This window comes from Hibiscus syriacus, unplaced genomic scaffold (genome assembly GCF_006381635.1).
Source record: "Hibiscus syriacus cultivar Baekdansim isolate YM2019G1 unplaced genomic scaffold, ASM638163v2 tig00110865_pilon, whole genome shotgun sequence".
Taxonomy (NCBI): Eukaryota; Viridiplantae; Streptophyta; class Magnoliopsida; order Malvales; family Malvaceae; genus Hibiscus; species Hibiscus syriacus.
The window spans coordinates 2,149,571-2,221,659 of NW_024062894.1; the positions used below are offsets into that span (position 1 = coordinate 2,149,571).

Genomic DNA, 72,089 nt, shown 5'->3' on the forward strand with positions numbered 1-72,089 from the left:
CAATTTCACAACTCAGTTTCCAAATTCGCAACGCGAATTTGTAAATCGCAACACAGAAGTCAAATTCGCAACACGATAGTCAAATTCGCAACACAAAAGTCAAATTCGCAACGCGAATCTGTAAATCGCAACGCGAATCTATAAATCGCAACACGAATTTGTAAATTGCAACACAGAAGTCAAATTCGCAACACAGAAGTCAAATTCGAAACACGAAAGTCAAATTCAAAACACAAAAGTTAAATTCCTATCGCGAATCTGTAAATCGCAACGCGAATTTGTAAATCACAACACAGAAGTCATATTCGCAACACAAAAGTTAAATTCGCAACGCGATAGTCAAATTCGCAACACTAAATTTCAAATTTGCAACGCGATAGTCAAATTCGCAACGCGATAGTCAAATTCGCAACGTGAAAGTCAAATTCGCAAAGCACGTTTATTTTCGCAACGCGAATTTTATTTTATTTTCGAATTCGAAACACAATATTAATTTCGCAATACAAATGCAAACAATATTATCGCAAATCATAACCTAAAACCCTAAATCACAACTCAATTCCATCTCCATCTCTCACTCTTTACGACGATATCCTTCCTCATCTCCGATAAAATCCGTCCCCATCTCCAGCGAAATCCTTCTTTCTCCATCTCTCAGAGCAACCCTCACAACCATTCACGGTCAGAAATGGAAAAGCAACCACCCAGGGTTAGTTTTTTAATCTCTTTTTTTTATTTTGAAATTTTTGTATTATTATTAGATTTTTCTTATATTGATGATAAATTTACTGGTAATTTCAATAGAGAAAATAACCTCAGTGACCGAAAATACCTTATAATATACGAGTTTAACCAACTTTTTTTGGATTTGCGAAAATGACCAATAAATTCGCAACGCGAACTCCAATTTCGCAACCCAGTTTCCAAATTCGCAACGCGAATCTGTAAATCGCAACGCAAATTTGTAAATCGCAACACATAAGTCAAATTCACAACACAGAAGTTAAATTCGTAGCACGATAGTCAAATTCGCAACACTGAAGTCAAATTCGCAACACAAAAGTCAAATTCGCAACGTAAATATGTAAATCGCAACGCAAATCTATAAATCGCAATGCGAATTTGTAAATCGCAACACAAAAGTCAAATTCGCAACACAGAAGTCAAATTCACAACGCGATAGTCAAATTCGCAACACTGAATTTCAAATTCGCAACACAAAAGTCAAATTCTCAACGCGAAAGTCAAATTCGAAAAGTGCGTTTATTTTCGCAACGCGAATTTTATTTTATTTTCGAATTCGAAACACAAAATTAATTTCGTAACACAAATGTAAACAATATTATTGCAAATCATAACCTAAAACCCTAAATCACAACTCAATCCCATCTCCATCTCTCACTCTCTACGGCGACATCCATCCCCATCTTCGACAAAATCCATCCTCATCTCTGACTTTATTTTTACTTGTTTAATTGAATTTTACATTGAAAGTTGATTTGTTTAATTGATGAGGAAATAAGAATTATTTTTTTCTTGTTTAATTGATTTGTAAAAGTTGATTTGTTTAATTTGATGTGTAAATAAAAATTATTTTTTTGCTTGTTTAATTGATTTGTAAAAGTTGATTTGTTGTTTTAAATTCAATCTGCATTATGTTGAAGGCAAAATGTACAAATTCGCAACGCGAAAGTCAAATTCGCGTTGCGATTTTTGGTTTGCGATTTCGCGTTGCGAATTTGACTTTCGCGTTGCGAATTCAAGGAAACACCTTAAAAATATAACAAACAACAATCTGATAAGTGATAACAACTGAACAGATCATAGCAATGTTCAAACTCAAGTTACTAATGAATGTCTAACTGAAAATGTATGCATTCACACATAAAATACACATAATACAATGTTTGCATTTAAAAATCACCTAAGTTAATAAGTCGCAAAAGGTGAAGCCGGTTGTGATTGGGATTTTGATTTTGATTGCGATTTTGATTTCCTTTTGCTTAGCACTATATGAGCTTTGGATTTTGATGAGGATCCATATTTTAGTAGAGGAAAAGATGATTGTGATGGCACTGGTGATCCACAGGTCAACCTTGTATGACCACTTTCCTTGCACGGACTATATGTCGATATCATTTTCTCTTCACCCTTAGACGGTATACGATCGTGATATTTTGGTCGGCCAGGTAGCCTGCTGTCCATGACTGGTGGCAAAACTGTTTGTAAGTCATCTGGTATGTCACACTCAGAAGGATGTGGAATAGGGTAGATAATCTCGACATAAGTCTATCGATATACTTCTGTAGTGTAGCAATCCATAGCGTATGCGCTTGAATCATCTTGGTTTAGATGAAGAGAAACTTTTATAACATGGCCACACGGATAACCAGATGTTTTTCATTTCTTATAACTACACGTCTTTGCATTTAGATCGACAAGCCCATTTAAGTTATTATCCAATACTTCAAACAAAGTGTTTGAACATGGTTCAACTCTCCATGACGTTGACTTCATAACACGTTTCGTTATCTTTTTTTCAGTCCATGGTGTAACACGACGTTTCAATGTTCCTATAAATTTAAATAAATAATACTTAGTAAAATATATGATAAGTTACGAATTTAAAGAAATAATATCTGCATGGTTTCTTTTCTTGTAGTACCACTATTGAATAGAGGCTCGAAAAAACTCTATTAACATAGTAATGGGTAATTTTTGGGAATGATGACTTAGAGCGTTGATTGATTCTGCACTATTAAACGTCATGAAACCATATCTTGCTCCAAGTTTATGTACTCTTGACCATTTTTCAAACCCAACATCTTCTAGTGTTTGAGCACATTGAGGCAAAACATGTCTTAAACAATTTATATGCTTATTAAAATCCACTTCCCGATAAGCTTTTACATCCTTCCAGTATATCCATTTGTGATGTTTTATACCAGCATACCTTGATTTTAGATTTCTGTACAAATGAACACCACAAAGTCCATGAAAAACATCTGGGAAACACCTTCTAACAGCATTGTCAATTGAGTTTGCCCTATCGGATATGATTGTCAGATTGCTAATTGGACCTATGCAATCCCTAAGATTCCCCATAAACCATGTCCATGAATCAGAGGTTTTAGATTTTCCAACCTCGTAAGCTATTGGCAGTATCCCATTGTTAGCATCCATGGCTACTGCTAATAAGTTTACTCCAAGGTATCAACCTTTCAAATGTGCTCCGTCAACTATAATAATTGGGCGCATACAAGTAATAAACGAAGGAATCTATAAAATCATATACACAAGAAATATAATCATTTAAATGTAAAATACATGCAAATAACAAAAATGAGTCAACAAAATTATAATGATTTACTAACCGCAGTACCAATGGCGATAAACAACAACTCAAAGCGTCCATCTCTATCTGTTTTGATATGAGTTACTGACCCAGGATTTTTCAGCTTTAAATTGTGACAATAAGCCGGAAGTTGGGCAAACGATGCTTCTGGAGACCCCCTCAAAAATTCCAAGGCATAACATTTGGCTCTCCAAGCTTGAGAATATGAGATACTAATCTTGAACCGAGCATTCATGTCAGCCATAATTTCATGTCCCCGATATACCCTTCCATTCAAAAATATTAACTCAGCCAGAAAACCACCCAACACCTTTTTGTTTGCCTGTCTATGGTGAGAAAAAACTTGGGTTCTTGAACATGTATGTTTATGAATAAAATTCTTAACTTGAAACATTTCACAATCTTTTATCCTCTTTGCAATCATATGCCACGTACAATTTTTGTCAATCATACACTTTGTTTCGAAACAATCTTTGCTTGATTTGTTAACTTTTAGTTGATAGCCATCTTCCACACATTTTGTATACAAAGCTATCTTCAAGTCTTCCTTTATATCAAAACAATCATCTTTGTTGATACGAATAACTTTTGTGTAATAATCAACTGCTATCTTTACCAACTCTTCTTCCAGTAACTGAAGTAATTCTGGCATATTTCATTTATACTCTCGTGGCATTTTCTTCTTTTTCTTTTCTTTGGGGATTTCTTCTTCTTCTTTATCTTTTTTAGGGTTATATGAATTACAGAATGGATATTCAACATGTTCATTCACAGTCGTAACTTCCTCCTCATTATCATCAACAACATCTTCCTCGACAACGGCTGTTTCATCATCAAAATTCAGGTATTGACTAATATCAAAATCATTACATGCAGGGTTTGTTTCTTCTTCTGAAACATCATCAAAATCCGAGTATTGACCAAAATCAAAGTCTAGGTATTGACCAATATCAAATTTCGAATACTGACTAGTAGTCACAATTTTTTCTGTTGGCTCATAATCTTCTAACTGGTCAATACGAAAATCGGAATTTGGTGCTGAAAGTTGATTGGGATTTGGATTAGGAAAAGGTTATGGGTTTTGAGATTGTGTTTGGTATTGGAAATGTGGTGAAACAAAATTTTCTTGGTGATGAAATTGTGGTGGAACCATTAAATTTTGAGGTTGATAACAACGTTGTACATTGTGAGCACCATAAACTGGGGTTGAAGAACTTAGTTGATTACTACCTGCTACTGACCCAACTCATTACTTCTAGGTTCAACAACATACAATGTAACATCATCTTCTTGCGAAACACTAATGTAAGCAATGAATCGTTCAACATCTTCATTGTCGGTTAACAAATAAACTTTACCTTTTCTCTGATAAGATAGCCTAAATCCACTTAGAGGCTCTAAATTCAATTTCTTTGCAACACGTAACATTAGAGTTTCATAAGTTAACTTTTTTAATGACAGTTTTAGTTGGAGATTCATGGGTAAAGGCACATATTATAAAACACCATGAACATTCTCCCATGACCCTCCAAAACACAAATCTATCCAAACATGATCAATATTATATGATTTCATTCTACAAATTGTAAATTAATTTACTAAAAAAACGAGCTATAAACTACATATCATCACTAACTTAGAGAAAAACATACCTTTATTAAGTTGATAGTTGGTAATTTGGGAGAGAAATCATTGAAAAATTATATATAAATAAAATTATGTAAAAAAAAATTAGAGATGGGGAAGGATGTCGTTCGATATAGGAACGAATGTCGTCGGAGAGAGTGATAGATGGAGATGGAATGAGTTGCGATTTAGGGATTTAGGTTATGAGTTGTTGCTGCTGCGTAGTTATATACCCAAAACATTCGTGCTGCGAAACTAAAACATGTTGCGAAATTAAATTCGTGTTGCGAATTCGAAAATCGAGTTGCGAATTTGAAATTCAGTTGCGAATTTGAAATTCAGTGTTGCGAATTTGACTATCGCGTTGCGAATTTGACTTCTGTGTTGCGAATTTGACTTTTGTGTTGCGATTTACAAATTCACGTTGCGATTTACATATTTGCGTTGTGATTTACATATTCGCGTTGCGAATTTGATTTCAGTGTTACGAATTTGACTATCGCGTTGCGAATTTGACTATCGCATTGCGAATTTGACTTCTGTGTTGTGAATTTGACTTTTGTGTTGCGATTTACAAATTCGCGTTGCGAATTTGGAAACTGGGTTGCGAAATTGGAGTTCGCGTTGCGAATTTGTTGATCATTTTCGCAAATCCAAAAAAAGTTGGTTAAAATCATATATTATAAGGCATTTTCGGCCACTGAGGTTATTTTCTCTGAAAAAATGGTTCTTCCTTCGTCAATTTAAAAATAGCATTTTATGATAAGAAATTGATACTATTTTCAAGGCTAGAACATTAACAAAATTGTAATGAATTTTTAGATGGGATTTTGGTTTGAAATATCTTCTAATAAAATATGGTATCTGGTATATTAGTTGAATAATCTAGATCAAGTTTTGTAGAGGCTTATTTATAGGGTCGACTTTCCAAACCCAATTTGATCCATTCACAATTGTCAGAATTTGAACATTTGACCTTACTTAAGGAATCTAGTGGCTCATCCCACTAGACCATCTTATTGTTGGTTTATTTTATTAAGTGATTTAAATAAGTTACGATTTATTTTATTTTAGGGTTAACTACATGATTGATCACTTATGTTTGTGCTTTGTCCACTTTTCCTCATCTATTTAAAAAAAATAATATATGGTAACTTTCGTTTTATTTAATTAATAAATGATCACTTTCGTTTTATTTAATTAAGATGTGGTCACCAGGGGTTAACTATCATAAACAGTTAACAAATTAGGTGACATGGTATTTTGGTATAATCACACATTTAGTTCCTATTATTTAACGACCAAATATATTATGCTAAAATATTTAATGACATTTAACTCGTCGTGATCACATCCTAATAAAAAAATGATCATATATTATATTTTTGAAATTAGTGAGGAAAAGTAGACAAAACACAAACATAAGTTATCAATCATGTAGTTAATCCTTTATTTTATTAAGTTTCATAATTTAGTTCAAATATGTTTCAAATTTTTTTCTAACTTTCAAGTATTCTGTAGTATATAAATAGGCGCATCTCATATATAATTCACCACAACACACAACAATTTAAAATTAAATCAATATTATTTATTTTAAAGTTCTATTGTGAATTCTATTTTTGTTTGAGATATTTACTTTAATCTTAATTTAGAGCTCAAGTGTTCAATTGCATTGTGACGAGTATTTGACGTTCTTCTTCATTGTTAATGTCGCTAAGACACTATCCTTACAAAATTAAGTATGTCAATCGAGACGTATAGGGGTTTATATAGGGGAGGAGGAGGAGGGTAGTTGAGGAAAAATTAGGTGGGTATTTCTGGCATTTAATAAAAGGCGCGTCCCTGGGATGCGCCTTTCCGCCGTGGCATCCGAATCAGCAATTCCCCGTGAAAGCGCGTCCCCATGGATGCGCCTTACCCGCGTGGCATCCGACTCAGCGTAAAGCACGTCCTCAGGGATGCGCCTTTATGCCACTTCAGCCGAAAGGGTGTTACTTCGAGAAATATTAATAAAACGGTGTTAGATAGGGAATATTAGGGACAAACGGTGTCAGTTATGTCAAATCGCCCAAAATAGTCCATTATCAGTTACTGCCACCAACTGCTTCTGCCCTAAGCCATCTCGTGCAGCCATCCAACCACCATCAACTCCAGTCACACCAAAATCAACAAAAAGCAACAAGCAAATGAAATTTTTATTATTTATTTTTTATGACAGATTGAACGGGTATATAACCCAAAATGAAAAACATATTGAAAAAAGAAGAAGGGAAGATTAAAAAAAAATGAGCAGCATTTTATCATTAGCAACATAAAAAAGAACAAGAAACGAAAAGAACAAGAAACCGAACCAAAGAAAGAAATAAAAACAAAAAAAGAAACTAAAAATAGAAAGAAGATAACCTTACCCTTGGGGATTGAACAATCCAACTTCACCGGAGTCGAGAGGTAGTCAGAGCATCAAAAGGTAACCATTTTTCTTTCGGGTTTCAACACAAGAGTGGGAGAGGTCAAGTTTGTAGTTTGGGAGGTTGTTTTGTTTTGGAGTTTGGAAAAGAGGAGCCCACGGGGTCACCGGCCCCTTATCAGGGCCATCCGAGATGGTGGCCGGAGGGAAGACCTTTTAATCTCTCGGTGGAGAGAAGGAAAATGAGGCTGAGAGAGAGGAAAGAAATAGTGAAAACCGTGTGGGGATAAGAAGATTAGGTTTTTAAAGTTATGATAGGGTATTTAAATAAAACTCAAAACGACATCATTTTAAAGGGTTAGTGTTCTACATGGAACGCTTGGTCTAACTGTGTAAAGAGGAGTCCTGCTTTTGTAAAGTTCTACTCTAGTCACTAAATGCAAATTTTATCTATTATGTTTTGTGCCTTTGATTTTGTTACATGTTCATTTGGTCCTGAATCAATTTTATTCCTCCTTCCATGACTAGTAGTAGGTTCCCGTAATTGCCCATTTTATATTTAGACCATATTTACATTTGTTTCCATAGATTACTGTTATTTTGATTTAATTATGCTTTAATAGGTTTGCTTAATTTCTGTAACTCCCTTATATGTAGGTATATTATTAAATATCATGCTATTTCACATATTTTTTTCCTGTTTTTAACTTATTTACATATATTAGCACGTTTCATACCCTATACATATTATATTACATAGGTGTATATACTTTAGTATTTTTATAACCTATATTTATTTTATATATAGATATATTGTTTATTACGAGATTATTTCCGTTATATATATATATATATATTAATTGATAAAATATACATTTGTCAGTATTTTCCTTATGTTCATGTCTCGAATATTTTCAAGAACACTGGTCGTAGAATGGGCGTGAAAAACACCACTTGATAGAAGTAATGTGATTCGACGACATTCGAACAAAAAGTGAACTTGAAATAAATTGATTCTATTTTTTTACAATTTTGTGATTCGAAATAATTAATCAATGTTCAATGCAATGGGTCATATTTTAATTTTAGACTCAAATTTGTAAATTCCACTAAGACTACGTATAAGTGATTAAGTACTAATTTCGGGCGTTGTGCGGGTGTTTACCCTTCCACATGCGTAATCGACTCTCGAACCTAAAATGAATCTTTGACAAGTGCATACCAGTTTTTTGTCTTAAAAATTATTTTTCTTAAAATTGTTTAAAAGACACGTTTAGGTGTTTAACCTACTTAACCCAAAGGTCGATGGAGAATCCAAATCAATTTAATCAAAATAAAAACAAAATTTTAATTTTTCCAAATAAGTCACAATTTAGGGTTTTCATCGCATACTTATTCGTTCGTCAAAAAAGACGTTATGGCAGCTTGACGACTCCTCTGGGGACACTTTAGAGAGTCAGGCTTTAAGTCACTTATACATTGTCGTAGTGGTGAAAATTATAAGTTCAAGTCTATATTTAGCTTATGATCCTTTTATCAAAATTTTGCATTACTATACATTCTTTATGTAAATAGTTGTACTAATGTTTAAATTCATGCTTTCAGCTTCACTAAAATTTCTCTCAAAAGTTTTTCTTTTATTTTTATTGTTTTATTTGGTCGAAGGTTTGTGTGTTCCTTCTCACACACCTCACGTTCATTTGCATGACATAAATTCTATACCCGAGCTTCGTACCAAGTAAGTAAGGGTGAACGGTTTGCTATCGTAAGAATTTATTTTTCGTATGAGATTTAGCAAATAACCTATGGGTTACACATACCTCATACCTTCATAGGGATTTATTCCTTGTATGGGTATAGGTAAGTGAATCCTCTCGAATTGAACTCGATCCGTTTAAGCCTATGATGTGTGAGGATTGAGGGCTTGGCAACTCAATGGGGCACCGACAACAAGGACAATTTTAGTACATTTCTCTATTATAGCCGAAACCTTACATTTAGTGAACCATAGAATTGTCACCCTAGGTAGAGCCATACAAAACCTTTATCCGTTAGTAGGTACCAAAATAAGTGTACACGAAGGAGGAATAACTCTAAACCTTTACATTTTACTTTAAATTCATAGAATATATTTATTTTTGAATTAAAGTTGTGAACTAGATACCATGCAGATAGGATTAATTTCTTGAAATAAATTATTTTGGGTAGAAAGCATGTCCAAATAGAATTGTTGTTTAATAAAAGCATGCTTGGGTAGATATCATGATTGGTTAGGTGTTATATTTATCTTTAAATAGAATCGTTTAACTCTATTGATTATCTTGCATGTACTAACTCATTTCCTCTCATTTTTTGTGTCATTTATCGCCTTTTTTGCATTGCATTGTCATGACATAATGGAAATGTATTGATCCATAATTGACTATCGAATAGAAATGTTTCATAAATGGAGAAAAAAAGTTTCAATCAACTAGCCACATACACAGACGTGCACTGATGGTTAAAGAAAGTCCAGAGAGAACAAAGATAAAACATCAACCTACTTTAGACCAAGCGAGAGCATGTCTGTAAAGATGGACTATATTGTAATAGTGAAGACTTTTATCTCTAATGAAACTTGTTTTATAATATTCATCTTTGGGATCATCACTTTTTGCATTCATATTCGCATTCGCATCTTTGCATTCTGCATGGCATTTATTTAGGCATTTTGACATGCATTAATCATGGATACATGGATTTATTTCGTGGAGGACTCTGAGGAGGTGTTTCTAACTGTGCAATTTCATTCACACAATACTAAGAATGGAAGACAATTTTGAGAAACTAAAGAAAGATATAAGAGAATTTGCAAAGGATACAAACAAATTAGGAAGATAAAATGGAGCAAGCGCAGAAGGCCACTTTGAATCGCATCTTGCAAAACCAAAACAATATGGTTGACCCAATTGTAGCAAAACTGACTGGCTCAACCAAGAAAGAGGAAAAAAGTATTTTCTCAACCATGGAAACCTCTGAGTGTGTGATGGCATAGGCTAATCCACAACTACTCATTTCACCCGAGAAGCTTCCAAGCCACCAAGTAGGCTTCTCCACCACTAAGACTCAAGCAACTCTGTTAGATCCTCAGCATAACCCGACTAATCAAAGTATGTACGATCCTGATGAGATGGAAAAAGCCAAGAATGAGATCCCTGAGAACTTAAAAATTGACGCAGAGAGACTTTCAAAGGAACGAGAAGACAAATCTCTCATAATGAAGTGGATACAAGTGAACTAGTCTTGGTTCCTGACTTGGTGATCCCGCCTAAATTCAAAATGTCTGATTTTGAAAAGTACGATGGAACCAGTTGCCCTACTGCCCATCTCACGATGTTTATTTGAAGGATAATTGGATACACCAAAAATGATCAGATGTTGATCCACTGCTTTCAAGATAGTTTTTCTGGACCTGCTTATAAGTGGTATAATCAACTGAGTCGTATTGAAATCCGCTCTTGGAAGGATTTGGGTCATGCCTTTTTGGGTCAATACAAGAACACGACTGATATGACCCATGATCGAACAACACTGTAAAATATGGAAATGAAGTGTAATGAGGGCTTCCGATAATATACACAACAATGGAGGGATGTTACATCTCAAGTGCATCCATCAATGATTAAAAGGGAGTTCATCACTTTATTCATTGATACATTAAAATCTCTATATATTAACCACATCTTAGGGGCTTCCACTAAGAGTTTCTCTGACGTCATAATGTGTGGAAAAATGATTGAAAGAGCTATCAAGAATGGCAAGATACATTACTGATATTGAGAAAAGAGTTGAGATTAACACAGTGGGATTTTATCTAGCTAATCAGGGGACCAAACCTCATAAGGTATTCTGTGAAAAGACTCTCATCAATCCAATTCCAATGACATATGAGGAATTGATCCCAACTCTAGTTGAGAAGAACCTTGTGACTCCAGTTCAATCCAAACCAAAAGTGGCCCCACATCTTGAAGGCCATGATGTTAATGCCATATATAGGTACCATATTGGGAGCTCAAGGCACACCACTGATAATTCTGGGGCATTGAAGTGCATGGTCTAAAATCCAATTGATTTAGGGGCATGAACATTCGATGTGTAATGGGGCATTCTGATCAGGAGTGGGCTGCAGCATCCATCAGGAATTTTTGTTGCACTCACATCAAAAGCATTTCATCTTGTTTGAACTTGTTTTTCTTTATTTCTTCCTATGTTTAAATGTTTGTAAGTCATTTGACATTCGAACATTTTAAATAAAATTTTACCTTCTGAGGTTATGAACAATGAGAAAATTTTAATCTTGAAATTCTTTGAATATCAACTCAATTAAAATATCTTTAATAATTGAGGTTATAAATTTTTGACAAATGACAAGATTGAACCTCAGTAAAATAAGGACCCTTGATCCTAATCTAAAAGCTATACCCGAATATCACACCCATCTCTTACTGGGACCAAGATAACCATATACTACTACGAAGAGACAATCAAAAGGCTTGGCATTCATGTATGTGTTAAGAGCAGACAAAATAGTGCATCTCATGTGTATGATCTTGTAAAGCTTATTAGATTATACTTCTGTCGATGACGTTTGATGCTGATCACGATCTTCACAGATAGAACAGTTATGTAGATGAATTTAGTTTAGGACAGTTGCTTGGAAATTGAACTCTAAAGATAAAATTCTCTAACCTCCAACAACACCCAGACTATAATAGATTATTCTTAACGAGCTTAAGAAATCTTGAATCCTGATACCCAAAAAATTAATGAAGTAATTTTATAAGGTAAATGCAATAAAGCTAGAGCTATCCGCTAAAGGAATTTGTTAGAGAGATAACTCAAAAGCTCTGCCTTTATGAATAGATTATATTCAAATCATGATATTGATCGGATACCTAGCAGTTCGGTGTTTGCTCCACTGTGGCTGTCAAGTCAAAGACTTTATGACAAGATGAATCCCTCGGTTGTGTCAAAATAATGGAAAAACTAAATCAAAACAAAAAATTTAAGGAACCACTAAAAGTTCAAGGTTTGAATTAATAAGGAGTATCGGTGAATGATGGAGTAAGGGAGTTGAGAAACATATATTATAGTCAACTTCACACAAACACACAAGAATTATGTTGCTAGACTGGTATTTCTGCATTGGCTCTACTAAAGGAATCTATGAAGCTTGAACAAATGGAATATTTCAGAGAACCGAAATAGAAATATTCTGAAAAGTCTAGCAATTGATCCTGACATTTGTCAAAGATTTATAACTATGAAAGATTAAAAGAGCAGTTGAATCTTTTTATAGTCAATGAACTCATGTTTTTTTATATGCTTCAACTGTGAGCCAAAATATGGGGCATTATTTTAGTTTCTTCAACAATAAAAAAATTCACATATTTTTTAAATTTCTTCATCAAACTTTTCAAAGGAAGAAAACCATTTTCAAACAAGATAATCTCTCTAGAAGTGTATCTTGGAATTCAACAAATATCTCTCAGACACAAAAGTTCATGATAAAAGTTGGGGAAAGGGAAATTGAAATTTTTGGGGCAAAATTTGACGGGGCTAGATGAACAAATTGTCACAGGTCGAAGTTTGCAATAGTACACTGTGGAAAATGAAGACAACCGAATCAAGAAGATAATGAAAATTGCTCATGTGTCCATTGATCAAGAAAACATGCATCAACATAAAGATACACGTCACATGAATTTACACCTTTGCATCATACATTCATCATCGCATACAATAAAACTTTGTTTCCCTTCTCTTGAGGATGCCTTTATAATCTCTTTTTAAAAACTAATTTCGTTTTTCACAAGATTGCTCATATAAGAACATCAATATAGTCTTTCTTAAGACTGTGTTTCCCTGAAATCCTTATTTCATTTTTCTTAAAAGCCATTTTTCTCCTCTCATGAGGACATCATCCAATTTTCCTTTCTCAATATCATTTTCTTCTCTCATGAGGACAAATTCAAAAATGAATTTTTATTAAAATAAAAATCAAACCAAATACATGAAATAAACTTCATCTTGACATCCATGAAAACATCCAAGATAGTCATTCATAAATGCATCATTTTTATATATCTTTCAGGAAAGAAAAGTTTGGTGATGACTAGACATTCTCAACATTAAGGAACAATGTCGTTCATAGATTTGACGTCCTAAAGTGAATGATTAGATATTCTAAAGCCAAATAGATCTCCTCAACATGAAGGAACAGATTGTTTGTCTCCTTTGAGACAGTTTATCTTGAAACAAATTTTATCTCGCTTGAGACTGTTTCTCTTGAAACATAAACCTTTGAGATTATTTCGCTCGAAGCATAGTTTTGTCTCGCTTGAGACATTTTCTCTTGAAACATAAACCTTTGAGATTGTTTCTCTCAAAACAAAGTTTAGTCTCGCTTGAGACAATTTCCCTTGAAGCCCAAATTTTGAAGTTTTTTTACTTGAAACAAAATTGATCTCACTTGAGATTGTTTTCCTAAAAACAAATTTTGTCTCGCTTGAGGCAGTTTTCCCTCGAAACACAAATTTTGAAATTGTTTCACTTAAAACAAATTTCATCTCAATTGAGATAGTTTCCCCTTGAAACACAAATTTGAAATTGTTTCACTCGAAACAAAATTTTATCTCACCTGAGATAGATTCTCTTGAAACAAATTTATTTACTCATTTATTTTCACTCAAATGTCGAATATTTGACAAGAATTCAAAAAGTTAGTAGAGAATTTCATTTCACAAACCCATGTTGAAGAAGAAGATTTCAAATCCATCGTAGAAGAAGATGGATCAATATTTCAAGTGGAAGGATTCTTACTCAGAAGGATTCGTCCGAAGCAAGTGAAAAGTTCAAAATGAGAAAAAACTTGTAGTTCAGGAATTTAAGCATTTTGGGCAAAAAATGGTGCTTTAAATCTTTGCTCCGTTTTTGTTCCACAGCAACGAGCAAAGAGGGGCATCTGTAATCACCAGTTTTTCGCCATGCCCTGCCACCACACCATTCCCTACCATATTCCATGCTAACAATTGCTGCACCAAATCCCATGCTGCAAAACAGTGCGTTATCAGTCACTGCCACCAACTGCTCCTACCCCAAGCCATCCCGTACAGCCATGCCTCCTAGCAGTCCTGCCATCACGAGCTCACCAACTACCATCAGCTCCAGTCACACCAAAATCAACAAAAAAAACAAATGAAATTTTTATTATTTATTTTTTATGATAGATTGTAACAGATATACAACCCAAAATGAAAAATAGATTGAAAAAAAGATGATAGAAGATTAAAAAAATGAAGCATTTTATCATCATCAACAAAAAAAGAACAAGAAAATGAACACACAACAACCACTGAGAGACTGAACCAGAGAAAGAATCAAAATAAAAAACAAGAAACTAAAAATAGGAAGAAGATAACCTTACCCTTGGGGAACGAACGATCCAACTCCACCGGAGTCGAGAGGTCGTTAGAGCATCCAAAGGTAACCCTTTTCCTTTCGGGTTTCAACACAAGAGTGGGAGAGGTCAAGTTTGTAGTTTGGGAAGTTATTTTGTTTTGGGGTTTGGAATAGAGAAGGCCACGAGGTCACTGACCCCTTATTGGGGCCATCCGAGATAGTGGCCAATAGAGAAGACCTTTTAATCTCTCGATGAAGAGAAGGAAAATGAGGGAGAGAGAGGAAAATTAGTTTTTTTAGTTATAATAGGGTATTTAAATAAAACTCAAAACGATGTCGTTTCAAAGGGTTAGGATTTCTGCAAGGAGCACTTGGTCTACCTGTGTAAGGAGGAGTCCTGATTTTGTAAAGTTATATTCTGGTCACTAAATACAAATTTTATCTATTATGTTTTGTGCCTTGGATTTTGTTACATGTTCATTTTGGTCCCTAAATCAATTTTATTCTTCCTTCCATGACTAGTTGGTTCCTGTAATTACCCTTTTTATATTTAGACCATATTTACGTTTGTTTCCTTAGATTATTTTTGTTTTAATTTAACTATGCTTTAATAGATTTGCTTAATTTCTGTAACTTCCTTATATGTAGGTATATTATTCAATATCATGCTATTTCAAAGCTATTTTTCCTGTTTTTAACTTGTTAACATATATTAGCACGTTTCATACCATGTACATATTATATTGCATAGGTGTATATACTTTACTATTTTTATAACCTATATTTATTTTATATATAGATATACTATTTATTACGAGATTATTTCCCTTATATATATATATATATTAATTGATAAAATATCCATTTGTTAATATTTTCCTTATGTTCATGTATCGAATATTTTCAAGAAAATTGGTCGTAGAATGGGCGTGAAAAGTACCACTTGATAGAAGTAGTGAGATTCGATGACATTCGAACAAAAAGTGTACTTGAAATAAATTGATTCTATTTTTGTGCAATTTTGTGATTCGAAGTAATTAATCGATTGTTCGATACAAGGGATCATATTCTAATTTTAGACTCAAATTTGTAAATTCCACTACGACTACGTATAAGTGATTAGGTACCAATTGTGGGCATCGTGGTGGTGTTTACCCTTCCCCATGCATAATCGACTCCCGAACCTAAAATGAATCTTTGACAAGCAAATACCAGTTTTTTTTTTATCTTAAAAAGGATTTTTCTTAAAATTATTTGAAAGGCATTTTAGGTGTTCGACCTACCTAACCCAAAGGTTGATGGCGACTCCAAATCAATTTAATCAAATTAAACACAAAAATTCAATTTTTCCCAAATAAGTCATAATTTAGGGTTTTCATCGAAAACTTATTCGTTCGTCAAAAAAGATGTAACGACAATGATATTTTCATTTTATACTTTGAGATATATTGTTCGCATTTTGTGAGTACTAAATATGGACGCAAAATATGTGCAAGTATACACAATCGAACAAGTAATATAATGATTAGTGAGTATCGTCTCCACAAGGATTGGTGGAAATTTACGAGTTTAACCAAAGCAAAGAACTACTTAATTTAAGTATAGTCAGTGTGATGGTATGTACCAATGAAAGATGCTGAGACAAAATGAAATGTATGTTGGTGGGGATGGAATGATAGTGTAAACATTGGATTTGACTAAAATGCCTTCATAATCCTCGCACAACAAGATACTATGGGAATGAATGATATGAGTCACTTGGGAAACTTAAGTATAACTTCTCAGGATGATCTCACTCCTATGTTTTACTTGCCCGACAGAGTTTACTAAAGGTTCCCTATGCTATCTCTAGTCAAGGGACTCGACAGGTTGAGAATGCCATGGCAATACCTATTGGCGTTAGCAGGTGCAGGGATCCCATCAGTGCAACAGAATATGTCACGACAATACCATTCAGTATTCACACTAGCATCTACTCTCTCGACCGAGCACTACTTTTAGTCGATTGAAATCCTAGCCTTATGTTTAAGGGAGGATTAGGCTTAGTTACTATCTAAAACCATTTGCTTATGTTGATCCTCTTTAGTTTCTCTCGAACACTAAGTATTTTCCTAAAAAATGGATACTCTCATAGCTCCTACAACCTTAGGTCATTAAGCACAATAAACATCCATATTGAACTCCCACCAAATAAAGCTAGTTCATGGTGGGGTTAAAATAATCCATGAAATAAATCATAAAATTCATTCGTTCCTTGAAACCCAAATCAAATGAGAAATAACAACACATGGGAATGAGGAAAAAGCCTCCGACGTGCACTGTCGGAGCTCTCTTCGACCACCACGAATCGTTTTATCTCGCTAGCTCCTCTAGAACGCCTAGCTCACCACTCTTTAGAGATCATTAATGGAGGAACACCATTAAAAAATAGAAGGAAGAAAACAGTGGAGAAGATGAAGAAAATGGAGATTTCCAGCTGGTGTGTAACCTCATTCTCTCTCTCTCCTATGTGGTTCTTTAAATAATAAAAAAATATCTAAGCATATTCTTGGGTTTTTGCATTCAAAATACCCATCATACCCTAGAGTCACTCCTTATGCGTGAGGTCTATCTCCACACGTGGCAGTGGTCCCCAGCAGGCAGTTGCAACCATTAGAGTGCCTTATCAGCTGTCCTTTTATAAAAATATCTTTTTGTCCTTTTTTGCGCTATAAATGCCAAGGCATTTCATTCTGTTTCAGTAACGTATGATGCCACGACATTCTTTCCCAGCTCGCCCTTTTCTTGTTATTTCCTACACATCACTAAAAACCATAACTTCCTCCTCATAGAGAACCTTAACAAAATAAAATAACACAACCACCACAAATGCAACTATATGCATCTACTGACAAACAATAACTTAAGAGAAAAAGGCCTCAAAAGTAGCCATTTTACGGAGTTATCACATGCTTATTTGATTATGGCCTTGTTTAAGCATTTGAGAATACTTTTTATGATTGACTAATTTTATTTGACAGTTTTGATCTTCACATCTTATATATATATATATATATATATATATATATATATATATATATATATATATAGTTTAATTTTCTTTTGAAAAGATTTTGTTGTACTTTGATATTTTGATATACCAACAATAATTTTGAAAAATCCATTTTACTCCCTGCTTTCTTGAAAAAAAAGAGTCATATATTGGAAATAATTTTGAAACAATGTTATCTGAGAGTTTTGGACTTTAATCAAGTCAAAAATTATTTTTATGTCTAGTAGTATTAATATTGTAAGAACAGTACTGATATTGTTCATGTGATATCGATGTAGTATTTATGCCAATGCTTTAAAAATACATAGTAGTACAAATACTCCTTTAGTTTTGAAATTTTCAATATACAAAATTAGTACCGATATTACTACAGTAATGATACTACTTATCGATGTTCCAAATGATAGTATTGACACTGCTCTTGTGTTTTTGAAAATGTAAAATTCTAGTAAGCAATTTTGGTATTGATACTCTCCAGTATAGATACTACTTATACAATAGTATTGATACCCCATATTTCTCAACGACTATATTTTTATAATTAATGCAGGTAGTATCGATAGTCCAAGAATGAGTATCAATACTCAAGGCGTCTGGGCAACATTTATTCCAAGAAACTTCATCCACAACTACACAAATGGATAGAATTGAATGAAAGGGTACAAAAACAATATTCCAAGTCATATATGAAGACAAAAGATAAAAAAAGCCTAAGCAATCAAATAGAGTCAAATTCAAGTCAACATTCTTCAATATTTCTTTTACTTTCAAAGAACATTTTTGTGTTCATTTATTAAGTGTTCTTATTTGCTCTAGAATTGTACAAACACATTCCTAGTGAGGTTTTTATAAGTTCGCAATTTATAAGTTTCTCTTTGAGAGTGTCTCAAGAATTTGAGGTATAATTCTTAAGAGAGTTATAATGTTACACCTTATCCTCAAATGTTGCTACAAATTAGTGAATTTGTGAAAATCCTTAATGTGGATAGCTAAGGTAGTGGATGTAGATTTTGGTTTAGAAAGTTGAACCACTCTAAATTCTTGTGTTCAATCTTTTCAATTTTTCTTTAAGGTTCCACCAAAATTTTTTTTTGTCAATTCACTCTCTCTTGGCTATTCTATTCGTTTGATTGACTCAACACTTTCGACTGGGTTCCTCGGAGAGAATCGAGGCATAGGAGGGAAGATTTTCCTCTAGTTGGTTTGTCTTCATCTCAACATCTCGTGTGATTCCAAGATTTTGTGGCCTGAATCACACTTTCTTGGTATCAGCAGAGGATTCCGATAGTTTTTTATTTCAATATTATGATAACGTCCATGACTTCATTGTGTACATTGTCAATTAACTAAGAAAATTCTAAATAAATACTATCGTATAATTACTCTAAATTAATAAAAAATATTTTATTAAAACTAATATTCTTATTGTATTCGTTAGCATTAATATCACATTAACGTTTAAATTAGGTCAATTGTTTAAATAAATTTATTAGAAAATTAATATATCATAAATTAATTTATTATTATTTAAAATAATTGATAAATTTTTTAAATGAGAAATTACATTAATTTAAGAGCATTAATAGCAATAGTAGACGAGACAATCTCAGGACAAATTGAGTTAAATATATAGCATTACTTGGACATAGAGATAAAAAAGCGATAGAGCAACCACATTTGTCGCCCGACAAATAAGGCCTACATAAAATTCACCATTGTCCGAGCATGTTGAAGATGAAAATCTAAAGCTGATGACAACACCTTAACTCATTAAACCATAGCTGAATCAGTTTCGATGCAAACCTGAGACCATCCATTGTCACAAGTGCAAGGATTTCGGCCTCACCACATCACACCATAGAGAGAATTGAGTCAAACCACGAAGCCTGCACACGTCCTTGATGATCTCGCACGACACCGAATGCAGCAGTCCTAACGTTCCATCTACATTGACCTTAATCACTCCCACATGTAACCAAATTAGAATGATTCTTATCATATAATACATACCTTGTGAACTCAATTCATCCAGTTTCATAACATGATTTTACACATAATATACCAATTTCATATCATAACATAGACAATTCATGCTTCTTATCATATAATCAAATTAAAATGCTATCGATATCAGTTAAACTAAAACATGTAATTAGAGATTCAAAAGATATCATATATATATATATGTGTGTGTGTGTGTGTGTGGTGAACACAATTCTTCCAAAAACATATCATCTAACATAACCGATCCAACTAAAGGCTAATGTCAAGCCCTAATCATATAATCAAACATAAGATATATATATATGTGTGTGTGTGTGTGTGGTGAACACAATTCTTCCAAAAACATATCATCTAACATAACCGATCCAACTAAAGTCTAATGTCAAGCCCTAATCATATAATCAAACATAAGTACATATAGAAATGCACTAACCTCTACTCCAAGCTATGTGTACATGTAGAAATGCTCAAAGCTTCTCCTTTCCTTTGGAATATCCTTCTTCCAACTCTCTTTTACATGATTAATTTACCATGAATAACAATTGAAGCCATAGATTAGTAATATATCATAAAATTGCTTCCAAATTACAAGAATTAAACAAAATCTAAACATGGTTCTATGGATTCTTACCTTTTCTTTCTCAACCAAAACCCTAACTTTCTAATTTGCTATTCCTAAACTTGAGCATTTAAGTTTAGATAACTCCCCTTGTCAGTTGGTTAGAATACCTTCAATTTCTTAATTCTTTCTCCCTAAACTTTTCATTGTTATGGTAAGTAAAGGAAGAAGAACGTGTTCTTGCCCTTATGTTCATCTAAATTAGAAAAGAGATGAACTTATAATGATCACCAATTTGTACCATCATTAAAATTGGCCTATTTATCCTTTAAGGGCTCTTCCTTTGCTCATTTCTCCAACCACTTGTATTTACTAGATAACTTATCAAGTTATCACTTTAAGTCATAAAACCGAATTAATTCAATGTCAGGGTAAGTTCAATATATTTAATTAATTAATATATGACCCAAAACTTGATATTTAATCCAATTAAATATCAGAACAAATTGAGTTATATAAAACATTAAGGCGTTACAATATCATATATCGTGTATAGATCTTGGTAGGTTCATATATTTGTGTTCTTATTATGTCTAAAATTAAGACAAGAATCAAATAAGATTACGTAACTTTAAGATAATGTTAAAAAGAAGATATCAAAGAGACTCTTTGGTCTTTTATTATCCTATTGATATGATTCAACAAGGGTTGATTCTAAACCTTGAAAACATCACTTTTTTATATATTACTGAACACTGTATGGTTGATAGTCTTGGACGTCTCTTTGGCAGCTTCAATTGTGGATTGTATGGTGTTGTTTTGCAGTTTCTTAGATGTCATCCAACATCTGCACCTCCTGTACCATATTCCACACCAATGTTTGATACATGCCCACCTTATCCTCATCCATTTCCAGTTACTGCCCCAACCCCAACATCTGGGTCCACCAAATCCGTTGTTCCCACCTGACCCGAACCCAATGCCACGTCCAGTATTATTTCCTGGTTGACCCCATGATTGTCCAACGCCACATCCATTATTGCTTCCTGATTGTCCAACGACGCATCCATTGTTTCTTGGTTGACCCCCTGACCGTCCAACGCCACATCCAGTATTGTTTCCCGGTTGGCCACATGATTGTCCAACGCCACATCCGGTATTGTTTTCTGGTTGACCACATGATTGTCCAACGCCACATCCCGTATTTCTTGGTTGACCCCCTGATTGTGCAATGTCAATTCCAATACCTTTTCCGTTTCCGTTTCCGTTTCCATTTCCAATTCCAATACCATATCCGACGTTGTTTCCTAACTGACCCCCCGATTGTCCAGCATTTCCCGACTCGCACCCTGATTGTCCAAGGCCATACCCAATGCCCTTTCCACTGCTCGTTCCCATGGTGTTTCCTGAGGCATTTCCTATGCCATGACCAACCCCTTGTTTTTCATGGGCAACAGGGTTCACTTCTTTGTGGGCATGGTTAGCTTGGTCCAACAGGAACCTATTAGCCGAACTCAATCCCAAGTATAAACAAACTGAGAGAATCATGCAAGTAAATTTTAGTATTGAGGAGGAGGAGGCCATTTTGTTGGTCTTCTTCAATGTGATTCCAAGGGTTTCACATCATTGCTTTATATAGTAGCTGAAAATGACAGTAAAAGACGGAAGATTTGAGGCAAGTGCAACGCTGATTGTGTTTGCTTGTTTGTTTTGTGCTTCTAATATGGGATCATGGACCTTACATGAGTAGTCATTTTGTGCCTTAATTTACTGCAACACCAATCGCTCATTATTTACCAAGCAAAACAGAAAACAAAACCATCATCTCATGTGTCTTATGCCTTTTCATCACCTCTTAATTTAATAAACTAACAAGGATGTTTAGTTTAAGCACTTAATTAACTGCAAATAATTTGTTGTTTTCACTTCAGGATCATGGAATGATAAGACTTTGAGGTTCATGGATTCGTTTTAGGGTGATTTTGTTATCAAACTTTAAAATCCTATTCAATTTTTTTACCCCATTTACAATATTTTCAAAAAATTGCACAATATCCTGTTCTTTCCCAGGAATTCAACCTTTTTCTTTTGCATATTGATGACGAGTAAATGCTGAACACTACTCAATCATTTGAGCTTCATAGAACCGGATACTTTCATCACCATTCAAAAGAAAAATCTCTTGCAAAAGATATGTTTATGAGGATAAGTCTCAATTTAGTACCCATCGATAAAAGCTTAACAATGATGTTAACGTATCACACCATAAGGAAATATCACATCTTAAAAAAAAAATTAAAAATGTAGCATCAGAATTTCTGTTAATTTTTTAACGATATAATATCAAAATGAAACTTAAACTAAAAATATTAAGTATGGTTTTGAAAATTAAAAAAAAAAACATACTTAATATTTTTTAATGGCATGATACCAAAATGAAACCTAAACTAAAAATATTAAGTATGATTTTGAAAAAAAAAATTAAAGTTTGAGTACTAAAACGGAACAAAAGTGATAGTTTAGGTATTAAACGTATAATTTACCCGTAGAAAAATATAACAATTCCATACTCATTCTAATTTCCATTAGAGCATTACAAAAGCTGCTATTCTTCAGGAATTTCTCACAATTCTACACAGCTCCAAGAAAAAAAGAGAAACGGTACAGCAACTGCGAATGATTATCATCTATGTAGAACATTGTTCATCTCTCCAATAAGTTTATTACCACATGAGAAAATATCCCTCCAATCCAAAATGTTGGGGGAGCTCCTTAAAAGTTGTTTAGAGGTAATTTATGCCAACATTCAATGCCTTACTCACCACCACCTTCGGATTCCATGGCCTTCAAACTTTCAGCCAACATTCGGTCCCTATTCTGCTGCTGTCTTTCTACAGCAACCATATAAAGGCCTACACAAGTAATCACAGTGAAACTACAGGCATGAGCAATGAAAGAAGATAAAAGTTTATGATTTCTGAGTAACTTATGTAATGCAATATGTGCCGAGTTCAACATTAAGAATGCATACCGATTGCACTTCCGATTGCGCAGGCCCAGAGAATCCTCATAGACCACTTATCTCCGATAACTCCTCGGGTTCCCATAGCTACAAAAACCAATTAAACTAATTAGCATAACATCAATACAGTGCATGCTTGTTTATAACTTTATGGTTAAACACTTCCCTCGCTCTCTCCTTCTGGCACCAACGGTGCTTAGGTGTCCCCTCTGAGAAGTCACAACCTTCATAGTAGGGTTACGAAAAAGTTTGAACCTTTGGTTTGAAAAGAAACCGCTACTTCCAAGTTCTCAACCACACGTTTTCTGTTTTAACTAGAAGCACCTATGTGGTGTTTCTTCAAAGGAAGAACCTTCACACACACAACTTTTAGCCTTGTCTAATCAAGATACCATTAGCATTAATAATGCATTTGACATGAAACCTTTTCGATCGAATAATTTAATGGCGGAAGCAATCAAACTTGTCATCGAAATCACAATGAAGCTTTCATATGAAGTTCCTGATACAGAATCAACTCGCTGGTATGCTCGAAATGGGAGAAGCCGTATGAATTTTGAATTTACACTAATTTTATACAACCCATGAGGCTATGATTTCCTTGGTTTAGATTTATATCTCTATGGCCTTGCATAAAATTCTACTTCTTGGGGGGAGATGAATACATTTCAATGATACTCTTTTCTTCCCCCATTACTGGTGAACAAAAGTGCACGGATAAGAAAATTACATTTACAATCAGAGTTTCAACAGATTAAAAATCAAATATTTCGAGGTAGCTGTTTCAGATTAGAAAATGAAGGAAGACCCAAGTTCCAACAACACTTGAACGAAAAAGAAAAAAAAAACCAACAAATAAGCTATCAAACGAAACCCAGAAAAAAATCATCAATCACTGTAAAAAATAGGGAAAAAGAACAGATTACCTTTGAAGACGCTAAGCCAAGAAATCAAAGTGTTTTTGTTTTTGTTAGTCTTAGAATCTTGCTTGAGTGTTTCTTAGGGCTTATCATTACAGCGGCAGCTGAAATTGGGTTTTAAGCAGTGTTTCTCAGGCTCTTCGACGTCGCGTGGAACTTGTAACTCTAATCCTTTTTTTTTTTTGGTAAACTAATTCAAATACCATTCATCTTTAAGTTCGGGATCGAAAATGTCACTGACGTTTTAATTTTCTCAATTTTAACACGGATGTTTATGCTTCACTGCGATTTTGCCACTCCGTCGTTAATCCGTTAACGGCACGATGACATAGCGTTCCAATGCCGTGACTATGATGACATGGACTACTTTTTTAAAGTTTTTTAGTCCACGTAGGATCGTTGTTGGCATTTGATTGGTATTTTGTGTGATATAAATACCTATTTTATAACTCTAACCCTAAATTACTCGATTTGCTTCATTCTATCTTCTCATCAGCAGCAGACAAAATAGGAAGAAAGAAGAAGAAGTTCGTCGCTGGAAGAAGCAGAATAATGGAGCAATCCCTTACATATCCAGTCTGTGGGTGTGGATATCCGGCTCAACTGAGGACATCATGGTCCAATGATAATCTCGGGAGAAGATTTATTGGCTGCAAAAACTATGGGAGTTTGGTTCTACCTGGTTGTCGATTTTTCTATTGGTTTGACCCTCCAATGACTCTACGGGCACTCGTTTTTCTTGTGGGATTATTGAAGAAAATCAAAGCAACTGAAATTAGAAGGAGGAATGAGAGAATTGTTTGGAGTGTTATTTTTATTTTAGGGTTTATATATTGGGTTGGTACGTAAACCATTGATGTTAGAACAACAGTGATAAAATTTTAGGGTGGAATTTGTGATGATGGTACTTTTGGTTTGTAATGGGACGAAAAATTGAGGGTGAAAATTTTAAGATAAACGGGTTGGTGCTTGTTAAAAATGATGGTGCTTGTTAGATGGTTTTGTAAAATTAACTATTGAGCTTTGCTTGTTAAAAAAACTTGGTGCTTTGATGCTTACAATTTTTTTATCTTTAAAATGTCAAACATGAATGATAAACAAAATAAATTTCATTCAATTAGAGTTGTGGTTGATAATAAACACATGTGTACAAAAACATAAAGTGCACATAAGCACTTAAGTTAAAACAGTATCAGCCTATAAAACCCAGCAAAATATGAAAAAAATATTAATGTGAATAAACACATGTATTCAAAAGACATAGTTCATAAACTTAAGTATTCAATCCAAAATATCAACCCAAGTATCTAAGTTCTGAAATCATCCAAATATCAACCTATAACATCCTTAGTCGTTTTGCAAAAACAGTTCCACAGTCTTCTTGGGAAGTCTGGGTTATAGTGCTTAACTGGCTTAATTGTTGGTTGGCAGTCACATTTTCTTGTGAGGGTGGCATCCATCTAACTTTCATTACAGTTTATGTTTGCTAGTTGGTTGTATAAAATGTGTGGCCTGGAGTAGGAATAAAGACAAATGGAGGCTCAGCTTGTGATGATGATGGTGGTTGTACTGTTGCAGCTTGTGATGATGGTGTTTGTGATGTTGCAGCTTGTAATGATGGTGTTTGTGATGTTGCAGCCTTTGATGATGGTGTAATCCTTGTTGTAGTTCTTCTCCTAACCTTTATTCATAAATGTATCAAAATCTCAAAACATAATTGTGATATAAGGCTAAAAAATAATAAGAAATATATACATGTAATTTTCTCCGGATGTGCCTCGATTCAACCCTTCTTTCGTTGGTTTCCCTTATGGAGTTGAAATTAGGTCGCCTAGGTGGCATGTTGCCTCCAACTATCCCTTTGCAGGTCCTTTGGTTGTGTCCTGGTTGACCACACTTAGAGCAATACATCCTTGGACCTTTCTTGCTCATTGTAGCATGAGAATTTGATGGCTCATTTGCTTCCTTTCTCCTCTTTTTTTAGGTCTTCCTGGTGGTCTTCTAATTGTTGGTGGTATAACTGGTTCACAAGTAGTGTCAGTTAGCCACTGATTGGGGCCTCTCATGGGTTGAATGAAGTGACTATAAATTTTTTGCTGAGTGGTTACAAAATAAGAGTTGTGAATATAAGCTTCAGACCTTTGATTATTTAACATCATTACAGAAATAGCATGTATGCATGGGATTCTTATTAATGAAAGAAATAAAAATGGTAAAATTAATAAAGTAAATGAGAATAATATTGTAACATAAGACACTTGATACAAACCAGTGAGATCCCACTTCCTACATGAGCAGGAATGATTTTCTAAATCAATAGCATGCTGGTTAGATGGTCCAGCAGGCACTTGATATTTTTGACCTCCTGCGTGTGTAGGCCAACACCTACACATAAAAATGAATCAAGAATAAATAACTTAAAGTTATAATTGGAAACAAACTTAACAATACTTACACATTAGTAAGAACAAATAGTTTAACAATACCTAGTGGACTGTTGAATTGCAAGTTCAATTTTTTTTTTGGATTCTTGGACACAAACTTCTAGTGTACTTGTTTGCAACTTCCTTTTTCATGGCAATATTTTCCATTATCTTGGTCCTAATCATCTCCATTAAAGTCAAAATTGGTTTATCGCGAGCTTCTAGAATCATCTTGTAATAGAACCAAAAAATGGCTTAGAATCATATTGTAATATAACTAATTTTATTCATTTTACCTTGTTAAAACAATCAGACAAATTGCTGAGTAGCATGTCTGATTTACTCCTTGGGGAGAAATGAGATTTAGACCATTGGGCAGGGTCTTTTGCATTCAACCAATCAAAGGCTGGTTTTGATAATGCTTTCAGTTCATCCATTGTATCTTCAAACTCTTTTTTGTAAGTAGCTCTAGCTGCCTTCCACAGTGCATCCTTTAAGTTCTTTCCTTTGAATTGAGCATTATTCTTAAAGTTGGAGTACAAGTGTCTCACACAAGTCCTATGCTCGGCATTAGGTAAAACATGCATCATTGGCTCAACCAGTCCCTAAAAACAATAAGCAAAGTATTAGAAAAATTGTTCATAATATAAAGGAATAATTAATTAAAGGGTAAATCAAAATTACCTTTTGCTTGTCTGACATAAATGTGATATTATGGGAGGTTTCAATCTCCAAATCAGTTGCCAACAGTAAAAGAAACCAAGTCCAAGATGATTCATTTTCACTCTCAATAACAGCATAAGCAATCGAATAGATGTTGTCATTACCATCAATACCAACAGCAGCCAAAATAGTACCTTCATAATAGCCCTTAAGGTGACAACCATCAATGCTAATTATAGGTCTACAACCTTTGAAACCTTCTTTGCATGATTGTAAACATATGCACATTCTTTCAAACACCCTATTATCCAATTTTAGAATTGTTGTGCTTCCAGGATTAGAAGACCTCATTTCTCCAAGAAAATCATATATCTTTGAGTATTGACCCTTGTGACTCCCAAGGACCATATCAAGAGCTAAGTGCTTAGCTCTCAAGCATTTACTCAATGACACTTTATACACATGATCTTCTAATACATCCTGTCTTAAAGCTGTAATTGGGTACTGAGGATTAGCCTTAAAATTTTCAAGATATGTTTTAGCCATCCACTTATAGGTTGCATTTTTATTTTTAAAACCCATCAAGCAATTATAATCTCCTACATAAGACTTAATCTGCCATGAGGTGTTTGTTTCATCTTTTCGATCAACCCTTGATGCCAAAATATACCACGGACACCCTTCCTTGCAAACAACATGCACCCTAACACTGTCAGTTCTTTTGAATCTGACATCAACCCTATTCTTAATCCCATACTTCCTGATAGCCTATTTGAACTTCAACTTATCACCCAAAATCATTCCAACTTTAAACTGTGGGTTTTCCATATCAGTTTCATCGTTAAACTCAGGACATCTATGTTTTCCTCAACCATCAGAGTCAGACTCAGAATCATATTCATTTTCAGTATGCAATGACTCTACTCCATCAATTTCATTTTCAGCAATCAAAGATGCATTAATATTTCCCTCATCCCTATTATTTAACCCATTAAAATCTCTTTCAAAATCTACTCCCATATGTACGTCATGTACAAACCCCTCTTCCTCACTCACATCATTTTCACTGTATTCAAAACCACTTACAGAAGAATCAGTGTCATCAACAACATATTCTATATCTTCTTCAGAGTTTAACTCAGTCATGAATGTTTCATAAGTTTCATGAGTTTCATGCATTTCAGTTATAACAGTTTCATGAGTTTCAGTTGCATTCTGATATCTGGTTTCAGTGGTTTTGTTCGAAAAGTTTGCTTCAAAATGTTTGCTTCATTTTCTTCTAAGTACAAATGAATGTGTCTATTCCTGGGCATATCTTCTAACATGCTAATGATATCACAATTTATTCGTAATGGCTTAACAGTAAATTTAGGCCCATATTGTTTCCAAAACAAATGCCACAAACCAGAATAACCTAACTCTTCCACAATATCATACATTTCAAGCACTGACATATTGTCCACATGGCACATATCAATAAAACTTACCTCATTTCCAGTGTATTTAAAACCACTAGAATTTACCATAAAGCCACCATGTGCATAACAATTGTGAAATATTCAGATTCTCTACCTGTCAAAACTCATTAAAAAATCAGCCAGTATTAAAAATTTACTTTACAATATTAGTGGTCCCCTTACACTACTTTTAGAACACTGATAACAAATATATAAAACCAATAGATGGGTCATCATTAACTTGTAAAAAAAATTGGGACCACCATTGATGACAACTTTAGAACAATTAATCATACAAGCATCAAATTTGATGCAACAACCACCGACCATAAAAAGGTTTACAAATAGTCAACATCCATCAATATACATTTATATGGATAAACTATTCATTCAATACAGTCATATGCGCCAACATTATAGTCATGTGGGAAAGCAACAACAATCATATTTAGATCGTATAAAACGCTAAAAACCCAACAAAAAACCCGAAATACCAAAAATCATCCCAACAAAAAAAATCCATAATTATCATATTTTTATCACAAACCTATAAAAAACCTAAGAAAGAAAACCCTATTTAAGTTACATAATTAACGAAGAAAACAACAAATACTTAGAGATAGAGTGTTTTCATAAAAAAACCTTAAAAGTATTTTAAAAAAATCCCTAAAAGTGTTTTGAAAAAATCTTTAAAAACTGTGGTTTTTCAAACGCCATTACCATATTTCATGCTCATCATTACTTTGGATAGCAAGAATCGTTTCTCCATTTTGCTTTTACAGTGAAAGATGAAATGAACGAATTTTTTTCAGTGATAGAGAATTTTTAGACTCATTTAACTTTTGGTTCATTCATCTGATGGGTGATATTTGGGAAACCAACGCAAAGTTTTAATTTTGTTTTAGAATACTAATGAATTGTTTAATGGGTTTCGGGAATAATAAAAGCTTAAACTATAAAACTATACCGTTTTAGGAATACAAATAGTCATTTACAAAACTACGCCGTTTTAATAAAAAATTGTCCATGTCATCGCCGTCACGGCATTGTAACGCCATGTCATCATGCCGTTAACGGATTAACGGCGGAGTGGAAAAATTGCAGTGAAACATAAACGTCCGTGTTAAAATTAGCAAAATTGAAACATCAGTGGCATTTTCGATCCCGAGCTTAAAGATGAGTAGTATTTGACGTAGTTTACCCTCTCTCTTTTTAAATAACTCTGATCTGAACAGTGACAAGTGGCGACATTTCGTAAAATTTTAAGGATAAAACAATATTTAGTCCCTGGATTCAACATCTTTTATAAATTGGTCCCTAATATTTTTGTGTGTCTAGGTTAATTATTGAATTTGACAAAAAAAAATCAACTTACTCCCTTTCATCCAATCTTTCTGTTCAATCCTTTGGTTCAAATTAGTTCAAAATTATTTTCTAATGAGTCTCTAAATTTGAATTTCATAACACATTCATCGATGGAATCTAACTTTAGGGATCAAATTTGAAAAAGTTGTGAAATTCTGAGATTAACTTCGATACAAAATTCAAGGACTAAGTTTAAATTGAGGGGCTAATATGGACAAGAAGATCAAGTTGAAAAGTTGTCAAGTTTAGGGATTAAATGTTTATTGATCCAGAAGTTCAATTATTTAACGACAAGTATAAATGGTTATAAGTTAGGTCATAAACGTGGGTAAAATACATCCTAAACGTTACCACTTTTTTTTAAATCACTTAGGTGCTTAACGTATCACGTAAATTTAAACCTTTTATTTAAAATTGAAAAAATTTAAATTATATTTAAAAAATATAATATTTTTGAGATATTTTTAAAAAGTCCTAAAATTTTGAAAATCTTTATTTCAATCCTTAAATTGTCAATCATCGCTTTTTATCATCGTCGAAGCTTCACCCGACCTCACTTCCCCCTGACGATCAATAAACCCTATGAAATCACGACTAATGGACGGTCAATCGATGTTTGTACCTAGTGAATCCTATGGAGCAAATCGTGACCCCACGCTATCCCAACGTCCAATCGATGGTAACTATGACGACATATAACTAGGAAGGTGACAGGGACTACGTCCTCGGCGGTGGTCGTGGCTAATAAGGGTGATGTCGATGGGTTAGGGTTAGTGATTTAAGATTTTTTTAGGATTTGGGTTTTTTTTTATTTAAGAGACATTATGATTTTTTTATAAATATATTCTTTTTATTTAAAATAATTCAAAATTATCAGAATGTGACATGTGCCACTTAACGAAAAAAATTTAACGACAGTTACGGTTCGGGCAACTAAAGTGGTAACATTTATAACAATAGGCACCTGGATGATTAAAAAAAGTTTATGCACCTATTTAGGAAAAACGGGTTATAATTAAGCCTTTCTAAAAAGTTATAGTTTAGTTAATTAATTACAAATTTGTTACAATTAAGTTACTCTGTTAAAAAATGAAACAAATATCTGAAAATGCCAAGCATAATAATAATTTTGGTCTCCAAAACTTATATATTTTTATATTTTAATATTAATTTAAATAATTTAATAAATTTAACACTTTATATATAAAAATTTTATCAATTTGATCTTTATTTTTTTCTCAAATTTTGTTCTTCTGCCAAATTATTTGTTCCTTATAAGGGGAAGTTCTGCTGTGTGGCGGTTAAAAAACGGTTAAAAAACGGCGTGACTGGTTAAACAAGTGACCGGTTAAACTTTTGACCGGTAATGTTATATAATTTAACCGGAAATATTATCAAGTAAAATAATAACGCTTATATAATGTAATAGGTAGCGCTTATATAATAAAATAGGCATTTAACCGGAAATATTATCAAGTACAATAACATATTAGGTAGCTCTTATATAATGTAATTAGGTAGCGCTTATATTGACCAATTTTTGAAGTAAACCGGTATATTTATACCGGTAACATTGCAAATTTACCTATTACATTATTATCGGTTTCGATGTTTTTTAGATCGATACAATTTTAAATGTATCGACACTTTATGCTTGCACCTCATTGGGCATTCATATTTCATTCTGGAAAAAAGTATCGACACAAACAAACAAAGTGTCGATACATGATTTAGACCTATTCTCTCATAAAACCGGTATATTTATACCGATTACATTGAAAATTTACCTATTACATTATACTTATGGGTTTCGATGTTTCCGGGATCGATACTTTTTATAAATATATCGACACTTTATGGTTGCACCCTTTTTGGCATTCTTTCTGGACCAAAAGTATCGACACAAATTTAACAAGTGTCGATACTTTATGCTGACCTATTTTATCATAAAACCGGTATATTTACATTGGTTACATTGTAAATTTACCTAATACATTATAATTATCGGTTTCGATATTTTTGGGATCGATACTTTTAATAAATGTATCAACACTTTATGCGTGCACCTCGTTTGGGCATTCATCTTGGACAATAAGTATCGACACAAATTCCACAAGTGTCGATACATTATGTTGACCTGTTTTCTAATTAATCGGTATATTTATACCGGTTACATTGTTAATTTACCTATTACATTATAATTATTGGTTTTGATGTTTTTTTGGGTCGATACTTTTAGAAAATGTATCGACACATATTTAGGTAGTTATTGTACATACCTAAATATGTACTACGAATTTAATGTTGTACCCACCCTTTAACTACCACTACCAATACCACATCCTATTGAAAGCAGCACGACTGAAACATGTTCAATGAACCTTTGCTTACATCTCCATCAACTCCGGGACCACTGAACTTGCACAGCAAAATTTTTGCCATGGATCATACTGATGCAGACAATGTTAAGCCAACTGAGGAATGCCATGAAGTACACAATGTTGATGAATCTAACAGATTGGTTGGTCAGCTCTTCTGTTCACGTGATCAAGCTTGGTACTTTTACAAGGGATTCACACGGGAACATGGGTTTAGTGCACGAAGGGAACAACACGGCTTGACGTGGAAGGGAATGTGAAGACACAAGAATTTTGTTGTTCCAAAGAAGGGTTTCGAGTATCAAAAAGTCAATATTGTTGATCATCAATGTGCTCATACGCCAGTCACAAGAACAGGATGTAAGGCTAGAGTCGTAGTTACAGTAACAAATACACAAGATCAGTGGGTTATAAGTAAGTCTTATCAGAAACATAATCATGCATTGTGCACACCTTCTATGACACCATTTATGCGTTCTAATATAGCTGTAAGTAAGGCTGATAATGATGAGGCAACAATATTGAAAGAGGTCGGTGTTGGCACGTCACAAGTAATGAACTATTTAACGCAACACGCAAGGGGCTATCATAATGTTGGATTTACACATAAAGACCTCTACAATGCACTTCAAATAGGTAAAGCAAAGGAAATCGTTGATGGGGATGTGAATACGCTTATTGCCTACTTTGATTATAATAAACATGATGATTCAGAGTTTTTTAATGACATACTCGGTAAACGAATCAGTGGCATTGTATAATCTTATTTGGTCATATTCTACATCAAGATCGAATTACACATACTTCGGTGATGTAATTACATTCGACACAACGTACAAAGATAATTTGTATGGTCGACCAATTATGCCTATTGTCGGTGTCAATCATCACCATAACACAATTGTATAATCGCTGACGAGATGTCTCAATCTTTCGAGTGGGTGCTATAGAATATTTTAGAAGCTGTGATGAATAAATCACCTATTTCAGTTGTCACCGATGGGGATAGGGCAATGCAGAGGGCTATTAAATCTGTTATCCCTTATGCTAAGCACAGATTATGTTCTTGGCATCTTTCTCGCAATGCACAAGCTAACATTGGTGACCCAAAATTTACAGCAGCATTCTCAAAATGCATGGATTCCTGGTAAACAACCGAGGAATTTGACATTCAATGGCGTTCAGTTGTTTCAAAATTCAACATCGAAAAGCATCCATGAGTGATTGAGAAGGGAAATACACGACACTTATGGGCACAAACAAATCAAACCGGTCATTTCTTTTCCAATATTCGCTCAACACAAATGTGCGAGTCTATGAATGCTTCACTAGCGATTGCACTGAAACACAAGAAGACATATTTAGATGTTGTTCGTGCAACTGAAGATGGAATTAGTAGAATGCGTATGAACGAGTTGAAAGCGGATTACTTAAGTTCCCATACAAAGCCCTTCCAGATCATAAAACTGGTAGACCTTGAAAGCCATGATGCTGCGATTTTTACCCGCGAATATTTTCATGCGTTCCAAGATAAACTTCTACGGGAGACATTGTACCGGATTGAGGGAGAGATTCAATCCTTATCAGATGAATGTCAACATTATATTTTGTCAAAGTACAAAGAAAAAAATAGGAACTTTGAAATTAGTTTTGATTCTCATACGAAAACCCTAATTTGTTCCTGCAAAAAAATTAAGACCGTTGGACTTCCGTGTCACCATCAACTTCATATTTTGAAGCACTTGGATTACACATATTTGCCCGGGACTTTGATTCAAAGTAGGTGGACTAATGATGAGAAGGTTTCTGCACCCAATTATGTTGATTTGAATATGTGTCCAGAAGTGATGCAAATGACAAGGTTCGCTGCTCTACGTTCAACGTCAAGTAGGTTATGCTACATTGCATCAAAGACAAACGAGTCTTTCAAAACCGTAAGAGATGAGATGAAAAGACTAATAGAAGAATTAGAAAACTCGTTTGGTTTGAATGATTCAGTCAACCATAGCATTGTAGTAAACAACGTTCGTGACCCTCAACGAAAATAACGCAAGCGAAAAGAAGCACCGAAGAACAAGGTCAAGAAGAAAATTAGGCTATGTGGGTAGTGCAACAGTGAGGGACATAACAAACTAACATGTTCTCAAGTCAAGCTCAGTTTGAATACAAGCACACAACCTACATCAACTGATTTTTTCGAAGATGGAATGGAATGACAATGATCTCCATATATCGTAAGTATCAACATGACTCCTATTGTGTATAAAAACATGTACAACAACCAATTGCTAACTTTTCTCATCTCATACATAATTCCATCACATACAAAATTATAAATCGTATGTAACTTATACAAAATTAACCCTACATTAACAAAATTTACTCTCTTAGTCTATTTTTATTGTGGATTACGAGATCGTTTAATATTTCATCCGCATCATCACATAAATGTCAAACAATCTGTAGATTTTGCTCTGCATGAAGACCGAACCTAGAATCAACTTTGCAATTATGCCTTTCATGCTGAAGAGAACCTGTTGAATAATAGGATTTGCACATAACTGCAAGCATTTTAAACCCTAAACCCAACTCCTCACATGATTGATATCTTTGTTGCATAATTTTCCATATGAGTAGTTTGTCCATTTGGGGTTTGTTATGTTTCATATAAATAATGAAGGAAGAAAAACCACGTTATTTAAAAGTATCGACACAAAATAAAAAAGTGTCGCTACATGTTGTAGACCTATTCTCTTATAAAACCGGTATATTTATATCGATTATATTAAAAAATTACCTATTACATTATAATTATGGGTTTCGATGTTTTTGGGATCGACACTTTTTGAAAATGTATCGACACTTTGTGCGTTCACCCTTTTTGGCATCCATTCTGGACATAAAGTATCGACACAATATTAAAAAGTGTCGATACATGTTGTAGACCTATTCTCTCATAAAATCGATATATTTATACCGGCTATATTACAAAATTACCTATTACATTATAATTATGGGTTTCGATATTTTCGGGATCGACACGTTTAATAAATGTATCGACACTTTGTGTGTTCATCCTTTTTGGCATCCATCCTGAACAAAAAGTATCGACACAAATTTATATAGTGTCGATACATGTTATAGATCTATTCTCTCATAAAACTGGTATATTTATACTAGATATATTGTAAATTTACCTATTACATTATAATTATGGGTTCCGATGTTTTCGGGATCGACATTTTTTGAAAATGTATCGACACTTTATGAGTTCACCCTTTTTGGCATCCATTCTGGACAAATATTATCGACACAATATTAATAAGTGTCGATACATATTATAGACCTATTCTCTCATAAAATCGGTATATGTATACCGATTATATTAAAAAATTACCTATTACATTATAATTATGGGTTTCGATGTTTTTGGGATCGACACTTTTAATAAATGTATCGAAACTTTATGCGTGTAACCCTTTTGGATCGACACTCTTTGAAAATGTATCGACACTTTATGCGTTCACTTTTTGGCATCCATTCTGGACAAACCATATCGACACAATATTAATAAGTGTCGATACATGTTGTAGACCTATTTTTCATAAAACCGATATATTTATATCGGTTACATTGAAAAATTACCCATTACATTATAATTATCGGTTTCGATGTTTTTGGGGTCGTTACTTTTTATATATGGATCGACACTTTATGGAAAACTTTAAGTTTGGATGCATTATAGAAAACAATTATAAATATACTGATATTTCTAGGTATGAAAACTTTGTTGTGGAGATCATAGAAAATATTTCTTTAATAATATGTTTCGATACATTTGCAGGCAGATGTAAAATACATTAATAACTAGTATTGATATTTCAACAATCCTCAAATGTATCTGTATACAGAGAAGCAAATATGAAATAATTAATGAAAATATACACACAATATAATCAAACCAAAAGATATATACACAACTATGTTCAAATAATGTACTGATAACGAAATTAATCCGATGAAAAAGGGTTATTTCTAACGAAGTCTGGAACATTAGGTGCCCTCAACAAATTTTCCAAATACTCTCGTATGTTTCCGCCTTTTTCTGAGGACATACATAAATAATTTCAATTATCAAACTAATGAGGTGCAATTTTACTAACAATAAACTAAATTCGCATAAGCATGAATAAATTTGTGTCATACCTAGAGCACTGTCGTTCGAATGGGAAGCAACGTCAAAGGTAGGTGGACATATGTAATTGTATTTCTATATAAACACATAAATTGTTAATCAATCAATGTATGAACACTTGTTTAACTGGAAAAACATATTCCATAAATGCAACTTACCGGATTATAAATCATTTTTTTCCGCTGAATCATTGACCAAAAGTGTATTTAGCTCGTTAAAATTAGGACAAGCGTTCCAAACATCATTGAGATCTTTACTGTAGGTAACATTATCATATGTTTTGCATTTTGCTTGATCCTGTTCACAAACAGTCGAACATAAATATGTAGGAATCATAGACAAAGAAAAGTCAGCAAACTGTAATGACATTCATCTTACCCAAATGAATAGAAAATGCTCATAAAATAAAGGTAGTTTCTCAAGTACACGGTCGACGTTATGCCTGAGATTGTAATCAAGTTTTAATGTTAACATTCAATTGTATATTAACGATTTTTGCTACAGTAATTCAATTGCTCAACATTTCTAACCTCATATTGGAAGATCAAATGGCAACAATAAAATTGTCTACACAAAATTGCATAAATTCAAATAATCCTATTCTGATGACAACATCTACAACATGAAGAAAATGAGATTAAAGTTCTATGCTTATATGTTAAAATAATTGATACAAAAGAACAGAATTAAAACCTGCAGGCAGTCTTGGGATGTAGGCAAGGACACCATTGAGATCAAAAATTAAAAGTTTTCTTGAAGGCGCCGTTGCAGACACGGTATACTTGTTTGGATCATCATCATCGTCATCGTCATCTTCATTGACCGCTTGGTTGTCCACATCTGTTAAAAGAAAATAAAATACATTTCAGAACGTGTAAATGTTTAGAAACATAAATAATGAATTACCTAACTTGTTTGATGTCGTTGACGTAATTCGTCACACAACATGGAAACTTTATCGCATAATGATGAAATATCGGCTCGCATTCCACTCACAAGGGAATCAATATGCTCCCAAAAATTGACCATGTATTCCATCACGATCTTAATTATGACATCGTCTCCAACTGGAGTTTCTTCCATCATTGCGTCTCCAATTAGTTGCTCGTCTTCATGGCTAATAGGGTCAATTTCCTCCCTCTCTTGATCTAATCCGACCTCCTTGACACGCTTTCAACCAACTTTTTTAAGAAATTCATATCTCACTTTTTTAATAAATAACATGTCAATCTTGCGGATTAATCGAACAGCGGCGTCATGCGAAAAAACAACTTTTTTCTTCTTCAAAAGATGGGTGATGACACATCCATATGGTAGTAAAGTTGAAATTGTTGCTCCCTTTGTGACCATATATACAATTGTATTAAATATCAGTTTAGCAATATTTGGAGCCATTTTGGATTTGGATTTATACTTTGCTATCCACCAATAATTACTGTCTCGAAATGTTGAATGTTTTCCCCCACTAGGCCATATATACCATGTGAGCATTTTGTGAAATACTCCCGACTCTACATCTAGGTGAATTGGGCTATTTCTAGCAACCCGTTGTAATGTAGTATCTAAATTATTTTCATCTGAATCCCCTTTATTCTCGAAACCTAGACCCTCTGTAATAGTTTCTGGAGATATATATATTTCCTTCCCCATGACATGGATATTAATTCCTATTATATTAGTCTTATTAGGCTCGTGATGTAAGGAAGCATTGTTGTAGAAGACTCTAACTAGGTTGGGGTAATATTTTGGTTCTACACCAAGGAATTCAAGCCAACCCCAAGATGTAAATATAGATTTAAAACTAAATGCATATTTATCATCAAACAAGAAACCCAAGTCAATGACACGTTTAGGACGAATCTTCCTTACTTTAAAACTCGTCTGCTATCTTTGTTTCTCCATATCGGATCTAAAGTTCAGAGTTTCTAATGACCTGATTTCCTCAGAAGAATCGTTTGTTTGAGAATGAGGTTGTGGTTGAGAAGAACTGGGTTGAGGAGAGCTTTGAGAAAAACCGCGTTTATGACGCTGACGTTTTGGAGCCATTTTGGGTGTGGATGTTATTACAATGGAACACAAACACATTCAGGAAAAAAACTCCAATATAGAAATCAATCAAACCCATAAAATATCGATAAATTTACCTGAATATCTGATTGTCACTGTTATGATAACGCTAGTATTCGTCGGAGAGGAAGAGTTCTCTTCTGCCTTTAGGTTTAGGGTTTGTCGATTTGGAGTTTGTATCGATTATAATATATAATATTTAAATTAGTATCGACACAAAATTAAAAAGTGTTAATACATGTTGTAGACCTATTCTCTCATAAAACCGGTATATTTATACCGATTACATTAAAAATTTACCTATTACATTATACTTATGGGTTTTGATGTTTCTGGGATCGAAACTTTTATAAATGTATCGGCACTTTATGGTTGCACCCTTTATGGCATTCATTCTCGACCAAAAGTATCAACACAAAATTAAAAAGTGTCGATACATGTTGTAGACCTATTCTCTCGTAAAACTGGTAAACTTTTACCGGTTACATTGAAAAATTACCTATTACATTATACTTATGGGTTTCGATGTTTTTGGGATCGATACTTTTTATAAATGGATTGACATTTTAGGGTTGCACCTTTTTTAGCATTCATTCTGGACCAAAAGTATCGATACAAAATTAAAAAGTGTTGATACATGTTGTAGACCTATTCTCTCATAAAACTAGTATATTTATACCGGTTACATTGAAAAATTACCTATTACATTATACTTATGGGTTTTGATGTTTCTGGGATTGATACTTTTTATAAATGGATCGACATTTTATGGTTGCACCCTTCTTGGCATTCATTCTGGACCAAAAGTATCAACACAAAATTAAAAAGTGTCAATACATGTTGTAGACATATTCTCTCATAAAATCGGTATATTTATACCGGTTACATTGAAAAATTAGCTATTACATTATACTTATGGGTTTCGATGTTTCTGAGATCGATACTTTTTATAAATGGATCGACACTTTATGGTTGCACTCTTTTTGGCATTCATTCTGGACCAAAAGTATCGACACAAAATTAAAAAGTGTCGATACATGTTGTAGACCTATTCTCTCATAAAATCGGTATATTTATACCGGTTACATTGAAAAATTACCTATTACATTATACTTATGGGTTTCGATGTTTCTGGGATCGATAATTTTTATATATGGATCAACACATAAGCTTACTTAATTTTTGGAAACTTTACGTTTGGGAATGATACTGGACAAAATGTTGGAAACAAATCAGTGTTTATTAAATTTTCAGTAAAAAGTCTATTTGTACTAAATACATTGTAAATTTACCTTTTACAACAATCTCAATATATCGTACGTATCAACATGACTCTTAATGTGTATAATAAACATGTACAACAACCTACTGCTAACTTTTCTCATCTCATACATAATTACATTCACATATAAAATTATAAATCGTATACAAAATTATAAATCTTATACAAAATTAACCCTACCTTTACATAATTGCATCCTTTTGTTATTCTTGTGTCTCATGGCAGCTTTTGTTATCTCCTGTCTTCGTTGATTTTGATTGTGGCTTACGAGATCGTTTAATATTCGCGATTGATTCCACTCTCCAACAACCTATATTCAAATTGCCAGAACGTTAAATATTGTAAACCACAACATTCAATCTACGAGTTTTAACAATTTTACCACAAACGAATTTTTAATTCCACTTACAAAATCACCAGTTGCCCCTGTAGAGCCGATCAATTCCATCCACATCATCACATAAATGCCGCAATCATATATGTTACAAAATTTGAAAACCACACATGTCAATTATGAATACTACATAAATTAAGCTTTCTATTTATGATAACATCTCATACCCATTCAATTGCTTATTCTTCTTATGCTCCACAAATTTGAAATTTTTCAAGGGGAACTTTCCCAGAGATCCACAGTATTCTACCCAAATGTGTTTCTTATTATAAACATCTAATATTTTAATCTGCATTAAAAAAATATGAAGTTATGATCCAAAAAAATTATGCATTAAAATTTACATAATGTCCTTTCATACATACATACATATCAATCTCTTAGCATCCTTCACTCTCTGTTTAGCTGCTTCAGATGTAAACATACTATCATATATTGTTGCAACACGATCTACCATATCCAACACCAACAGATACCAATGTGAATTATGGTAGTTTATTGTGATCATGATCTGCAACAAATTTCACACCCAATTTGACAAAATTCAACATTCTATATCCGAAAACATCATTTGCAATTGGTATGGTGTCTTACCTTCTCACAGTCAGTGAATTTCACATAGTTATCCAATATGGGACCCTAAAAGGTAGCAATACTCTCAACACTTTCTTTGTTGTTGGCATCTAACGCCTGTTACTGCAATTACGCAACAATCATTATTAATTTACCGTCTATAACACTACTTTTCAACATTTATTAATTTAACTCGCCGCTAAGTGGTATGGAAGGTTGTCAATCTTCTGGAGTGACTTTTTTGAATCGTAGCATACTGTCCAGGCGAGCAAATCAATAACCTAAAAAAATTAATTACACAATCAGAACATATTCAATAAGTTTTAACATTTTCTACTTACCACACCGCCAACTCATTCCGTAGGCTTCAACGTTGCAACGTCGTATACACTAGCGAATTGATTTACCATTGATATTACAGAATATCTGTATGAATCATTAGGATTAATATGTTGTCATGAAATATTTAAATATCACTCACAAAGCAATATATTTCACTTACCCTGATTCTAACCCACTATTCCATAAATAATCACAAATTGCAGCTTCGATGTCATCAATTCCGCTTGGAATATCCTCTTTTTCAACCTACAATTTTGCATACAAATATTTTTCACAACAACATGATAAAGATCAAATTAAGTTTTCTTTTATTCAACTTACCTTTTGCTTCTTCTTCTGGGGTGCAGGACATTCTGAATCCAAATCTGCATCTATAACACTCTCCGGTGTATAGATCACATCGACATCCTTCCTCCTCATTTCCTTCATCTTTTCTTCTTCATATTTTTTCAGTTCATCGTATTTTTGCTCTACATAGATCTTCATCTCTTTTATTTCACCCTTCAATTTTTCTCCTCCATCCAAGTATTGATCAACCACCCCCTTCACCCCCGTAATTTCACTCCTCAATTCCATAACCTCCTTCACCACTTCATCAAAATTTTCACCCGTAACCATCTTAAGATCACCCCTTAACACCTCAACTTCTTTCACCACTTTACCCCTCAACACCTCTACTTCTTTCACCACTCCATCTATTTTTCCTTCCACTTCCCCCTTATGCCTCTCAAGTGTATCTTCAACTCTCTCAAGTTTCTCTTCGACTCTTGATTGTCTTTGCATGATATCAAATTGGATTTTTTTGATATCAGCCAATTCAGACATCAAAATGTCGAAGTTACTCTGTTTTCCCTCACTGTCACCCCCCAATACAATCATCTCTTCTTTCTTCTCCTCTGCCTCCTCTACCTCCTTGCCAATAACCTTCAAAATTAAATTACAATATTAAGACATTGATTATATTCTTAATATTATTTAATTACATTTATTACCCTTTCTTGCTTCCTCGGTGTATCCAACTTCAACTTCGCCATCACTCTAACTACCTCTTCCTTCTCCCATACACGGATACGTGCCACTCCGGTTCTTTTATAAGCCGGCATTGCCTCACAGCCTGACCAAAAATTGAACAGTGCAACCTGCATTTATAATAGAATTTATAATTTTATATAATAACTATTATATCATTTTATATAAAAACACAAAAAAATTCTTCAACTCATTTACCTCTAAGATTGATATGCACCCTTTGAGGTATCTCTGGCTGTCCTTTTTAAAGGTGATTATTGATTCAATCAATCTCGAATGGACATATTTAGCCCAATTGAATTCACCCTTCAAGCCTTCATCGCAAATGAGCTTCATATAGTCCTTGTTCATTGACGTATCACCCGTTGGACAAATAAATATACCGACAAGGTACAATAGAATCTGGCCTTCAGTTCACCCCCTCCCCCGTAAGATCCACTTTTGATTTCCTCTTCAAGTTCAGCATATGTCACCTTCTACTTCAAACCATATTTGGAGGCAAGTGTTTTCCAGTTCTTACTCTTACAGACTTCTACAACACTTTTGCCTTCATTTTCTACCCCCAATACGGCTGCAGCACATGGGATCCCGAGAGGAAATGAAAAATCACCATTCTTAGCAATACATTGTTTGACATCAAATTGCGCCATCAAGGATCAACATAATTCCCTCCGAATAGATCAATCTCTTACTTCTACCAACGATCCAAACCCTATTTCTCCCATCACATTCAACTGACCCTTCTCCTTAAGTTGTTTAATTAATGAATTCACCCTTTTAATGTTGCACCTTGTCGACACTTCCTATATTTTTTAACAATATATAATGTTATAGTTCTTATATATTTTATATCAGCGTATTTACAAGTTTAATGAATACCTTATTTTCATGTGCTTTCCTCCATTCTTTGTATTCTTTACTATCATTCTTTGATTGTGTGATGTAAGGCTCCTTTTCAGCATCACTCATCGAATTCCATTTCGACCTGACATCTTTTGTCACCTAATATTAAGCATAAACGTTTCTTAATCAATACATTAACACTAAATAATACTCAATGTCCATTTCATTTTACATACCGAACCGCTCTGTGTGCCATCTTCCTTCATCCTTTTGTATTCAGCCATACTATCAACATTTAAAATTTGTAATCAATTTAAAGTTCTTAAATACTTTAATCCAATTACCATTTCAACAATAATAACAAAAAGACATTGATACTTATTAGAAGTACATATATCCACCCTTTGGTTGCTTTCGAGTCTCGGCCTCAATTTCAATGTCATATGCGCCACCAATAATTTTTTCCACCCATTGACTCCATTTTTCCTTCATATATCAGCTTACGTAAATCAAATCAAATACTTGTTACATACACTTTATTCAATATACAAATATAGATAACTACTCTTGTGATAAAACAGTTTTCTTCAAAAGAATTTGAATGGCCACTACAAAATGTGTCGGCACATTTATACATCCTATAATATCATTTTCTACCTATAATATTTAATAAAAGTATCGACATTTATATTTTACCTTGAATATCACTTTCTACCTGTAATCGGTCTCAAATGCTTCTTTACTCCAAAACCCCAAATAACATATAAAAACCCTATTTTCGATTACCGTAATAATAAAAAACTAGGGTTTCGACAACATACTTTTCGATTCGACTGCAGCAACAAACAAACAAACTTCGCTAATGCCTTCTGAAATGCAGCAACAATTATGCTTCGATTTCAAAAACTCGTCTGTTCTATCTATTTTCAGAGGATATTTAGCTATAACCTTTATATTTTCATCGGATATGTTATTTATATTTAATCGATACAACTACCAAAGTGTCGATACTTTTATGTCAGGTGTCGATACTTTCGATAGGATAATTACCTATTTCTTTGAAAGTATCGATAATTTATTACACGTACTTATGAAAGTATCGACATTTACCGGTTTTATCATTTCGATACCGATTTTATCATATTTTTACCTGTTATATCGTTGTGGATCGATATATTTTTATAAAGTATCGACACTTTATAGGCGCTAAAACTGTTTCTCTTTTAAATTCACAAAGTGTCGATACTTATATTAAAGTATCGACACTTTAAATATATCCGGTAGCACTTTACCGGTTTTATCATTTCGATACCGGTTTTGTCAAATTTTTACATGTTATATCGTTGTGGATCGATACATTTTTATAAAGTATCGACACTTTATAGGCGTTAAAAATATTTCTCTTTTAAATTCACAAAGTGTCGATCCTTATATTAAAGAATCGACACGTTTAATATATCCGGTAGGGCTTTACCGGTATTGTCTTTTCGTGACCGGTTTTATCATATTTTTACCTGTTATATTGATATGGATCGATACATTTTTAATTTGGATCGACACAAACCAACAAGTTAAGTTTGCCGGTTGGCAAATTTTTTAATATTTCTTCATGACTTATACCTACTATATTATTATTACTCAACATTTCCGGTAGCGCTAAACCAAATTTATTAAATATCTTTTAATGTATTCGGTAACGTCGTATATTAGCCGTATATTAACCCGCCTTTCCTGAGACAATCCGCTTTATAAGACATCATCATCCGTCGATACTTGATTCAATGTCAAATCATATAAAAAAAACATCCAATCCATTGAACTCTAAGACAAATACCATTAAATCAATATAAATCCTTAACCATAGGGGTATTCAAATTAATCCGTTAATGTTAATCGTAACTATTAACCAAAGTAACTATTATATTTTATAGGCTAAAAGATTAAACGATTTTGGTTAACCGAATCATTAAAAATATCGATTAACGGTTACGGTTAATGAAATTTAATAAATGGTTAATTATAGGTTAACCGTTAATAACTTATAATTAATTAAGTATATTTTTTAGATAATAGAATTAAAAATAAAATCAAAAAAAGTCCTCATATTTTTTTGTTATCATATTTATCTTATAGAGGATCACATTAAATCAAACATAGATGAAAGAGATACATGATTTTATATTACAAAATATAACACAAGATTTTAAACTGTAAAGAAATGAATATACCTCATAATATATATATATATATATATATATATATATAACAAAATACATCTATAAATAAAAAAGATTTTTACAAATATATATGTCTCTATCATTGTAATTTTTATGAAAATTTGAAAATTTTAAGTTGTGTTATGTTTGAAAAAAATTGTAATAGGTTACCCTATAACCGAACCATTATTAACGGTTAACCGTTTTTAATGGTTAGGTTATGATTAACAAAATTTAATAACAGTTTAACCGTTAGTTGTTAACTGTTTCTTAATGGTTAGGTTATGATTAGCAAAATTTAATAAGCATTATAACGGTTAACCGACAATTTAGACTAAATGGTACGGTTAATCGACCGTGAACACACCCTAATAGAACTTGTCTAACCTTAACAAATTAAAGAAAATTATAATTGTAAAATTTGAATTATTTATAATTTATAAGTTTTAAATCCGAATATTCAAATCAAAGCTCTATTTTTATGTAATTTTTAATTAATTTTAATCTTTTACAACGAAAAGAATGAAATTTGATATTAAAATCTGTAAAAATAAATAAAAAAATTATTTAAAATTTATTGAATATAATTAATTACAATATGGATTTTAAAACTTTAGTACTGTTCAAACACTATAAAAACAAAATCCAATATCAATATAAAGTTTAAAAAATATTAAAATTTTAAAATTAATATAAAAACTAAGAACAAAATCAAATAGGATGGAATGAAAATATTATGAACCTTCAAAAAGTTTTGATCAAATTAAATAACATCTTAAAAATATAATACCAGGTACCCAAAAATATATAATAACATCTTAAAAATATATTTTAATACAAGGCTCAAGGTGTATGATTTAGGGTTCAAGATGAAAGGTTTAGGGCTTGGAGCTTGAGGTTCAAGATTCAAAGTTTAAGGTGTAGTGTTCAGGATCTTAGGTAAGGGGGTTAGGGTTTAAGATTTAGGTGTAGTGTTAGCAGTGTAGGGTTTAAGTTTAGGGTTGGTATCCTGCTGCTCAAAACCATACAGTAAAATGAATCGAGTGTATCTTCATGGCACAATATATATTTTGTACTAAACATGTATTACAAAACATCCTATTCCTCCAAATAAAACGTGTTGTGAGGAAATTCGCGAGCTAGTTAAGAAACTGTTATCCTGGTAAATTCCTCGTGAAACCATTCTCCATAGGCAGTCGATGTAAAAGCTTAGAGCTGATCGATATTTAAAGCATCTCACATCCATGAATTCATAGTAATTGTTAACACCGTCTTAGACCATTCTTCTTACATAGCAACATCTGGATCCAGCCGTTTTTGTATGGCAGCTGCAGCCTGTAAATTTTTAAAACAATGCTACATCAATCATTAACGGCGAAATAATTCAGGATTGCAAAAGTAAGATAAACCTGATAGTGCATCCTCACCTCAAAGTTGCCAATTTTGTACATGTAAGCCATCTCTTCCCGTAGCTGAGCTTGTTCTTTCATTGCTTGTGCCTGCAAATTCATATAGATGGAGGTCAGAAAACATAACTTGCCCAGGGTTCATCAGATCAGAAGCAAAATAGCCACTATGTTAAGAAGGCTAAGAAAGAGCTAACCATTCCACTCTGCATGGAGCGTTTCAAAGCTTCGACCTCTTCTTCCTTCTGCTTTTCACGAGCCATAAGCAGTTCTTGCCTGAATGTGCAGAATTGAGATTATGAGCCGACATAAGTATGCAATGGCACGTAAACAAGCTTATCATTGCTAAAATGTTCAAATTTAAAACTCAAATTCCCAAATCACAGAACACAAGAGAACAAGCATTCACTGTCACTTTGTCCTCCAAAGAGGCAGAAATAAACCTTGGAGCATAATATATTTCATAGTAATATAGGATCACTAAACCAGATACTACAAACAGTTTTAGATAGCATTTTACAGTTGAGATCTTAGTTTAAAAAAGCGCCACTTAAGCGCGATTAAAGCGCTAAGCAACTCGAGCGAGGCCCCTGACGCTTCAGCATAGCAAAAGCACTACGAATTCATTAAGCGGTAGTAATCGGCGCTTTTGCAGCGCTTTTAGCAAAGCGCTAATCGTCGCTTAATCGCGAGTTTAGAAGATACGATTCTGGGCTTTAGCAGATACGATTTTTGGGCTTATTTAGGGTTTAGCGGGCTATTAAATTATCAGTTTTGGTTTTTTTTTTTTCTTGTAGCTTCACACTAAGAAACGAAATAGATTGGCACAATCTAGATTGAATGACTTGGTGTTTGTGAAATTCAATCATGCCTTGGAGCGCCGAGCTAAAAGTAAGGAGACCGATCCCATTCTTTTGCAAGATATTGATGAGAGCAATGAGTGGTTGATGGGAAGAATGGAAGAAGATGAAGATGATGATGAGGCGGTGTTTGTTGGTGAGGATTTGACATAGAGTGATGTTGCTAACGCTTCCGGTGCATATGAGCCTAGTTATCTAACTAGAGCATCAAAAGTAGTGAATGATGGAGCCGGACCATCGAGAAATGATAAAGGAAAATCTCCTGCTCATAATCCTATCTCTAGTAGACCATCTCGTAGATGCTTAGTTGATGAAGATGAGATGGAAGAAGATATTGGAGTGTCTAGTGATGAAGGAGATGGTGTTGTCCGAGTTGATGACGATGACGATTTAGAGGATTTTTAGTTATAAGGAATTGAGGGTTTAGAAAAATACTTTTGTTCATCTCACTTTAGACTACATTTAGTGTAGACCATCTTTTGAGATTAGTATGCTCGTATAGTCGTATGGTTAATTGTATATAAGTATTTAAGTGTTTATAACTTATAAGTTATAAGTAAATTGAGAATTATATTTTGATGTTTAAGTACTTATTAGTTTTGAATATATGTATTGACACTTTGATATTTAAGTATTTATAAGATAATTTATAAATATTTTGTATTTTTTTGTGAATTTCGGCCTTTCTGGCGCTTCTTGTGCATAAAGCGAGCGCTTTCGCTTAGCGCTTCGGCGTCTAGAACCCTAGGCGCTTTAGGGCGCTTTACGCTTTTTAAAACCAAGGTTGAGATTTTACAAACAATTCTTGTTTAGGGTCAATGACATCGTCATAATTTGAGCATCTCAGATACACATACAACAGCATAGAGTGCAACATCATCCTTGCTTTGGATGATCAAGGGATGTGTAAATAAACAAGCAATCAAAATGCAAGTTCTGTAAGTCGATATGAACCGTATATTAATGGAACTGCATTAAAGAAACTACCTCCATTAGAAGTTTTATCTAATGATGGGTAAAAACAGTGCTAATTGATAGCACAAATGGCAGTTTATAAGCAAGTATACCAATCAATTGCGAACTTGATGATTAGAATAGCGCTTAAGAGAAAAGGAATGCATGAAAAGTCAAATACAAGTCCAATTCAAAGAAAGATATATTCAAGAAAGCTGCAAAAATTGCTACTTGTATTTCGATATAGTAGTGTGCAGTGGAAGTTGAAACATACCGGCGTTGTTCTTCATCATTGAATACAATTCGCTCTGCTTGGAGAACCTTTTTAACACCCTTCTTGCTCTCTTTCTCCATTTCACGCTTATAATAAGCATCAAGATTATAATATCTCCAATGGCAAACAAAGAAGCTATCAAATCTATGCCTCAATGGTAACCCAACATACATGCCAAATTATTGTTAAATATCTTGGAATGTAATATATCTCCAATAAATAAAAGCTGAACAGGACCCAAATTTTGGCGGGGATAAAGGACCAATTTCTTAAATAATGAAACGATTTACTTTAGCTCTTCTCTATTTTCCTGGAACTATTATTTACCTAAGTAGACAATGGAATACATCCTTTCAAGGTATGTTACTTGGAGTGTCAGACATACCTATGTGTCCAACACCGATATGTTCAATCTCTTCCAAAATTTTCATATGTTTGGAAGATTCTTGGAGGGTCATATCAAATCCCCAAACTTATGTTCAGATTTGAGGTGAACATGGGTACTTCTAGAGAAACAGAGTCGAAGCAACATAGATTTCAAAGAAAGGGGGGAAATGCATAAATCCAATCCATGTCTCTCTCTTTTCTGATTAAAAATTTTATGACATTCTTGTTGAAAAATAATCTATAATTCTATATAATCACAAAGCCTTACTTTTTGGAAGGAAAGGTGGCTGTGTTGTGATCTTCCATAAAACTGCAAAAATAAACATATATTCTTATATTTGCAAAATTAATTTTAACAATAGAAAGTTAAATTTTCATGCATGATCATAGAGACCATGAGAAGAGAATCGAAAGACAATTCACATACTCTTTAAACAACTGCTTCTCTTCCCAGTTGGGCAAACTTTCCAAGTTTATCTGTGAAGAGAGATCAGAAATATAGATGCATTTACTGTCAGGAAACAAAGCAAAAAACAGTTCATTACATGGGAAACAAAAATTGTAACACCAAAATTGCTGAAAGAAAAGATTACCTGTTTTACTTCAGATAACCATGCCGTGAATTCAGGTCGCTTATTCCTACACATTAGAGGAACAGTAATTATTATAACATATATGGGAAAGTGGCTCCAAATTTCATATTCATGAGATAATTTTCAACTCAGAGTCGGCATTTCCGAATCCATGAAGGTTCAATTTTGATTCCAAATTTTCGCATAATAAAATGTGTCTCAGTTTCCAAAAACTTCTCCAAAAAATAAAATAGAAGGGTTGAAAAATGAATGAATTTTACCACATATCAGTTTCTCTGATAATACCATATTTTCCCCAAGAATCAGTGACTGCACCTTTCTTTCCTCTGTCTGACTTCTCCTTTTTCTCTGCTTTCCTTTCTTTCTCTTTTCTCTTCTTCCTTTTCCTCTCTTCTTCTCTCACCTTTTCTTTCCTTCTCCTTTTCTTTTCCTTCTCTTTCCTCCTCTTTTTCCTTTCCTTTCCTTCTCTCTCTCTTCTCTTCCTCTTTCTCCTCCTCCTCTCCTCCTCCGAATCCGAGTACCCTGATTCCGATTCCGAATAGTCGGAATCCGATTGGGATTCTGAATCCGAATACGAATCTTCTTCACTGCTATCGCTTCTGTTGTGTCTTCTTCGTGATTTGCTTTGTTTTTTCCCTTTGTCGCTTTTGCTATGGCTTTTGGGCTTTGTATCTTCAGACTCTGACTCAGATTTAGATTTCGATTTCGACTTCGATGGCGTTCCCGTTTCTTCGTCGGAGTTCTCTGGGGGAGAAACGTTCCGATCTTTGCCCATGTTGTCGGATTCTTTGAGGTTTATTGATTGAGAAGAGGAAGAAAGCGAGGGCTTTAATAATTCGCACTTTGGGGAGGCGTCTTTTGTTGCAAAGAAAATGATTTTGAAGCTAGAAAAAGAAAAAGGAAAAAATGAAATAGATACTGGGTTGGGCTAAACCCACTTTTATATCCTCCAAATGGGCTTCTTTACCTGGGGTTATAAACAAGTCGAGTCAACTTCGAGTACGGTTAAATTTAATTTCGATTCGACTCAAAAAGTTTAAAATTGAATTTGAATCGAAATCAAATATTAAAGGTTGACTTGAGTTGAAAAAAAAATTAAACTCGAAATATTTTCATACTTATTTCGATTAAAGCTCAATTTCCAACATGAATGGATAAGGTCCTCGTGCTCGATGTAAAGAGGCATAATGAAAATTTTGGTGAATTTCTGCAGATTCGAGTGGAATTCAATATAAATAAACGCCGAGTTTTTCCATTAAAGTTTAAATGCTTACCTCAATTTTGTTTCAATTGTGGTGTGATGGGACACCTAGTCGACAAGTGTCAAAATAAAGTTGAGGGAGCGAAGGATGGATTAAATTATGGTGATTGGATCAGAGTTAAACCTCAATAACCTAGAGTACGATCCCGACCACAATAGTTCATTTATCTGGAGCTTGCAGCTTCTCGGTCAAAGATTGATGACGAAGGTAAACCTGAGGAGGAATGGGGTACATCCTCCCAATAACTGAAGAAGATTTTGAGAATCAAACGATGAACCCAGAAGAGGCAGACAGTAGCAAACTTACAAACAAAGAGTTACATGAGGTCCTTACCGGAGATGATCTCAGGGAGGATATGGATACTGAAATTGCTAAGGATCAGCTGGCTGCATCAGAGGAGCCATGTACTGACATAGCAACCAAGGAGGGCATTAAGTTGGAGATTGATAAAGGGAAGGAGAAAACATAATTGGCTAAAAGTGACAAACCAAAAAGTCGCAACGGAAAAGATGATTCTGGAGGCAAGAATTCCAAACGACAACTACAACGAAAAAAATGAAGTCATCCATGCCATTAATTCCAAAAGAACCAGGGTGTCATTTGCTTCAGATCCTGTTGTTGGGGCATTCGGAAAAATTAAGAAGATATCATGCAGCCCCGCCGGACATCATGAATCTTTTATGTTGGAACTGCCGAGGGCTAGACAGCTCTTGAACAATTCAAGAGTTGATTCAAGTAGTTTTTTTTCATGCAATTCAATTAGTTTTTTAATCGAAACTAGGCTATATCAAAATAAGATTGAGTCTGTTAAAAATAAGTTGGAATTTGATGGATGTTTTACTGTAGAATGTGGTCATCATTGTAATGGATTACTTTTACTTTGGAATAAAAATGTGATAGTCGAAGTTTTATCTTACTCACCTCACCATATAGACTCCATTGTTGAATTCGATAATATGCGTTTCCATTTTACCAGGATTTATGGCCATCCCGATGCTAGATATAGGAACGAAGTTTGGACATTAATCAATTCTCTTAAACATTCATGTAATTTATCGTGGCTACTGGGTGACGATTTTAATAAACTTCTCTTGGATGCTGAGAAAATGGGAGGACTCCAAAAGTCTAGAGTACAAATGGATGATTTTCGTGGCATGTTAGATCGAAATGGTTTATATGATTGCAAACCTACAATTGGATGGTTTACATGGTCCAAGGGGAATGGCCCAAAATCATGTATAGCCGAATAACTGGATCGTTATGTAGCAACAACGGACTGGTTTCACAAATTTCCACAATATCGTGTAAATTCTAACTATGCATCTTATTTGGATCATTGTTTCTTATGCAAACAAGTTATGTAGCATGCGATGAAACATGCTCACATGGTAGGGGTCAGTTTTGTTTTGAGACATGTTGGGCTACTGAACCTGATTGCAAGCGAAACGTTGAATCCACGTGGAAACATACTCTTGGTCTGACATTAGCAAAATAGAGGCCATTGGTGATATGCTACATCACTGGCAACGCAAATAATTTGCTAGGAACAAGAAATGGATTGCACAGCTTCGACGTATTATTAATGGTACCATGAACTATCAAGGATCTCGGTTTAACTCCTCTAAATTAATTAAGGCCAAACGTGAGTTACAGGACCTCCTTGCTAAAGAGAAACAATATTGGGCGCAACGATTAATTAAGATGATAACCTTTGGTTATCTACGAGATAAAGTATTAACTAGGGTAAAAGGGTGGACAAGGAGACTGCTTTCTTGTGGGGGCCGTGAGGTTTTTCTTAAGGCAATGGTTCAAGCTTTACCATAAAATGACATGTCGTGCTACTTACTACTATATCATCTATTGACATAAATCACTGATATAATGCATCAATTTTAGTGATCTGGTTCGACTGATAAAATAGGTTGGGCTCTCCTAGATTGGGACAAGATTTACTGATAGGGAAGCGGTGGCGGGTTAATGAATGTTGCTCTTGTTGAAGAATCAAACCTAGAAAGCCCTAGACTCGATGAAGAACAATAAGGAATGAATAGGGAAGGTGACAGAAATAGCTAAGGTTCTTTAGGGTTTCTTTTAGGTGCTGAAAACAAGGTAAGAAATAAGATTAAAACAAGATAAATAAAAGATAAAGGAATTGAAAATAAAGTAAAATAACCAAGAAATCAAAAGATCTCCCTTATGAAAATAAACGGTAAATATGATTGATGACGTGGATGGATATGTGGAAAATCGATAGATAATGTCCTATCGAGCCCTCCTAGTCGCAGTGAAAAGGCAAAAACGATAATATGGCTCTAACCAACCCTCCTAGTCACGATGGAAAGGCAAATTGGAGTGTGAAGATTAATCTCCCTCACAAGAACTTGAAAGAACTCTCGAAGAAGAAGCTTCGAAGGCACAAGGCAATCAACACTTGCAAAAACGAACTCTCGTTGTATTATTAATCAAAGAAATCTGATTTACAAAGTTGAATAAAGCCTTCTTTATATAGGGGTTGAGTTCTAAAGGTCCTAAATAACTAATGAATAAAATATTAATAAACTAAACATGTCTTAACTCTAATTCCTAATAAAATACTAATAACTAAAAATAATGTTTTAATTCATCCTTAATTCCAAATAGAATAATAATTCTAATCCTAAAAGATAATGCTTCATCCTATATTAAATTATATTATAAATAATCAATATAAATATTGAAAATTCGTAATATTTACAAAATTCACGTATTGATCTAGTATAAGAATTTTTGCATGCACCGTCTCCACTAAAATGACTATATCTTGAGTTCCCGATATCATATTGATTCGATTCAAGAACCGTTGGAAAGATAAGGGATAGACGGTTGTATCTCCATAAGACATGTCGACCAAATAAGATCAGGATCCCATTCAAAAAGTCATCTCAAGTCTACTACTGTTATAGTCTTCTTTTCCAAGGCTTGGACGAGTTGATCATTTGGAAGAGTTATTACTTCTTTCTTTTATGTGAGCCTTGTGATGCATGTATAATTTACAAACCAAAACGGGTAAGTGGATTAGGTTTTAGAGATTTGAAATCCTTCAATGTTGCTATGCTAGGGAACCTGTTGTGGAGATTGATTAACGAGCCAGAAACTTTGTTTGCACGGGTTTATCGGGCCAAGTACTTTCTGAATGGTGACTTGTTACATATTAAATAAGGGAGAAAGGGCTCTTATTCCTGGAAGGGATTGTTTAAAACTCTACAGGAATTGGCACCAAGTTTTTTTTGGCGAGTTGGGTGTAATAGTATGGTTCGTTTATTTGAGGATCTGTGGGTGGGACGAAATAGATAAACTTGTCAGGTACCTACATTATCTATCAGTAGAGGGACATCCGCTATGGTGATCTCATGTTTAGATATCAACCACGGTGAGATCCAACCAAGGTTTGTAACACCTTGGCCGAAGAAAGTGATGTAGAAACAATTCTCCGAACACCGATAGCACCATGTATGACTGACAAGATAGTATAAGGCAATCATTCCTCCTGTAATTATTCGATGAGATCCGCCTATTGGTGGCTACAGAAGTCTACCCATGACATCGACCAGCCTTCTCCATTGTGGAAAATAATTGAAAACTAAAAGTTCTTCCAAAGGTACGTATTTTTATTTGGCGATTAGCACGTGCGACATTACCTTTGGAATATAGAGAGCGACGTGCAGGTTTAAGTGAGGGCATTTGCCCTTTGTGTATGTCGGCTGTAGAGACAACATTACACATGTTTAGAGATTGTTCAAATGTACGAGAAGTCTAATGAATGGCCGGTATTCCAGGTACAGTCTTGAAATTGTTTTGTGCACGAGGGAAAAATGCAACCCACTTGGCTAATTGTAGCTAATGCTAAGATGTTGCATCAAGAGTTTATTGGGGTGTATCGAGGACAACCTTCTCAACATAATGTTGTTGATGTGGTTGCTCGATGGCGTCCACTCCGAGGACAAGTGATTAGCATGTCACTCCAGTTGGTAGCAGTTGGGGTTATTGCGCACAACACGTAAGGAATGGTCCTTGGTGGTTTGGCTATGACTTCAGGTGGAATCCCTAAACATGTCTTTGCAGAATTAGCTTGTTTAGTTACTGCTATCAACCTTGCTTTACAGGAGGGATGACGTGATATCCATTTCGAACTAGATTCATCCACTGTCGTCAACTGCTATAATAATTCGGAGGGTGATTTTTCCACCATTGGTGTAACTATGGTTGATATTCGTATTAAATGTAACACTTTTTATAGTTGTTCTATTTCATATATATCTAGAGAAGCGAATAAGGTTGCCCATACTTTAGCAAAGAAGGCATTAGATTGTAATGTCTTTTATTCTCTTGTAATTGATGCCCTAGGTTTGTTTTGAATGATGTAATGGCTGATTTAAATTATGGTTAATAGAGTTGGGTACTCTTTTCCCCTTTTAGGACCCTAACCCTTGGGTTGGTAGTAGGGTTTTTAACGAGGCCCGTTTTCTTTAAATATATATATATATATATATATATATATAACATAAATGTTAATAATTTATTTTTAAAAATTAAAAAATTAATATATATATATATATATGTCAATTTGCTCATAATATTTTCGAGTCGAGTATCAAGTAGTTTACTTCGATTCATTAAGAATTTGAATCAAATTCGAGTTTGAATCGAATATCAAATAACTTGCTTCGAATCATTAAGAATTCAAATCATATTCGAGTCTATTCAATTTGAGTGTTAATCAAACTTTATTCACTTCAAACTTAGATAACTTACTATATGTGTAGTTTAATTTAGAACCCTAATAACATAATCAGATTAAATGATTTATTATGTATTCATGATGTTCATGCTATTTGTTTTGCTTAATACTTAATTCAACTTTAAATTATTCCTATTTTATTTTTTATCTTTTTTTATTCTAATACTTTAGTTATCATTTAATTTTAAGTTAGATAAAAATTTAATAATATTATTAAAAAAATAACTACACGATAGATGACATCATGCATGACATATAAGATTAGGAGCGAGGAAAACTTAATTCAACTTAAAAATAAGGATTTGTTTGTTTTCTAATGGGCTTTCAGAAAAATATTTTATTTATTTTTTTGCATTTGGTTGACAAAAAATAGATGGTCAATGTAACTCATGTTTATGGTCAACTGAATTTCATTTTTATTTTTTGAAAAATGACTAACGATTTGATTTTTCATAAGTCATTTTATGAACTTTTCACTTCAAAACATAAACATTCAAAACATTATTATTTTATACATTTGATATAAATATATTATTTTAATATTATTTCAACAAAAAATTAATTATTAAATTTTATTTATTGATAATTTAATAACATAATATTATATTTTTATTGTTATAATAATATTATTACAATATATTATGTTATACTTTTATTTTAATAATATATAATAAATTATTAATAAAAGCAATATTATTTATTAATTTCTAAAAATAATATTATTGAATATTTAAAATATAATGAATAAAATATAATATAATATTTTTATTTATATTCTATTTTAAATATTTTAATAATATTATTATTTTGATAAGTAATTAATATAATTAATAATATATTATTCTTATATTAATATATAATTAATATTATTCATATAATTTTATTTTAATAAAATATAATATTTTTAATATTTTTATTTATAAAATTGTAGATATAATATTTTAATAATTATATTAACATAAATAATATTAAATAAATTACTCTAATATTTTAAAAATAACATTTTTAAGAAATAATATTATTTATTGTATTTGATGTTTGTAATCAATATTGTTTTTAAAAAAATTATCAAGGTGTGGAAAATGAATTACACAACATCATCCAAACAACGTAAAATGATATCTAGAAAATGTAATTCATTTTACGAAATTTATCTTTGAGAATCTATTTTTCATGAAACAAACAGACCTTAAATTTTTAACTCATTTCGATACTAAAAAGATTTAATTGAATTTACTCAACTAGAAAAAATTTAAATAAAATTTTAGTTATAAAATAAGACTCAAATAAATCAAAATTTTTAATAATTAGTAGATTGATTTGCAAGTTCAAATTAAGTCCCTCAACTCTGCATGATATATGTATATCACATATAAAAACAATATTAAGATATATATTGTACATAATGTTATAAACCGTTCACCCAAAATCGAGGAAAATGCAATCAAGGCTGCCTAAAGCTTTCTTTTCCACGTTTTGAGCCTTCTAGAGGATTCAGAAGACCCATGGGAGCTGGCCCACTCATTTTGATGAAGAGATAAGGCATGATAATTCATTTTTTATATTGTAGATAAATCCCACAATTATCTCTTGTAATTATTCATTTAAAAATGATAGAAATTAGAGTTTTAGATAGAGTAAGCTTTCTTCTGAACCATTGAAGTAATTCAATTGTAACTGTTGGATGTAGGAGACTCCAGCTATAAAAGAAGGCTCAGCCCACTTTATTTGTCATAATCACTTTGAGGAATACGAGTTAGCATTCACTCATTTTCTCTTCTCTTTACTTTGAGCGCCCATCTTTTTGCTTTCTTTTCTTTTTTTTTTTGTTTCCACTTTGTTTTAAGTAATCTTTGGTTAGTTGTTTGGGTTACTTAGCCGTCGATTTAACCAAGCATACGACTAAGGCTGCACGAGCTTACTCGCAGTAGTCTAGCCCGTGACAAGTGGTATTATAGTGAATTTAGTTCTACTGAGATGACACCGCAACATGTTGAGACAATAGGTTATGAGGGACATGAGTCTCACAACACTTCAAAGAAGATAGCTCCGTTGAATGATGTCTTATCGTCGGTCTAGGGGAGAATTACCAAGTTAGAGGATTCCATGAAGGAGATCAAAGATTCCATAGAGCAATTAGATTATGTGGATTTGGATAAGCTAAAGTCATTGTATCTCGATAAGCTTAAGACCTATGGCAGTATCTAGGAAGAGGTACAAACAAGCCTCAATAGATTTGACATCAAGATAACCGATGATCATGGATTTGAGACAAGAAGTCGTTGAACTCAAGAGCAAGGGTTCTGACCTTGATGTTGTTAAGCTGTAAAGGGAGGTCGAGCTACTCAAGAACGAGCTATTGGTGTGAAAAGCTGCATTCAGGAGTAACCTAGCGGCTAGAGCGCCTAAAGCCGTGGGTGATATCCCTAAGCCTGACAAGTTTAAGCGGACCAAGTCTTTTTAAGATATGAAGAATTTTCTTTGGGGGATGGACCAATACTTTCAAGCCATGGACATTGAGGATGATGTCAAGAAAGTAAGCGTTTCTAGTGTTTACTTGTCTAAGGGGCACTCTTGTGGTGGCGATGGAGGTATAATGATGTGAAGCATGGAAGCCCTGCTATTGAGACTTCTAAGTTGAATTCGATGAATAATTCTATCTGGAGTATACCAAGGAAGAGGCAAAGTCAAGGTTGAGACGCCTCAAGCAAGAAGGATCACTAGGGGACCATGTTCGAAAGTTTGTCAAAACCAAAGGCGAAAAAGATTCGAGTGGCATGAGTAAGCCATAGAATGGAAAGAATGAAGATAGGAAGGACAAACAACCTATCCAATGTTATAACTACAAAGGCCTTGGGCACTTGACGAATGAGAATATGTAGAAGAACAAGTTCTCTAGCATTATGGAGAATGATGGGGAAGAGAAAAAGATTCTCAAGTTTAGCTCCATACTTAGTACTATATAGGTCAAGAAGGGAGGGAATAAGAAGGGGTTGATGTTCATGGACATCAACATTACTGACCAGAAGTTGAGTGCACTAGTAGATACAAGTGCCTCAAAGTTGTTCATGTCAGAACAAGTTGCTAAAAAGCTTGACCTTTGTGTGGAGACGGCAAGTGGTTCCATCAAGACTGTCAATGCTAAAGAAGTTTCGATTGTGGGATTCATAAAGAAAGTTGAGTTGGTTGTTGGTGTTGGTCCAACAAGGAAGTTGTCTAGGTGATTCCTCTTGTTGACTTTGATTTTGTGCTTGGATTGAGTTTCTTAGACCATATCAACTTTTTTCCTGTTCCTTTTGCTAATTATTTATGTATATTGGATCCATAGAAATAATGCATTATCCTAGTGAATTAAGGGTCTGGAGTAGGGACCAAGATCTTGTCTGCAATTTAGTTTCCTAAGGTGGTGTGCAAAGAGGAGCTGACTTTTTTAGTTACCTTGGTGTGTGATGATGTTATCATAATCGAGGAATTTCTTAAAGAAGTGGGACGTGTGTTAGTATAATTCAAGGATGTAAGGCCTGCCGAGTTACCGAAGAAGTTACATTCGAAGAGGAATGTAGATCACAAGATTGAGCTTGTGCTGAATGTTGAGCCACCAGCTCGAGCTCCTTATCGAATGGCTTTTCCCGAAGTAGAGGAGATGCGCAGGCAGTTGAAAGATCTCCTTGATGTTGGTTACAATAGATCTTCTAAGTCAATCTATGGTACGTCAATGTTGTTTCAGAAGAAGCACGATGAGTTACTTCCGATATGCATCGACTAAAGAGCTTTAAATAAACTCATGGTGAAGAACATGTACCCGATTCCACTTATTGCGGGCTTGTTTGATTAACTTGGTGAAGCGAGGTGGTTCACTAAGTTGGATTTATGATTGGGCCATTACCAAGTTAAGATAGTCGTGGGGGTGAACCGAAGACAACTTGTGTGGTAAAGTAAGGTTCATATGAATTCCTTGTGATGCCTTTTGGCCTCACTAATGCTCATGCCACTTTTTCTATATTCATGAACAAGATGTTACAACCCTTTCTCGACAAGTTATAGTCTACCTGGATGACATCGTGGTTTATAAAAAGACATTGGATGAGCATGTTGAACACTTAAGGGAGGTGTTCTTGGTCTTGCGAGAAAATGAGCTCTATGTCAATAATGAAAAATACTTATTTGACCATAAGGAAGTTTTGTTCCATGGCCACATTGTTAAAGGTGGCATGATCAAGATGGATAGGGACAAGGTTCGGGTCATTGAAGATTAGGAAGCACCAACCAAGGTAAAAAGTTGAGATCATTCTTGTGTTGGCTAACTATTACTAGAGGTTTGTCAAAGACTACTCTAGAATCACCTCACCATTGACCGAGTTGTTGAAAAATGCTAAGGCGTGGGATTGGGGACCGAAGTGTCATAAATCCTTTGATGAACTCAAGCTCACGATGGTGAGTGAGCCGGTCTTGGTGTTGCCAGATTGCACTAAGCCTTTTGAGATTTACACTGATGCATCCGAGGTTGGGATTGGTGGGGTCCTTATGCAAAAAGGATATATGATTACTTTAGAGAGCCGAAAGCTCAATGAGACTGAGCAAAGATACACAGTGAATGAGAATGAGATGACTGTAATTGTGGATTGTCTACACATATGGTGACATTATGTGTTTGGGTCAAAGTTTGTGGTGTACACAGATAATGTTGCTAACATTTACTTCCTCACAAAGAAAAGTTGTCATTGAAGTATGCTCGTTGGAAAAAGTTTATTACCATGTTTGATGTTTCCTTTTAACACAAACCAGGGAAAGTGAATTTCGTTATCAATGCCTTAATTCGAATGCACATTAGTAGGATGATGAGCTTGTTGGAGGGACCGATGATAGATCATGTCAAGAAGGGCTTATTATATGACCCTATGGCAAAATCACTAAAAGAACTTGCTAAGGAGAGTAAAACCTAGAGGTTTTGGCTTGAGAGAGAGCTCAAGTATGCTCGAGGATATTGACTCTATGTGTCACAATTTGGGGGATTACAAAAGGAGCTCATTAGGGATTGCCACAATTCCAAGTGGATGAGACATCCAGGGATTCACCGGACCTTGGCCTTGATAGCGGAGCACTATTATTGGTCGCATACGGGCAATGATGTTAAGGCCTATTTGAAGACTTTCCTTGTGTACCAACAAGACAAGATCAAACAAAACAAATCAGGAGGGTTGTTACAGCCATTTTTGATCCCGAAGAGATCATGGCGAAGTATTTCTATGGACTTCATAGTCGATGTGTTAATTTTAGAGGATATTCAAGCATCATGGTTGTTGTTGACCGATTTTCCAAGTATGGGATATTTATTCCATCATCCAAAGTGTGCCCATCCAAGGAGGCGGCTTGTTTTTTCATCAAGTACGCGGTGAAGTACTACGGTGTTCCAAAGACGATCATTGGTGATAGGAACACAAGTTTTACGTCAAGGTTTTGGAAGGAGTTGTTTAAGTTGATGGGATCATACTTGAACTTCTCGATAAGTGTCCATCCATAGACTAATGGGTAAACCGAGAGAGTAAATGCACTTGTTGAGATCTACTTTAGGCACTGTATGAGTGTCATACAACATGACTGGCTGAAGCTGCTAGATATGACCCAGTTTTCTTACAATTTGAAATAGAGTGAAGCAACCAACCAAAACTCGTTTGATATTGTGATCGGGTAGCAGCAGCTCACACCAAATACGGTTGTGATCGAGTACCAAGGGCCTAATCTAGTAGCGTGTCAATTTGACAAGGAATGGTAAGAGAATTAAGACTTATCTCGGGCTTGTTTACGGGGAAGCGAACTAAAAAATAGGCTGATAAAAAATGTCAAGATATAAATTTCAAATTTGTCAATCTAGTCCTTGCCAAGTTGACTGGGCTTGTGTGAATATACGAGGGTCCCTTTAAAGTTGTGAAACGAGTAGGCACCATGGCCTACAAGTTAGAGCTATCATCGACCATCCGAGCTCATCTACTATTCTATGTGAGTTTGTTGAAGTCATTTCACCAGGATGAGTGGAACCCAGATCAAGGTAGGTCATACTGAGCTCCAGTCGGAGTAAGGGTCTCATATGAGAAAGAAATTAAAACCATCAATGCAGAGTGAGTCATTCGATAAGTGAGATGTAGTCCAAGGCATGAATACCTTGTTCAGTAGAAGAGACTTCCCGTGAGTGAGGGGAGTTGGGTACCTACCGAAGCCTTGTGGAAATTTAAAAAAATGAGATTGACTCTTTTCACTCTAGTTGTGTGATGAAGGCACCGCTAGATCTAGTCGGGGAGAATGTTACGGACCGCAAGCCCAAGACTGAGGGAAATGCCATCATGGCTGCCCAAAGCTTTCTTTGTCACGTTTTAGGCCTTATAAAGGATCCAAAAGAGTTTCCAAAAGACCTAGGTGAGCTGGCCCACTCATTTAGATGAAGATATAAGGCATGGTAATTCCTTATTTATCTTGTTGATAAATCCCACCATTTTCTCTTATAATTATCCATTTAAAAATGATAGAAATTAGAGTTTTAGATAGAGTTGGCTTTCTTTTGAACTATTGATATAATTCAATTGTAACCGTTGGATGTAGGGGACTTCAACTATAAAAGGAGACTTACCCCACTTCATTTGTCATCATCACTTTGAGGAAGTTAGCATTCACTCATTCTCTCTACTCTTTACTTTGAGTGCCCATCTCTTTGCTTTCCTTTCTTTTGTTTGTTTCCGCTTCGTTCTAAGAAACCTTTGCTTAGTCATTTGAGATACTTAGCCACCGTTTCGACCAAAAACGCGACTAAGGCCGCACGAGCTTGCTAGCAGCAGTCTAGCCCCATGACAATAGTTATATAAAGTTGTTTAAATTGAAATTAATCATTACCATAACAATATAAAATTTAAAATTAAATTTAAATAGAAACTCTAACAACTTGAACAACTTCACTCAACTTAAGAAATTTTCAAATAAAATTTGAGTTATAAAATAAGACTTATCAACTCGAATAACTCATTTTTTTAACTCGACACGATTCAATTGAATATTCACCCTTAAATAAGATAAACATATAATCTATTGTTATTGATTGGAGTTGTCAAACCTTTTTAAAATTACTCACTCTTTTAGGTAAACTACAACAAAATGACACTTAAGTATTAAATTAAATAAAAAAATTACATCACTTTATTGAAATACTTAGGGTCCGTTTGGTTATAGAAAATATAGATTATTTTTATTTTTCTTAGAAAATATAAAACGTTGTATAAAATATGTTTAGTTGTAAAATTAGAAAATGATTTATGGAAAATGAAAATAAAAAATAAGAGGAAATATGAAAACATAAAAAAATATGTATTTAGTATTTTCATTAAAATTTATTTTGGAAATTTTAAAATTATGAAAACACATAATCTATATTTTTAACTTAATTTACACGAGTTTAAATCCTTCTAAGTTATAAAATTATTTTTTTTGACTTAATGGTATATGAAACTCTCAAACTTATGTGGAAAAATCAATGTAGCCTCTAAACTTTTTTATAATGAATCTTTTAATAATTTATTTTTTAATAATTTTCTATTTAATGTATTAAATATCTTTAAAAAATTATATTTTATAATTTAAATTTAAATGATTTTTTTAAATTTTCTAAAAAATAAATAGTCTTCAAACTAACTAAAAAATCAATTAGATCCTTGAACTTGGTTAAAATCAATTAAACTCATATATCACATCATCGTTCATCATGTATTGTCACAAAATATCGTGAACTATTACGTCAATATTCTATATTGTTATGTAAGTTTTTGTAAACTATCATGTATTTTCATTAAATTTTTTTTGAAAATTTTAAAAATATGAAAACACATAATCTAGATTTTTAACTTAATTTACACTAGTTCAAATCCTTCTAAATTCTAGCAATATGTTTTTTGACTAAATAGTATTTGAAACTCTCAAACTTTTGTACAAAATAATGTAGTCCCTAAATTTTTTTACAATCAATGTGATCCTTAAACTGTATTTTTTAATATTTTCATATTTAATGTATTAAATATTTTAAAAATTATTTATATTTTATAATTTAGATTTAAATGATTTCTTAATTTTTTCGAAAAATAAATAAGTCTTCAAACTTTTTTTAAAAATCAATTAGGCCCTTGAATTTAGTTTAAAAAATCAATTAAACTTATCTATAACATCATCATTCATCGTGTATTGTCACAACAATATCGTGAACTATCACGTCAATATTATAGATTGCTATATAAAATTTGTGAATTGTCATATAGGTGTTGTGATTTTGTTAGTCAAAAGATTAGATTGAGTGTTTTTAGGTTTAAGGCAACTGAGGACCATACTACTAGCCTAGATAATCAAGGAAGGAGGCACGGATTGCTATCTTCTTATTATTGTACGGTAATGAGATTAGTCCCAAGCCGAATCCAAGTATCGGTGCTTGCTATCAGTTGAAGTATTAGCCATCGCGCCCTCAACACCAACAAAAACTAATTTTTCTTCCAAAAGTTTGAGGGTATTAAATATCATTAAATATATATATTTTATTTTAATGACACTTTTGTGTGCTTTTGTTTATAATAATAATTTTTTATGTATTTTTAAATTTAATTGATATCCAATATACATTAATATTATATTCTTATTATAAACTTAAATCATTTTTATATTATATAATTTCTTATTAACATCATTATTTTATATTTGTATAACTCACATGTTAGATTTATATAATAAAAATTTATAGTGATTATATTTTAATTTAATTACTTAATACTTATATGTTCATCTATATTTTAAAAGTTGGCATTTTTACCGAAAAATTACCGGTGACCGGTATATTTACCGATCTAACACCGGTCAGATTATATTTCCCGATCTAACACACGTAGCAGTAAAGCGCGCTCCCTGACCCACGCTATATGCTGATTTGGCGCCACGTGGGGTATAACGCCCCCCTGTACTGCGCTATACGCTGACATGGCTTACACGTGGGTATAGCTCGCCCCCTGTTCCGCGCTATAGCTGTTTATCTGACACGTGGGGTATAGCGCGGTACAGGGGACGCGCTATACCTTTAATACCCCCCAACCTTCCCTATAAATACCCCTCGTCCATTACTTTCATCATACTATATTCTCTCAAATTCTCTCAAATACTCTATTTGTTTAAGGTATATTTTATAATATTTTTAATATTGTGTATTTAATTTATTTAAGCATTTTACTTTATTTATTATTTTACTAATATAATTTTTTTACAGATATATAATGGAAGGCGGTCTACTTCGCTTGGATGGAAATCATATATCTCGACACTTTGCTGATACGGTAACATTTTAACGTTTTAATTTAATTTAAATTATTTGTAATTATAAAATTGATTTTGTATATTAATAATTTTATACAACGTATAATATTTTTTTTCCTTGAATAAGTGGTCTACTGATAGGAAAAATCATCAAGAGCTACCTGATGATTTAGAAAAAATTAGGGTGCTAATCGATCAGAAGGCTGGCACACATGTATGAATTTTAATGTTTAAAAATCGATTTTAGATTATAGTTATATAATAAGATTATTATTTTGATAAAAAATTATATAATATTTGTTTTAGTTTGAATGGGTGCCATATTGTACTGATGATGTGAGGCCGGTGATCCCACATGAGTTGAGGGGCCCATCAAATGTTTGGATGGCGATGATCCCTCTGATCTGTTATGCGACCGTCGAGTGGCACTCTACTGATCGTGTGCTCCGACAGTTTGGTTGTTTTCAACCAATTTTGGAAGCACCTCGTAATATGGATGAGTTGCATAGCTTAGATAGACGCGACAAGACATATACAGATTGGTTGGTGAGGCATCATGAGTGGGTCGTGTTGTGGAAGGATCGACATCGGCGTCTTCCCCGTAGAGAGCCCATTTTTGATGACCTCTTGATGTTTGCTGACGGTTATTATGAGTGGTTCAATAGTAACGGGAAACCGTTTCTGCTTCCCGAGGATGCACGAGGGCAGACTTTTCTGCGACGTCGACAAAGACGTTCACCGACACAGCACCATCGTCCCCCGACTCGTGGACGGAGAGCAGGTGCTTCCGGTTCATCCTCAGCTGCACCAGTAGGACATTCACAGCAGCCACCGCAGCCATTTATGATGCCGCAGCCATATATGATGCCTCCGCCTTTCCATTACCAGATGTCGTCACCGCCTTCACTTGGTTTTATGACCCCGCCGCCACCACCGTCACAGATGACCCCTCCTGGAGACTATTATGGGTCTATGTTTGTAGATCCGACTTGGGGTTCATATGCTGGATATCTGGCGGGTTCAGCCTCATCACCCATGGTCGCAGCACAAACACCTATTGTACAGTTTTCACACTCAGCGATGTATGAGTTTTCCCAGTTTTCGCAGGCCGGTGGGATAGTCAGTCATACACCTCCAGGGTCTTTATTCTATGGAGATGCTTCATCGTCATCAGCTCCTCATCAACCTAATGTACCTGCTCAGGACGACGACGACAGCGAGGAGTCAGAACCAGTGATACGAAAAAATCCTCCTCGAGACCGACAGCCACCACCCTGCGGAACACATTCGCGACGCAGGCATCGATAGATTTTTTTATTATATTTGTATTTACTTTATTTTGTTAAATTGTAATTTTTTATTATATCTCATTTAATACTTACTTTATTTTGTTAAATTTGTTAGACTTTTTTTTAATGTATTTCAGTTAATTTTGTTTATTACCATTTAATATCAGTTATTGTAATTTGGTTATCATTTAATTCTTATTGTAAATTTGTTGTATTTAAATACCAAATTGTTATTAGTTTGATAAAATTTAATGATTGTGTTCGTTTTTTTAATCTTCATCAGCGATTATCGAATGACATTAACTTGAAGAAAATGCAAATTAAAGTACAAGAATTATTATTTGATAAACAAATACATCATTTCCTCATCACTTGTTACTTGATGACAACAGAAGTGGACATGTTTTTTCTAGTGTGTCCTGGGTTTCTACAATGGCCACATCTTGTGTCTTGTCTAGATCTTTCTCGAATATCCATATCGTAATGAATTCGATTAGATTTTGGACGACCACACTCCCTCAATAAACTCGGATTTGGTACAATCGGAATCCAATCTTGAACCTCATCAGGGTCTTTGTCATTACCTATGGGGGGAAACTCAAATTCGTATACCTTAAAAACTTCATATATTAGGTATACGGGATACACAAAATGGTTATAGTCTTGACGTGTATGCGAGCAAATTGCTATCACATGAGAGCATGAATACTTCAAAGCTTTAAAAAACCTGCAGTCGCACGTTCTGTCCCATAGATTTACTCTTAACGACACAACTTCAATCCCTTGAAGAGGTCGCGACAACTCTGTGACACGAAACATTTCATGCCTTCTAGAGAAGCTTGTTACAGACATTCCATTTGATGCATCAATTTTTTTCTGTAGATTTGCAACTAATCTAGGGTGATAGACATGACCGCCTTGCATCCAAGTTTAAGCTTGTCCCCCAAGCTTCACAAAAAGCGCCCCAAACGAAAATATGTAGTTTTTACCAAAGGCGCTACAGGTAAGTGACGTGCACCCTTTAAGGTTGAATTGATTGCCTCAGCCAAGTTGGTCATCATGTGTCTATATCGATATCCACCATTATATGTGTTCGTCCACAATTCTTTATCGATGAGGCTGATGTAATCGTATCCTTTCTCGTTCTTTACCCGTAAATCTTGAAGCATTGATTCAAACGTTCGAGGAAGTAGTTCGTAACATGATCAAAAAATGTATAACTTACTAACTTGCTTTCTTTGCAAAATTAAAACGATTGAAAGAAAACAAACTACATCAGTTTCACTTACCCATGCGCACAATTAATTGACGCTCATCATTCTTCTTGTACCTTCCATGATAGTTCGCAGCAATGTGTCGGAGACAATACCTATGTTGGACAAAGGGTGGTTGCCACATTGGACCCAAAGACTCCATTTCTGCTTTGATCATAGCTCCGCGATCTGAAATGACACAGATGTTTTCCCTCGTGATAACATGTGCACGTAAATTTCGGAGGAAAAAAACCAAAAAATATGTATCTTCTCCTTCGACAAGAGCAAAAGCAACTGGAAGAATGTTGCGATTACCATCTTGGATAACTGCCAATAATAAAACTTGATTGTATTTTCCATACGAGAAAGTCCCGTCGATCTGGATCACAGGCTTGCAGTATTTGACAACATTAACGCACTGTGGGTAACTCCAAAAAACCCGGTAGAATTGACTTCGATCGCGAAGAACTCGATCATTATGGTATACATAGGAGCTTTCGAAGTCCACAATTGTCCCAAGATTCAACGTCCGCACCAGCCTAAACCAACCTGGAAGTTCGTTGTAAGATGCATCCCATTCGCCATGAAGTTTGACAATGGCATTTTGTTTTCCCAACCAAGCTTTTTTATAGGAGACAGTGTATCCATACTGCGATTGTATAGCTGAAATCAACACAACTATAGCTATATGAGAGCTTGCTTTTACCATGGGTATGATGGCTTAGCATATCATTTCAGAGTCCAAGTTGGGATGATCTTGGTTGACCCCTCCAGCACAACATGTGTGAGGACCGTTGTATACTGTTAGTTCTCATATGTTATTTTTCCTATTCATTTTCGATACGCGAACCATCCAATTGCATCCATTTTCGCGTCGGGCACAATAGCATACATATTTTTCGGTCGTCGATCGATTGACTCTGGACTGAACAGAATTACGGATATTGTAATTTTTTTATAGCCATCACCGCTTCTTCTTTACTTGAAAACTCCATGCCTAAATATAACTCACTATTATTTATTGATGAGTAATATCCATAGTCACCAAGATGAGACATATCCGCAAATTCAGGCCCATACATTGCACCATAATCAGTTTCATACATGTGTGCAGAAGGGTCAGTTTGTGCCACATTTCCTGGAATTTCATCATCATCGGAGTTGAATTGCGGTGATTCTGGGTGAATGAATAGTCCAGTCTCAGCACCATCCGAACCAGGCTCACGAAGCGGTTCTTCTGGTGGAGATGATGGTTCCTCCATGCTCTCCACATTTAGGTCGAAGAACCTACTACTTGCACGCCTTCCCCTTGAACTGGAAGGAATATCGACATTGACGTCGAAAAAACTCGCAGTAGAATGCCTCCCCCTAGAGCTTGAAGTCATCGTGTCAAATGGAAACTGTATAGATGGTTGCGTCGATGGCATCTCCATATGGTCAAACAAATTTGGAGATGAATGTCTTCCCCTCGAACTGGACACGGTGTTGCCATACGTATTGTTCGTGGACCAACCTCGGTACATATCGTAAGGAGTTGCGGATGAATGTCTCCTCATTATAGCATTAAAATCATTACACATTACTGTAGTCGGGCTGTCAACTTGATCAACTTGTTCAGTTAGCCCATAGTGGGAGCTTAATGATTGATCCCGAACAGCACGCACTTGAACAAAATGTGCATACATCTCAATAGCAGTGTCTGAATAATTACTTTGAGCTTCAACCATCATTTGAACATCATTATTATTCGAAAGTTCGAACGCTGTATAAGTTAATGACAACAATGATGTTGGAAATCTGTACTGCAACGACGACATTCTTCTACTACTTCCAACATGAATCTTCCTTGAAATCTTCGTTATCAGCTCCTCAAGAGTTATGTTTCTCTTGAATGATATTTTAACACGCTCATTTGATACGAAAACAACGCCGATTTTATCTTCTCGAATTTCACCATCATAATAAACAATAGCTGAAAGTCGCGCCATTCTTTGAGTTTAAAAGTGCGGCAATATTATATCTGCAAAAAAAACTGAAACAAACCTGATTAAATAAATTATATATGAACGAAAATATAACACAATAAATTTTTTACACATCAACGTAAATAATTTAAATAATATAATTTTATATTATTACTTGTACTGCAAAACTATTTTGACTTATGCTCCTGTTTTTCAAAAAATAATTGAAAATAATTAGTATAATATTTTTTTAAATAATCATAATAAACAATAAATATAATAAAAATATATATAACAAAATTTATAACGAAAAACCGCACGAACTTTTAAATCAAATATGAGAAAATTATCAGAATTATTACTCGTTGACGGAATTGTTGTATTAATTTATAAGTTGAGAGGAGTGATGTGAGAAACTTAACCAGGAGTAAAGGTATTTATAACCATATAAGGCGCGGTACCTGTACCGCGCTATATGTAATTATTCAGATAAAAGGTATAGCTCGGACCAGAGTCCGTGCTAAATATAATTCGTACCAAGGTATAGCGCTGAGCAGGGGCGGCGCTATACTCCTACGTGGTGTATAGCACAGAACAGGGGGCGCGCTATAGCCACGTGTAAGCCATGTCAGCGTATAGCGCGGTACAGGGGGCACACTATACCCCACGTGACGCCAAATCAGCATATAACGCGGGGCAGGAAGCGCGCTTTACTGCTACGGGTGTCAGATCGGAAAATATAATCTGATCGGTGTTAGATCGGTAAATATACCTGTCACCGATGATTTTTCGGGAAAAACGCCTTAAAAGTTAGATACTAAATATATTTTCACTATTTTTAGAATTCAAGTTTTCATTATATTAACCAAACATGATATCTAATTTTCAAACAACTGAAAGTGAAAGTAAAATCAGAGAATATTTTTCTAAAAAGCAAACGAATCCATAGAGTTTCACGTGACATTCGAAATATACAAATTCTTCTAAACACATTAATCCTTGAAAATGATATAGCTTGTATATTTATAAAAATGTAAAGCGAGTTCCCTTACAACCATTTCAACAATTAACATGTGTTTAGTCTGTTCATTGACTCATCTTTCTACAACTATACAAATACCAAAGTCAATGCTTTCAAAACAAAAGAAGACAGAGAATGATACAACAAAAAAGAAAGATGGATACTCTACTAAGAGATTTGTCCACCTGCATTTCCTGCCTTCTCATCCTGAGATTGTTATTCCCGAAAAATGGGTGCCAAGATTGGTAAGGATAAGTAAACATACTGGTGTTTGAGCTCCCGGATACCCGAGCATAGACCATTTCGCCCAACATCCCGAACATAGGATTGAAGAAATTTGCCATTGCTATACCACCAAGGCTAGATGATGCCAATGTTTCATAGCCTCCATGAGGGTGAGGGAAGTATTGCTGGTGATGAAATGATCGAGACTGAGAATGTAAAAGGTTTCCATCGTGTCGCTGCCTTGGATGAGATGATGTGGTTATAGGGTTCGATCCAAATGGAGGTGGCCTTTGGGGAATGGCCAAATCTGAGTGACGGTTCTTGGATGGAGAGTTCAAAGATGTACCGCGACCATAGAGAGGAACCAATGAGCCGGAAGACATGTTTGCTTTGCACACAGGGCAGTTCCGCTCTGGCTGTTCTGCATCAAGAGAAGAAGTCCGGACATGAAGCCACTTGTAAATGCAGGGCCAGCAGTACAAGTGACCGCAGAGGGTGACCACCGGATCTTGTGCAGAGTCAAAGCAAATGTTGCAATCAAAGCCACTGGTATCCTTGTGTAGGTCACTTGTAGGCGCCGATACTGGATTCCATTTGAACTTGAGCGAATTATCTCCAGACCCAGAATGCCCTTCTTGCCCAAAGGAGTTCGGATCCGTGGCCATGCTTCAATATGCAAACAGTTTTAGATGAAAGTGAAAAAGGCTGATTATATCACTTCCATATATGAAATACAAAGAAAATTGTTTTTACTAGATTGCAAAAGTAACTCTCAAATGCACAATACTCGACAGAAAAAGTGTCTATAATCAAAGTATAACAAGGAGCTCTTAAACGACCGGCAAAATGGGAAAATGTAGAGTTCTAAAGAATGTGATCATA

The 72,089-nt window shown here is 34.1% G+C and overlaps 3 protein-coding genes across 3 annotated transcripts in view; all 3 read right to left on the reverse strand.

The window, feature by feature from the left end:
• Positions 1–23,042: 23,042 nt before the first annotated feature.
• On the reverse strand, positions 23,043–35,140 carry LOC120143977. The gene is made up of 4 exons (XM_039158162.1): positions 35,132–35,140; positions 24,395–24,405; positions 23,478–23,555; positions 23,043–23,358 (listed from the first exon to the last, which is right to left on the reverse strand). Exons 3-4 carry the CDS (start codon positions 23,551–23,553, stop codon positions 23,261–23,263), a joined length of 174 nt encoding a protein of 57 aa, XP_039014093.1. The 5' UTR covers positions 23,554–23,555; positions 24,395–24,405; positions 35,132–35,140; the 3' UTR covers positions 23,043–23,260.
• An 11,525-nt stretch (positions 35,141–46,665) lies between these two features.
• LOC120143967 (vicilin-like seed storage protein At2g18540) lies at positions 46,666–50,985 on the reverse strand. The gene is made up of 8 exons (XM_039158153.1): positions 50,350–50,985; positions 50,090–50,135; positions 49,924–49,973; positions 49,765–49,806; positions 49,110–49,223; positions 47,219–47,297; positions 47,043–47,114; positions 46,666–46,950 (listed from the first exon to the last, which is right to left on the reverse strand). The coding sequence occupies exons 1-8, from the start codon at positions 50,862–50,864 to the stop codon at positions 46,903–46,905; spliced, it is 966 nt and encodes a 321-aa protein (XP_039014084.1). The 5' UTR covers positions 50,865–50,985; the 3' UTR covers positions 46,666–46,902.
• Positions 50,986–71,017: 20,032 nt separating this feature from the next.
• The window catches only part of LOC120144008 (E3 ubiquitin-protein ligase RMA3-like), a 1,984-nt gene continuing 912 nt past the window's right edge, over positions 71,018–72,089 (reverse strand). Inside the window, exon 2 of the mRNA XM_039158184.1 lies at positions 71,018–71,873. Coding sequence (XP_039014115.1) covers positions 71,096–71,872 — 777 coding nt within the window. The 5' untranslated portion in view covers position 71,873 and the 3' untranslated portion in view covers positions 71,018–71,095. The remainder of the gene's footprint in view (positions 71,874–72,089) is intronic.

Bases quoted from the DNA above. Each gene is read 5' to 3' on its own strand.
- LOC120143977 (XM_039158162.1), bottom strand. From the start codon at position 23,553: ATGGGAACCCGAGGAGTTATCGGAGATAAGTGGTCTATGAGGATTCTC. The intron at 23,359-23,477 runs GTATGCATTCTT...TTACTTGTGTAG, and splicing joins CGCAATCGGAAGTGCAATCG to GCCTTTATATGGTTGCTGTA.
- LOC120143967 (XM_039158153.1), bottom strand. From the start codon at position 50,864: ATGGGCAAAGATCGGAACGTTTCTCCCCCAGAGAACTCCGACGAAGAA. The intron at 49,224-49,764 runs GTAAGGCTTTGT...TTGCCATTGGAG, and splicing joins GCCACCTTTCCTTCCAAAAA to ATATTATAATCTTGATGCTT. The intron at 47,298-49,109 runs GTATGTTTCAAC...CTGCACATTCAG, and splicing joins AATGATGAAGAACAACGCCG to GCAAGAACTGCTTATGGCTC.